Source organism: Lipophrys pholis (assembly GCF_963383615.2).
Source record: "Lipophrys pholis genome assembly, chromosome: 21".
NCBI lineage: Eukaryota > Metazoa > Chordata > Actinopteri > Blenniiformes > Blenniidae > Lipophrys > Lipophrys pholis.
In genome coordinates this window covers 23,637,222-23,704,074 of record NC_137649.1, presented here as the reverse complement: position 1 = coordinate 23,704,074, position 66,853 = coordinate 23,637,222, and the positions used below count along the sequence as shown (strand labels likewise).

General features: G+C 51.1%; 8 protein-coding genes across 22 annotated transcripts in view; 2 read left to right on the top strand and 6 right to left on the bottom strand.

Moving 5' to 3' along the window:
- The window catches only part of cdc42bpb (CDC42 binding protein kinase beta (DMPK-like)), a 14,362-nt gene extending 9,857 nt beyond the window's left edge, over window positions 1-4,505 (bottom strand). For 2 of the 4 annotated variants that reach the window (XM_080491457.1, XM_080491459.1), the window contains exons 1-13: window positions 4,198-4,505; window positions 4,006-4,097; window positions 3,834-3,917; window positions 3,638-3,733; window positions 3,303-3,451; window positions 3,104-3,197; window positions 1,936-2,136; window positions 1,575-1,826; window positions 1,264-1,498; window positions 989-1,063; window positions 439-572; window positions 104-346; window positions 1-27 (exon numbers count right to left, since the gene is read on the bottom strand). The exon at window positions 1-27 is cut by the window's left edge and continues 84 nt beyond it. In XM_080491457.1, the coding sequence (XP_080347583.1) occupies window positions 1-27; window positions 104-346; window positions 439-572; window positions 989-1,063; window positions 1,264-1,498; window positions 1,575-1,826; window positions 1,936-2,136; window positions 3,104-3,197; window positions 3,303-3,451; window positions 3,638-3,733; window positions 3,834-3,917; window positions 4,006-4,097; window positions 4,198-4,366 (1,851 nt within the window). In that variant the 5' untranslated portion in view covers window positions 4,367-4,505. The remainder of the gene's footprint in view (window positions 28-103; window positions 347-438; window positions 573-988; window positions 1,064-1,263; window positions 1,499-1,574; window positions 1,827-1,935; window positions 2,137-3,103; window positions 3,198-3,302; window positions 3,452-3,637; window positions 3,734-3,833; window positions 3,918-4,005; window positions 4,098-4,197) is intronic. The other 2 variants (XM_080491458.1, XM_080491460.1) reach the window with 2 other exon arrangements.
- A 10,093-nt stretch (window positions 4,506-14,598) lies between these two features.
- LOC308126062 (centrosomal protein of 170 kDa protein B-like) lies at window positions 14,599-24,026 on the bottom strand (the record flags this gene model as incomplete). Its single annotated transcript, XM_080490163.1, is given in 21 exon segments — window positions 14,599-14,736; window positions 14,888-14,940; window positions 15,025-15,076; window positions 15,303-15,396; window positions 15,881-15,969; window positions 16,155-16,274; window positions 16,410-16,548; window positions 16,633-16,873; window positions 16,954-18,669; window positions 19,430-19,541; window positions 19,635-19,805; window positions 20,059-20,766; window positions 20,769-20,846; window positions 21,121-21,224; window positions 21,302-21,793; window positions 22,081-22,176; window positions 22,366-22,459; window positions 22,648-22,706; window positions 22,833-22,923; window positions 23,229-23,318; window positions 23,922-24,026. Coding segments are annotated over 21 exon segments (4,842 nt in total).
- A 3,330-nt stretch (window positions 24,027-27,356) lies between these two features.
- On the bottom strand, window positions 27,357-32,285 carry vipas39 (VPS33B interacting protein, apical-basolateral polarity regulator, spe-39 homolog). Of its 3 annotated transcripts, none has more exons than XM_080490748.1 (19): window positions 32,204-32,285; window positions 31,616-31,705; window positions 31,394-31,499; window positions 31,182-31,319; window positions 31,025-31,063; window positions 30,642-30,706; window positions 30,289-30,345; window positions 30,055-30,147; window positions 29,950-29,983; window positions 29,761-29,863; window positions 29,638-29,665; window positions 29,450-29,523; window positions 29,080-29,155; window positions 28,838-28,933; window positions 28,260-28,301; window positions 28,010-28,186; window positions 27,833-27,922; window positions 27,645-27,749; window positions 27,357-27,556 (listed from the first exon to the last, which is right to left on the bottom strand). In XM_080490748.1, the coding sequence occupies exons 2-19, from the start codon at window positions 31,703-31,705 to the stop codon at window positions 27,536-27,538; spliced, it is 1,434 nt and encodes a 477-aa protein (XP_080346874.1). In that variant the 5' UTR covers window positions 32,204-32,285; the 3' UTR covers window positions 27,357-27,535. The 3 variants fall into 3 exon arrangements, with proteins under 3 accessions (XP_080346874.1, XP_080346875.1, XP_080346876.1); XM_080490749.1 differs by having other exon boundaries at window positions 32,143-32,219; XM_080490750.1 differs by having other exon boundaries at window positions 32,130-32,213.
- Window positions 32,286-33,387: 1,102 nt separating this feature from the next.
- LOC308126385 (transcription factor IIIB 90 kDa subunit-like) lies at window positions 33,388-46,488 on the bottom strand. Of its 2 annotated transcripts, none has more exons than XM_080490739.1 (18): window positions 46,349-46,488; window positions 46,032-46,235; window positions 38,880-38,960; window positions 38,637-38,810; window positions 38,375-38,406; window positions 37,444-37,516; window positions 37,161-37,310; window positions 36,917-37,010; window positions 36,661-36,787; window positions 36,307-36,346; window positions 36,144-36,239; window positions 35,708-36,075; window positions 35,547-35,628; window positions 34,815-34,867; window positions 34,425-34,690; window positions 34,155-34,206; window positions 33,889-34,078; window positions 33,388-33,812 (listed from the first exon to the last, which is right to left on the bottom strand). In XM_080490739.1, exons 2-18 carry the CDS (start codon window positions 46,213-46,215, stop codon window positions 33,781-33,783), a joined length of 2,094 nt encoding a protein of 697 aa, XP_080346865.1. In that variant the 5' UTR covers window positions 46,216-46,235; window positions 46,349-46,488; the 3' UTR covers window positions 33,388-33,780. The 2 variants fall into 2 exon arrangements, with proteins under 2 accessions (XP_080346865.1, XP_080346866.1); XM_080490740.1 differs by having other exon boundaries at window positions 34,425-34,687.
- LOC308126393 (DNA repair protein XRCC3-like) lies at window positions 46,470-49,364 on the top strand. 2 transcript variants are annotated; one of them, XM_080490760.1, is made up of 7 exons: window positions 46,470-46,947; window positions 47,031-47,168; window positions 47,383-47,595; window positions 47,675-47,829; window positions 47,899-48,111; window positions 48,186-48,223; window positions 48,439-49,364. In XM_080490760.1, exons 1-7 carry the CDS (start codon window positions 46,893-46,895, stop codon window positions 48,695-48,697), a joined length of 1,071 nt encoding a protein of 356 aa, XP_080346886.1. In that variant the 5' UTR covers window positions 46,470-46,892; the 3' UTR covers window positions 48,698-49,364. The 2 variants fall into 2 exon arrangements, with proteins under 2 accessions (XP_080346886.1, XP_080346887.1); XM_080490761.1 differs by having other exon boundaries at window positions 46,763-46,947; window positions 47,031-47,199; window positions 48,439-48,768.
- Window positions 49,365-49,422: 58 nt separating this feature from the next.
- Window positions 49,423-51,761, top strand: serpina10a (serpin peptidase inhibitor, clade A (alpha-1 antiproteinase, antitrypsin), member 10a). The gene is made up of 6 exons (XM_080490751.1): window positions 49,423-49,517; window positions 49,780-50,064; window positions 50,130-50,423; window positions 50,503-50,776; window positions 50,930-51,077; window positions 51,168-51,761. The coding sequence occupies exons 1-6, from the start codon at window positions 49,469-49,471 to the stop codon at window positions 51,354-51,356; spliced, it is 1,239 nt and encodes a 412-aa protein (XP_080346877.1). The 5' UTR covers window positions 49,423-49,468; the 3' UTR covers window positions 51,357-51,761.
- On the bottom strand, window positions 51,517-64,136 carry ppp4r4 (protein phosphatase 4, regulatory subunit 4). The gene is made up of 24 exons (XM_080490735.1): window positions 63,953-64,136; window positions 62,647-62,720; window positions 62,446-62,548; window positions 62,213-62,363; window positions 61,251-61,324; window positions 61,032-61,138; window positions 58,465-58,569; window positions 58,178-58,299; window positions 57,972-58,094; window positions 57,745-57,890; window positions 57,550-57,669; window positions 57,124-57,201; window positions 56,755-56,838; window positions 56,376-56,549; window positions 56,185-56,290; window positions 55,172-55,319; window positions 54,952-55,096; window positions 54,164-54,202; window positions 54,017-54,082; window positions 53,882-53,945; window positions 53,612-53,702; window positions 52,916-52,956; window positions 52,178-52,469; window positions 51,517-51,953 (listed from the first exon to the last, which is right to left on the bottom strand). The coding sequence occupies exons 1-24, from the start codon at window positions 64,058-64,060 to the stop codon at window positions 51,908-51,910; spliced, it is 2,607 nt and encodes an 868-aa protein (XP_080346861.1). The 5' UTR covers window positions 64,061-64,136; the 3' UTR covers window positions 51,517-51,907.
- A 1,922-nt stretch (window positions 64,137-66,058) lies between these two features.
- Window positions 66,059-66,853, bottom strand: part of asb2a.1 (ankyrin repeat and SOCS box containing 2a, tandem duplicate 1) — an 11,053-nt gene continuing 10,258 nt past the window's right edge. For 6 of the 8 annotated variants that reach the window (XR_013936438.1, XM_080490745.1, XM_080490741.1 and 3 more), the window contains one exon: window positions 66,059-66,347. Coding sequence is in view for 5 of the 8 variants with exons in the window: in XM_080490741.1 (XP_080346867.1) it covers window positions 66,208-66,347 (140 nt within the window). In the remaining 3 variants the exon portion in view is untranslated. The remainder of the gene's footprint in view (window positions 66,348-66,853) is intronic. The other 2 variants (XR_013936437.1, XR_013936439.1) reach the window with 1 other exon arrangement.

Sequence of the window (66,853 nt, the reverse complement as noted above, 5' to 3'; positions counted from 1 at the left end):
CTGGACCGTATCCAGCCGGGCCTCCATCTGCAACAGAGACAGGACCAGGATCAGGGTCAGGACCGGATTCAGACCCAGACTCTGTGGGTCTTGACAAACTCACCTCCCTGCAGTTCTCCTCGGTCCTGCGGGCCTCCTGCCGGCTGGCCTGGGCACTCTGGACCAGGACCTGGTTCTGGTCCTGCTGGTCCCTCAGCTGGCGGCTCAGCTTCTGTTTGTCGGACCTCAGCTGTTCCAGATTTTCCGACAGGTCCGAGAACTCCTGCAGGGCCCGTCTCTTCTGGGACTGGACCTCCTTCAGCTCCCGGGTCTGAGTCCGGAGGCGGTCCAGAGAGTCCTTCAGCTGCTGCTCCAGACAAGACAGTCAGTGAGTCCGGGTGGAACCGGGTCAGACAGAATGAGACCAGGTCAGACGGTTCCAGACCAGGACCGGCTCACCTGGTGGGCGTCGTCCTTCTCCTGCTGCAGCGTCGTCACTTGTTTCTCCAGTAACTTGGTTTTGGAGGCGGAGCTTTGATGGTCCTGCCTGAGAGAGACCGCCTCATCCAGCTGCTGCTCCAGCCTATCAGAGGCTGCCACATCACAGGGGGCGGAGTCAACAGAGTGTCATGTCACAGGGGGGCGGAGTCAACAGCTGTGATGTTACAATCTTAACGAGCATTACTAGCAGGTGAACCTGGGCTCAAACAGGACTGTATGTAGGATTACCACTCACTGACTAGTCCTCCAACTAACTAGCCATCTTACCAACTCGCCCTCTAACTAACTGGTCCTCTAACAAACTAGACTACTAGTTCTCTAACTAGTCATCCAACTAACTACTTATATAACTAGTCCTCCAACTAACTAACTAACTAGTCCTCCAACTCACTAGTCCTCTAATCCTCTAACAAACTAGAGACAATCTAGTCATCTAACTACTAACTAACAAGTCATCTAACTCGTCTTCTAGCTAACTAGTCTAACTTGTTGCACTGCTGCTCTTTACCTGCCAACTTCTTCTTGAGCCGTTCGATCTCCTCGTTCAGCTTCTTCACCTCCTGGGGGGCTGCTGCTGCTGCTGCTGCACACACAGTGACACACACAGTGACACACACAGTGACACACACACACACACACACACACACACAGTGACACACACAGTGACACACACAGTGACACACACACACACACACACACACACACAGTGACACACACAGTGTCACACACAGTGTCACACACACACAGTGACACACACACACAGTGACACACACACACACCCACCCTGTAGTTTCCGGTGCAGCTCCCGGTTCTCTTGCTCCAGCCGGTGGATCCTCTTTTCAAATACCTCCTGTCCTCCCCCGGCCCCTCCCCCTTCCTCCTCGGCTCCTCCCTCCTCCTTCCCGGCCCCTCCCTCCTCGCCAAGGTGGGAGGAGCAGCTGTTTTTGGTGAAGGTGAAGCCCACGAAGGGAAGGTGCTGCCCGGTGAAGCCGGAGTGAGACAGAGGTGCAGAGACTTCCTGCAGGACACCGGGGTCAGAGGTTACCGGGGTCAGAGGTTACCGGGGGTCAGAGGTCACCGGGGGTCAGACTCACCGGGTTCTTCAGGACGACGTCGTCATCCACGTCGAAGTTGGACGTGTCGGTGGGCGAGGACACGTCGGGGACGTATGGGGCCTCGGCAGACCGGATGTGGTCCCAGTCGATCCCGGAGAAGAAGGGGTGACTCTTGAAGTCCGAGATCCCGTTCAGGCCCAGGCGGCGGTCCGGGGAGCACAGCAGGTTCTGGATCAGATCTCTGGCCTCCGGGGACACGTCACTCACATGGGAGGGGAACTGGAATCGCTCCTGAGACCAGGACCAAGACCAGAGATCAGGATGAGATTAAGAGACCTCTAGTTTGAGACGGACAGACGGCTTGCAGAGTAATGAGATTACTGCGGCTCGGCCCTCTGACCTGGTGGTTCATGATCTTCCCGTAGGTCTCCACCAGGGACTCGGCATAGAAGGGGGTCTCGCCGAAGAGCATCTCGTAGATGCAGACCCCCAGAGACCACCAGTCGCACTCCGGCCCGTAGCGGCCCTGCCCGTCCTCCATGGCCTGCAGGATCTCCGGCGAGATGTAGTCCGGGGTCCCGACCGCCACCGAGGACTGGACCTGGACCCGGAACACAACCAGAGTTGGACTGAAGCCTTGGAAACATGCAGCCGCTTGTTTGTTTGTTTGCTTGTTTGTTTGTTTGTTTGTGACTCTGGACGTCCATTTTGTGTGAATAAAATCACATCAACCATTTGACACTGAAACCTTTGTGACTTTCTGAGAGACAAACTGAGACGTGGGAGGACAGACGCTTTTAAAAAAAATCTCAAAGAGACAAACCTCAACGCAAAGAGGAGGAAGAAGAAGAGGAGGAGGAGGAGGAGGGGGAGGAGGAGGGCTCAGTTATGACGTCACAGGAGGTTTAACTCCTTTAACTGACTCCTGTTACATTAACCAATTTAAGTAACCTACTTTACAACCAACCAGTCACATGATCTGAACTCACTGGTTCAGTAGGGAACTCATTCACTACTTAACCAGCTAACAAGTTAATTAGTTCACTAGTTAACTGGTTAGTTGACAAGTTGTGATCTGAACTCACTGGTTAAAACAGTTAATGAGTTAACTGGCGAATGGTAATGTAAACTTGATAACTGGTTAACGATTTCACTAGTTAACTTGTTAAATGGTTAACTAGCTTACAACCAACCAGTCACATGATCTGAACTCGCTAGTTAAGTACTGAACTAGTTCACTACTTAAACAGTTAACAAGTTAATTAGTTCCCTAGTTAACTAGCTTACAAACAACAAGCTAGTTTACTACCAACTCGTCACATGATCTGAACCCGCTGGTTAACTAGTGAATTAGTTCAATAGCTAACCAGTTAACAAGTTTACAACCAGCCAGTCACATGATCTGAACTTACTGGTTAACCAGTTCACTTGTCAACTGGTTTACTAGTTTACAACCAACAAGCTACTTTACAACGAACCAGTCACATGATCTGAACCCACTGGTTAACTAGTGAACCAGTCACCAATTGAACTAGTTCATTCAAGTTAACTAGTTAACTACTCGTTACCGTTCTGTCCTCCATCATGCGCAGACAGGAGCCGAAGTCCGCCAGGCGGATGTGTCCGTTCACGTCCAGCAGGACGTTGTCCGGTTTGATGTCCCTGTAGAACGGAGGAAAACCAGGTCAGAACCAGGACCTTACCCGGGTCAGAACCAGAACCAGGATCAGGACCACAATCTGATCAGAACCAGATCCAGGTCAGTACCTGTGCACGTAGTGCTGCTGGTGGACCGAGCTGATGGCCAGAACCATCTCAGCCACGTAGAACCGGGCCATGTCCTCCGGCAGACGGTCCTCAAACTTACTGAGCAGCGTCAGCAGGTCTCCGCCCACGTAGTAATCCATTACTAGGTACTGCAGGAGTAATCAGATTACTGTCAGCACTCCACTGCAGCTCCATCAACCAGGAAGTTCATCTCATGCTAACCAGGAAGTGATTGCTCACTAACCAGGCAGCTAACCACTCACTAACCAGGAAGTGATTGCTCACTAACCAGGCAGCTAACCACTCACTAACCAGGCAGCTAACCACTCACTAACCAGGAAGTTGTCGTCCTGGAATGCGTAGTGCAGCGTCGTGATCCACTGACCGTCTCCGTTCACCAACATGTCTCGCTCCTCACGGAAACACGCCGTCTGCAGACGACACGTTAACGTTAACAACACGTGTCGTCAACGACACATTAACGACATGTTAACGTGATGATGAAGATGAAGATGATGATGAAGATGTCACCTCGGCTCTCTTCAGCATCTCCCACTTGTTGAGGATCTTCATGGCGTAAACCTGCTCAGTGTTCTTCATCTTCACCACGGCAACCTGGAACACACCACGCCACACCAGGACCAGGTCAGACCAGAAAGAGGAGGAGGAGGAAGAGGAGGAAGAAGAGGAAGAGGAGTGTCACCTCTCCAAACGCTCCTCTTCCGATCACTTTCAGGATCTCGAAATCTTCTTTGTGCAGACGAAGAGTCTTCAGAGTGGAAGCGAACGGTTTGACTGTGGAGACAGAGGCAACCGTCAAACAGCAACAGCAACTGTCAACAGCAACAAACAACATCAAGCACCAACAAGTGACCCCGATCCTCCTCCTCCTCACCCCAGTTCAGGAAGTGGGCGACGTGTCTCTCCCTCCTCAGCGGGCTCTGAGAAACCTCCGTGTGGACGCAGACCAGCAGGTCGAGCAGAGCCTCCATGTTCAGGCCTCCCGCCGCCTTCCGCTGCTGCAGCAGCTGCTCGAGCCGCTGCAGGCGGGCCTGAGCCGCCATGCTGCTCCGCCGGGGTCGGTGCTGCTCCGCCGGGGTCGGTGCTCCTCCGCCGGGGTCGGTGCTGCTCCGCCGGGGTCGGTCCTCCTCCGCCGGGGTCGGTGCTCCTCCGCCGGCTTCCTGTCGCCGCTCCTCCCGCTGCTAGCTCGTTAGCTCCGGGAGCCCGTCCCCGGCATCTGGAGCCTTCTGACCGGGAGTCAGGCCCGGTATCTGGTGCCTGGCTGACCGGGAGTCAGGCCCGGAGGCCCGGCAGCTCGGAGCCTTTAATCCGATCAATCTGGACGCTGCTCTCGGTCTCTCTCGGGAGGAGCAGCCCGACCATCGACTCTCCGGTCGGCCGCTCGGTGTGTCGGCACACTGCCCGGACCGGAAGCTCTGGGACCGCCTCGCCTCGGCTCGGCTCGGGAGGTCAGTGAGCACCGGGAGGCCGAACACCGCGCAGTCACAGCCGGGTTTCTAGGCGTTAGAGTCCGCTCCCGGTGAATTCCCCTCCCGGTAAATTCAGTTCCGGTGAGTCCGGTTCCGGCGTATCCGCTCCCGGTTTGTCCGGTGCCGGTGGGAATACGTCTGGATCCAGGAAGATAGACCGGAAGGCACGCAGATCCTTCACAATAAAAGTCTTCTCCTTCATAATAAGTCTCTTTGGAAGTTAAAACACATTAAAAAACAATGTTTTTTTGCGTGTCAGGTCTGATACTGGTATTGCTGATAATAATAATAATAATGATATTAATGATAATAACCTTAACCCTAATTATTATTATTATTATTAGTAGTAGTAGTATTACAACAATAATACTATTAGTAGTAGTAGTATTATTACAACAATAATACTATTAGTAGTAGTACTTGTATTATTACAACAATAACAAGAGCGATCAAAGATTTCTGACATCCACCAAAGGTTGACTTGGACTTCCGGATCACCTCCAAAATAAAACTGAATCTTCCAGGGCCTCATATCTACCTGCGGTGAAGATTTCAACAAAATCTGTGCCGTAGTTCTGATGTAATCTCGCTAACAGACATACAGACAGACAAATATACACCAATGATTCCATTACATCCTTGGTGGATGTAATCATATATTTTATTTGTATTGCACTTTACATTTGTAAATATCAAAGTGCTAAAGCAAAAATAATAAACAAAAAACTGCAATAAAAGTCCCTTCGGGTTTTGAAACGGGAACGTTTTGAGTCTCTTTTGATAAGAATCAGCCGTCTGTGGCGCCCTCTGGTGGTCAGGAGCTGAATTCCACAGGTGGGGAGCCGCAGACACAGGAGACACAGGTTTGGTGGACATCTCAGCGGAGACCGAGAAAGTACAGTTTTGTCTCTTTATTAAATGTATAAGGTAAATATTTCCACAGGGACTGTGAAAACTCTGGAGTTGGAGGCGGTGGGTGACGAGATACTGATCAAGCCAGTTTCAAAAATGTCGCCTGCTGTCAAAAATCAAAGTATGCAGTGTACTATGTCCGCTAACTGATTTCAAAATAAAACCCCCAATCACGTCACCATGAATCCTTGAGAACTTTTTTAAAGAATGACTTATTCAAGCTAAAAACTACAACTACGAGTCAAATAATGTATGGGTGAAAATAAACTATCCCTTTTGAATATATTACGTCAAACTTATATTTTTACAAGATGATGTTGTATTTCAAAATAAACCCATTTGCAGAAAACTTATTGATTTAGTCACCCATCCCAGGATACCGCTCAGTTAATGTTAGGGAATTCTGATGTGTCAGATCGGAATTCAAAATAAAACACATCCCTCCCACACCTGTTCACAGGCATCAGCGCCTCATTGGACGGATTCTGTATCGGATCCCCTTGATATGGACTCTGGAGAAGAACGGAGGGCTGTGATTGGTGGAGGTGTCATGGAGGCGGAGTCCTGCCAGGCTGCGTCTGATGGAGCGAACGTCAGCTGCCGATAGGCCGCTTTTCAGAGACAACATGGCCGACAGGTGGGCGTCGCTGAGGGAGTGAGAGGAGAGAAAACACTTCCATCCTCAGGTCGGAGTAGTTGTGGGTTGCGTGGGGCAGTTAGCTGAGGTCAGGTGGGGCAGTTAGCTGAGGTCAGGGTAGTTGTGGTTCGGGTGGGGCAGTTAGCTGAGGTCGGCTGGGGCAGTTACCTGAGGTCAGGTGGGACAGTTACCTGAGGTCAGGGTAGTTGTGGGTTGGGTGGGGCAGTTAGCTGAGGTGGGGTTGGGCAGTTACCTGAGGTCAGGTGGGACAGTTACCTGAAGTCAGGGTAGTTGTGGGTCGGGTGGGGCAGTTAGCTGAGGTGGAGTTGGGCAGATACCTGAGGTCGTGGTAGTTGTGCATCAGGGTCATGACCTCCACCTTGATACTTTCTGGATCCTGAAGACGGAGAATTTCAGCGACGCGGCAGAGAATCAAACTCAACCAGGAACCTCCACCTTCCTGCAACACACGCCTCCGTCAGTACTGCGGTACAGTCACACACCCCCGTCAGTACTGCGGTACAGTCACACACCCCCGTCAGTACTGCGGTACAGTCACACACCTCCGTCAGTACTGCGGTACAGTCACACGCCTCCGTCAGTACTGCGGTACAGTCACACCCCCCCGTCAGTACTGTGGTACAGTCACACGCCCCCGTCAGTACTGCGGTACAGTCACACGCCTCCGTCAGTACTGCGGTACAGTCACACACCCCCGTCAGTACTGCGGTACAGTCACACGCCTCCGTCAGTACTGCGGTACAGACGCTCTCCATCCAATGTGTGTGTTTGTGTGAGCATGCACGCGGGCGTGCACGTGTCGTACCTCCCCGGTGAAGAAGCTGTCAATCATCCGGGCGTCGTGAATCATCCTGGAAGCTCCGCCCACCTGCTGCTCTCCATTGTTCACCTTCATCTTCAGAGTCTTCTTCACATAGTGAACAACTACGTCCCGATGGAGGAGGTCCAGCACTACCTGCAACCGCAGTTGCTTTCAGACTGACGTACAGGTGGAGGTTCTGACGCACAGACAGGTGGCGCTGTCTCACCTCCCTGCAGGCTGGTTTCAGGTCACTCAGGTCGGGAAGGTTTTCGTTGACGAACTCCAACAAACAGTTGACGACAGGAAGTGAACCGTCAACCCACCGCGGCGTCCAGAGCGGCTGCAAGCTCTCCTGAAAGCGCCACACAACCGACCGAGTCCAGTGACCTGACTGACGTAGTTCACTCAGTGGCCTGACGGAGGCGGTGTGGTACCTTGAGTTGGCGCTGGACAGGACAGGTGAGACTCCAGTACTCAGAATCCCTCAGGACAGACAGTTTGTTCATGCAGTGGACTTTCTGTTCCTCGGAGAGACTCGCTGATCCTGTGACGTAATCCCTGAGGACAGACGGTCAATCAGCAGCGGGCACTCTCCACACATCATACACACGTTATACACACATCATACACACGTTATACACACGTTATACACACATTATACACATCATACACACTTTATACACACATTATACACATCATACACACGTTATACACACGTTATACACACATCACACACGTTATACACACATTATACACGTCATACACACATTATACACACATCACACACGTTATACACACATATACACACATCATACACATGTTATACACACACGTTATACACATCATACACACATTATACACATCACATACACGTTATACACACATTATACACATCATACACACTTTATACACACATTATACACATCATACACACGTTATACACACGTTATACACACATCACACACATTATACACACATCACACACGTTATACACACATTATACACATCATACACACGTTATACACACACGTTATACACACATTATACACATCATACACACGTTATACACACACGTTATACACACGTTATACACACATTATACACATCATACACACGTTATACACACACGTTATACACACATTATACACATCATACACACGTTATACACACATTATACACATCATACACACGTTATACACACACGTTATACACACAACAAGACAATCAACAAACACACTCACCTCAGCTGCTGCTCACACACCAGCTGAGCTTTGATCACCGGATGAATATTACTGAGAGACGATTTAACCAAATCCTGCACACACACCGAGTACCTGAAACACACACACACACACCGAGTACCTGAAACACAAACACACCGAGTACCTGAAACACAAACACACCGAGTACCTGAAACACACACACACACACCGAGTACCTGAAACACAAACACACCGAGTACCTGAAACACACACACACTGAGTACCTGAAACACACACACACCGAGTACCTGAAACACACACACACCGAGTACCTGAAACACACACACACACACCGAGTACCTGAAACACAAACACACCGAGTACCTGAAACACAAACACACCGAGTACCTGAAACACACACACACTGAGTACCTGAAACACACACACACCGAGTACCTGAAACACACACACACACCAAGTACCTGAAACACACACACACACACCGAGTACCTGAAACACACACACACACACACACACACACACCGAGTACCTGAAACACATAATTACCTGTATCACATGTGGTGGGCGGGGCCTACCTGGAATTATGGGCGTGGTTTACCCTGAGTGACGGGCGTGGCATACCTGTATTGATGGGCGGGGCCTACCTGGAGTGGTGGGCGGGGCCTACCTGGACAGGAAGTCCTCCAGGTGGACTGTGAGCCTCCTGGTTTCACTCTTGTTTCTTATCAAACAGTTGAACTCTGACAGGGAGCCGTCCAGAACCTGGAGACAAAACCAGAACCAGGTCCGACCAGAACCAGAACCAGGACTAACCTGAATGGAGGCCTGGGACTAACCTGGATGACGTCGACGGCCAGTGGACTGAAGCGGAAACCGTCCAGGACCTCGGGCTCGATGCCGGACTGCCAGCTCTGCGTCTCCCTGCTCAGCAGGTTGTTGAGCCACAGCTTCACTTTGTCCTGCAACAGTTTGCAGCGTAACACCTCTGATCAGGAAACACAGGAGCGGTGCTGCGGGCCAGATGGTCACATTACCTCAGTGCTGCTCACGTACTGCTCCTCCAGGATCTTCAGCTGCTCGTCCCCCAGCAGAGGACCGAGACAGGAAGTCCCGAGACAGGAAGTCCCAAGAGAGGACGCCCCAAGACAAGAAGTCTCAAGACAGGAAGTCCCGAGGGAGGACACCCTGGGACAAGAAGCCCCGGGACAGGAAGTCCCGGGACAGGACAAACTCATCTGCAGCTCATCCTGCTGCAGGACTTCACTGACACACACACACACACACACACACACACACAAACACACACACACACACACACACACACACACACACACACACACACACACACACACACACACACACACTTAATGTAAGTGAGTACACAACAAACAACAGAGAATGTGTGGCTGACACACAATGTGGAACACAGTGTAGCGTGTGTGTGTGTGTGTGTGTGTGTGTGTGTGTGTGTGTGTGTGTGTGTGTGTGTGTGTGTGTGTGTGTGTGTGTGTGTGTGTGTGTGTGTGTGTGTGTGTGCGCCTCACGTTGTGTACAGCTGCTGGACCCACAGCAGCAGGTATCTGCAGTCGTCGGTCTGCAGTTTTTGCCGACTCAGCGTCTCCAGCTGGCGGCTGAAGGCTCGATGGTACAAACCGACGTGGACGTTCAGGACGTTCATGTGCGGCGGGTAACAAACCGCCGCCGTCCTCGCCGCCGCCAGCAGGTCGTCCTTCACCCGACGCCCCAACCGACACACCTGCAGACACGCCATCCAATCAGAGACCCCGTGTCCCAGTCCCTCGGTCCCTGGTTGTGGTTCTGGTTGTGGTTCTCACTTGGAATCTGGTCATGGTTCTGACTTGATATCTGTTCGTAATTCTGGTCATGGTTCTTACTTGGTTCCTGGTCGTGGTTCTGGTCATGGTTCTAACTCGGTACCTGGTCGTGGTTCTGGTAGTGGTTCTGACTTGATATCTGGTCATGGTTCTGACTCGGTTCCTGGTCGTAATTCTGGTCGTGGTTCTGGTCATGGTCACGACTCCCTCACAACCCAGGTCCTGGTCGCCTCACCGCTGTGGGGGCCTACAAGGTGGACTCTGATCACAGGGGACCTGCAGGGATCCTGGTGGTCGGGAGGAGGACTCACCTGTCTCTTGATGTCCGAGGACAGATCCGGTCCAGGTGTCTGGTCCTCGCAGGCCTCCATCAGTCGAGACTCCACCAGGTCCTCTAGGACCACGTTGTGAGTCCTGAGAAACTCCAGAGGACGCCATGTAGGGACCCGCCTCCGTGGACTCTCTGGAACCTCTGGACTCCGTGGACCTTGAGCACGCTGGGCCCAGCGCTGGTCCTGGTCCTCCTGCTGCTGGATGGCGGTCATGGCGGACCTCAGGACCTCCTGCTTATCTGCAGAGGAGCAGGAGAAGGTGGCCTGGATAGTGGTCCGGATCAGGTCTCTCAGGGCCTCAAGGTCTCTGTGGAGCTGGTCCTCTTCAGAGGAGGTCTCTGGACCAGAGACCTGGTCTTCTTCAGAGGAGGTCTGACCAAAGACCTGGTCCTCCCGGTGGAGGAGCCTCCTGCTCAGCTGCTCCAGGTCCATGCCCAGGTCCAGGCCCAGGTCCTCTGGAGGATCTACAAAACACCAAAATTGTTCAGAGTTCCTCATGAGTTCCACCTGGAACAGAACCTAAAGTACTACTGGGTCTAAAGTTCTACTGGGTCTGAGGTTCTACTGAATGTGATCTCCAGCGTGGTTCTGACCTTGAGCGTGGTTCTGACCCTGGTCCGGTTGCTCCTGGTGGTTCTGGTTCCTCCAGAACCTCAGTTTGGACCTCCTCCACACTCCGCCATGGTTCTGGTTCTTCTTGCTACTTCTCACCTGGTCCATGTTCCTCAGGAAGGTTCTGCAAAGAAACGGCCCACATGTTTGGACTCTGGAGGAGGTTCTGCACTGACGGAACCACCTGAACCACAGGGACCTTCTCCTGACCTCCACCTCCTCCTCACCTCTTCAGCCCCCACCTCCTCCTGACCTCCACCTCCTCCTCATCTCCTCCTCACCCCCCACCTCCTCCTAACCACCACCTTCTCCTGACCTCCACCTCACCTCCTCCTCACCTCCTCCTTACCCCCCAACTCCTCCTAACCGCCACCTCCTCCTGACCCCCCACCTCCTCCTCACCTCCTCCTGACCCCCCACCTCCTCCTAACCGCCACCTCCTCTACCTGGATGAAGACGGTTGATTTCCAGGTGAAGAAACCAGATTCAAACCTACGACTCCACCGACTCTCTAGACACTGAGCTGTCGTCTCTCTGGAGACTCTGACGAGTCTGTAATATGACCCCTCCACTCACTCACACACACACACACACACACACACACACACACACACACACACACACACACACACACACACACACACACACACACACACACACACACACACACACACACACACACACCAGCGTATCAGGATCCTATAACTGAGGATGTAAGACAGATAATGTGACATGGAGACTGTCTGTCTGTTTTCCATACTAGAAAGAAGTAATCGTGTGTGTGTGTGTGTGTGTGTGTGTGTGTGTGTGTGTGTGTGTGGTGTGTGTGTGTGTGTGTGTGTGGGTGTATTAACAACGGCATTGTGATCAAATCTCTTTATTACACGTTGATACAAAGAAACATGTCGATCATCTCAAAGCCAATGAGAGTAACACAAGAAGTCCAGAGGACCTATCACCTGCAGGCGTGGCCGTGATGTCATCACGGCAGCAGGCCAATCAGGTGAGCTGTCCTTACATTCTGGATGGCTGGAAAAAAATATATCTTAAATTAAAAAAGTGCACATTTGGTGAAGTAACATTGAACCGTCGGCTAGCTTCCAGCTAGCATCGAACCGTCGGCTAGCTTCCAGCTAGCGTCGAACCGTCGGCTAGCTTCCAGCTAGCGTCGAACCGTCGGCTAGCTTCCAGCTAGCGTTGAACCGTCGGCTAGCTTCCAGCTAGCGTCGAACAGTCGGCTAGCCTCCAGCTAGCATTGAACCGTCGGCTAGCCTCCAGCTACAGAAACATGCACGCTACTGAAAAGACATCACCAGGACACATAGGGACATTTGTTAGCTTAGCATGAAGACTGGGAGCACAGGGATGTGTTAGCCTGAGGCTGCTGTTAGCTTAACTTAGCATGAAGACAGGGGTTAGTTTAGCGGAGCATGAAAATGGTACACAGTCAATTTGTTAGCTTAGTGAAGCACAAAGACTAAAAGCAACATATCCTAGCATGATAAGCTATGCTAAAGGGTTTGTGCTAGCTAGGCTCCCGGCTGTGATGCTAGGCTACCTGCTAAGCTACATGAAAAGCCAGAAGTTTCCTTGTGCTTCTTGTCTATGAAATTGTGCTAGCGTTCATCCTGGACTCCGATGTCAACAGTATTTAGGCTCAGTATGCTAATAGCTTTCCAATGCGTCTCATCGTTACGTTAACGGTTTGTTAGCTTGTTAAGGCCTGAACATAGTTTCCTCATTACGTCTGGAGACGCTTCGACCTGCAGTCGGACTGCCAATGTTCCCGCGGTTCCATAACGCAACGTAACGATCTCGTAAATCTCTCCGCTTCTGGCGGCGGCATTCTCCAACACAGACTCGGCAGACAAGGAGTATGCTCCGGCCTTCAGCGTATGCTAACAGCTTTTCATGCGTCTAGTCTTTAAGTAAGGCAAAGCTAAGCTAGGCTAAAATAAGTCCCTGTGAAGACATGCTAACATGTTCTCACATATCCAGTTTGTAAGAGTTTCTGCTGCGCTATGCTAACAGTTCCCTGTGCTTCCGGTCTTCTTTGCACTAAGCTAAGCTAAGCTAATAGCTGCATTATGTTCATTTTGTCGTCTTTAACTTTATGATATCGTTTCTTTTTTCACCAATGAAGTAGTGCGGGACGTTTTACCCACTGACATGTACTCGTTTTACAGTGGACTGATGGATCTGTCAGGCTGGCCACGCCCGCCTCATGTGGTTCTGGTCCATGATGTGGTCCTGGTCCTGGTCCTTGTCTGATGTTCTTAGTTCTATTAACGAGCTGAATGTTTCTCAAATTTTTGTCGGCTTTAACGTGAACAAACATCAGAAGTGGCGTAAAATGGCTCCATTGCGCCGTCTACAGTTTCTTTTTTTAACATTTGTAACATCTACTATGAGTAACACATTTAGCACGTTTCACCTACGTCCAGGAAATTAGGTAGATATGATATGCAGCATGTGGAGACACAAAAAAACTGCCACTTACATCTTGACTCTATACCCGACAGGAAGTCGGCCATTTTTAGTTATGCATGAAACAGGAAGTGAAATGTAACTCTGCTCTACAAGCTGCAATCGGCCTGAAACTTCACGCGTGTCCTCACTGTGCTGCCCTGAACACGTCCATATGCTAATGTACATTCAAAGTCATAGCGCCACCTATTGGTAGGAGTAAGTTTAAGGAAATATATTTTTACATACGATGGCTCCAAACTTTGTGACGTCATCCATGAGACCGGTGGGGATATGAAGCACATCAGTAAACACAAAGATGTCATGACAGCCATACTCGAGACCCAACAGGAAGTCCGCCATTTGGCGTTAACTGTGAAATTCTTCTGTTGAACTCCTCCTACAGGGTGAATCCTAGAGACCGAGAATTTGTCTTGAATGTACAACAGTCCTTCCCGATGAAAAGGGAATCAAAAATTCCTTGGCAAAAGTCAAAGGGCGTGACCACGGCAGCTTGACGGAAATCTGATGGTTCGCCATGAAACAGGAAGTGACTCTGCTCTTCATGCTACTTTACTTGCCTCATCATAGACTTCCCCTGATCGAATCCATCTGCCAGGATCCATTCAGACACAGCGCCCCCTGCTTGCAACAGGCAACAGACGCAAGTCCTGCAGCGTGCCGTATGCAGCAGACAGGCCGACAGGCTCCCTGCTGAGAAACCTCACACCGCCTCATTTGTATACCAACAGTGACTTTAGCTGGGGGGGGAGGGGGGGGGGGGGGGAAGCAACATTCAGCTTTAGAGTTTAATGAAAGAAAAACCAGCATCTGTAGACCACCTGTAGACCACCAGATCGATGTTAGATCAAGAACTTGTTGAGGAAACGTTTGGACAGTATGTAGTAGAGACCAGAAGACCACAGGACCAGATGGGGTGGACCGCCTGGACCTAGCAGGGCCCGGTCAGCCCAGCAGGTCCCCCGTCGGGTCCACGAGCTGGACGTTTGGTGTTGGGGGGTCCGCGGGACCTGGGAGGTGGTTTCTTGTCCTTCTGCGGACCCCGAGTGTGGGGTCCAGGTCCAGGTCCAGGTCCCGCTCGAGCTACGGGTCCAGCTCCAGCTCCAGCTCCAGCTCCAGCTCCAGCTCCAGCTCTAGCTCTAGCTCCAACTCCAGGTCCAGGTCCAACTCCAGCTCCAGCTCCAGCTCCAGCTCCAGCTCCAGCTCCAGCTCCAGGTCCAGGTCCAGGTCCAGCCCCAGGTCCAGGTCCAGGTCCAGGTCCGCCGGGCTCCACAAAGGTGTTGATGACTATAACGAAACAGAGCCTGTCAGACCTCTGAGACCTGAGACCCCCCGACCAGATCCTGGACCCGTACTAGACCCTGGACTTACCTTCTAGCTGCCACTGAACACGACGAAGCTCCTGGAGGATGGACGCCACCTCCTGCAACACAGACCAGAGGTGAGACCCCGCCCACAAAGTGATGAGGTCATGCTCACACAGAGGTGGGTCCCCGCCACCGGCCCCGCCCCCGCCCCCTCACACACACACACACACACACACACACAACACACACACACACACACACACACACACACACACACACACACACACACACACACGCCGAGTGAAGCCACATCCACTGGCAGCCAGGACCACCCATGCTGACCTGATTTGAGGCCTTCATGGGCGGGGCTTCGTTTCCTGCTCTCATCTTAGCGTCGACCTCGTCCCAAAGGTCAGGACGGTTCTGGAAGAGAACCCTGTAAACAACAACAACCTGCTGTAAACAACCAACCCGGTGCCCGTACGACCACTCAGGGTTTTCTCTTATCAAGGTACCTTCAGGATCAACTCCAGCTTTTCTGTACTGCGACGCTCGTTCCCTTCTTACAGGGATACATCACCGTGGTAACTGGTTCTGAATGTCTAACCTGCTCCGGACCAGGTCACGTTCTCGATAAAATCACAGCGAGTATAAAAGCTCCGCCTCCTGACCAATCAGATATCTTGGACAATGAACTGCTCATTCTCGGATAATCCTGATTGGTGTGCTGTTTCAGAGCGGAGAGGAGGAAGAGTTTATAAGAGAGATCTTTTTGACATAAGAAAATTAATTCTCGCCGCTGAGGCTTTGAAGGATGTTTTTGTTCTTGTCTTGTTCCCAAGTCTGTTCAGCTCCATAATGAGGTTACTAGTCACTCCTGACTGAACTGCAGAAACATGAACTGATGGTACTTGACTCACTTGATGTTCTGGGCCAGCTGCTCAGTGTTCTGTCTGATGGCCTGAGACAGTTGTGACACCGGATTCAACATCTGGTTATCCAGGAAGACCTGAGGAAGAGGAGAGGGGGGGCTCTATCAGTGTCACTCTTGCTCTCAGAGCCTCTGTGTGTGTGTGTGTGTGTGTGTGTGTGTGTGTGTGTGTGTGTGTGTGTGTGTGTGTGTGTGTGTGTGTGTGTGTGTGTGTGTGTGTGTGTGTGTGTGTGTGAGCTGGAGCTGGAGGTGGAGAGTGAGACCTGGGGGTCATCTCGGAGTCGTTGGTCGTTTGGCTTGTTCATGTTCTGGTCCAGATGTGAGACGGCAGCAGGTGGAACCTTCTGGAAGGTTAAGCTGGCTTCAGGGACCCGCTGGACCAGCTGCAAGACAGCACGAAGCATGACTCAGCATCTCAAAAAAAACCATGACTCAGCAGTTCTACAGAGCATATCAAGGAGGTCAGTAGGGATAATGAGGGTCAGGGGGGGTCAGGGGGGTCAAGGGTAACAGCTCACCTCCTCCCTGGCAGACATGGTGGAGGCGGGGGGGGAGGTGGGGGTGTTGGGCAGCGAGCTGGGCGAGTCGCCGTCACCGGCCACATCGTGGATCTCCTTGGCAAGGATTGCGAGGTCTTTGGCGAGGTCCTGGCTGAGTCTGAAGAGGAGATACAGGGTGACCACCGAGCCGGGAGCAGGGGGTATGGGGACAGGGGGTGGGGGTTGGGGGGGCACAGCTTACTTGGCAATCTCGGCGCTGTGAGTGGACCAGTTCTGGTATGGGTCAGCGTCGGTCTGGTCCTCGTCCTCTTCCGTTTCCACAGAAACGGACTTGGTTCTGGCAGCGCTGCGGTGGGAACGGGTCATCTGGCCGGGAGCAGGGGGATTAGGGGGGCGCTTGGTTTTGGATGTGCTGGAAGCGGTGTGGTAGTCTTCCTCTGATGACGAAGACAAGTCGGATCCTTTCTGTCTGTGACGAGAACCTGAAGACACAGAGTTTCAAACTGAAGTACCAGGACTGGTTTGGTCATGGTTTGCTGACCAGAACAGGACCAGAACTCACCACTGAGGTATTTGGCTCCGCTGGACCGGGTGCGGGTCAGTTGTTGTTTCCCCGGAACTCGGGCTGCTGCCTGCCGGGCGTCGCCGGCTGAGGTCTTCCTGGTGGCGCCGCCGGACTCGGCGCCGCGGGGGGAGCGGCTGGACGCCTCAGTATCACCAGGGGCCGTGAAGGAGCCGGTTCTCTTCCTAGGCATGGCCAAGATGTCTAGGCGGGACAGCTTCCTGCCGTCGGCTGACAATTTGAGAGGCGCAGCCGTGTGGTCGGAGTTCTGGGAGCCGCGGTCGGTCTCGGTACCCTCGTTGTCCGACGCCTCACCCAGGCGAGCCCGGCGCAGCATGGAGGCCCGGGTTGGCCGCGGCGCCGACAGGCTGTTGGAACGCATCAAGACCTGCTGCGGCGCCGTCTTGGCCGTCTTTCCACTGTCTTCTCTCTGGGGGGGGACCAGGGGTTTCTTGCTGCGGTTGGATGGACGGGACAGTTCTTGATCGGAGGATGTTGTTTCGGTCCAGGGTGACCCCGAGCCCTGCGGGCCTTCGCTGAGGTCCAGAGAGCCACGGTTACCAGTACTCCGGCGCATCTGGAGCCGTTTAACCGTCTCCGCCCTGCTGGATGCATCAGAGGTGGTCTGGTTTCGCCGTTTCTCTGAGAGACGCTCGCGGGCGCTGATCTGCCGGCCCTTGTCCAGGGTGGGGCCGGAGGACGAGCGGCCCTTCTGTAGGTTGCTGGGGGGGCGGTTCTTGGCGGCAGAGCTGACCGGGGTGTTCTTGCTGCTCACCTGGCTCACAGTACTTGCCGTGTCCACATCCGACTCTCCGGACAAGGAATCGTCCACGTGGCTTGACGAGCCGGACTTCCTAGCTCCGCAGGTGGCAGCAGACTGCGGGGGGTCAAGAGGAAGGGTGGTCCCTTGTCCACCACCAGCCTTTCTGGCACCGCGAGCCACGGCGGACTGGAGGGGGTCCAGAAGAAGCCTCCCCTCAGCCTCCAGGAGGAAGGTTGGTGGATCCAGCATGCGGTCCCGCCTCTGCTCCAAGTCTCGTAAAGACGGGTGGCTGGAGATGTGGGGCAGTTTCTTCATCTGGACGGAGTCACAGCGCCGGTCTTTAGTGAAGCTCTCCTGCCGGACCAACGAGGACGCACAGCTGTCTTTGGTGGGGACGGAGTCCTGGTCCTGGGTTTGGAGGTTGGGAGCGGAACTGTTGGGTTTGACTCCGGTCCTCCGCAGTTCGGGACCGTTCAGGTGTCGGATCAGAACGGTGGTGGGAGGAGTCTTCACCGGAGGGTCTCGGATCCTCTCTGCCCGTCCTGGACTCTGAGCGGGCTCAGGTTTACCTGGATGATCTTCAGACCCGATGTAGAAGGAAGTGGACTTGGTGGCAGGGGAAAGTTTGAAGTAGGGGCTCGCGGCACCCGGGGTCTTCTCCAGGACTGGAGTCTCGTCGGACCGGCTGGCGTCGCTCAGGCTGTCCGGATCCACGTCCTCCTGAACCGACAGGCATTGGACAGAGTCCTGGGAAGGCGCCGGGCCAAGGGCTCTGCCCAGTGTGTCCTGGACTTGGTACGTCTCGTGGCGGATTTGGATGCTTGGGACAACAGAGTCCAGCTTCTCTGGAGGAACCTGAGGAAGAAGTCTCCTGGTCCTGGACCCGGGGATCCAGTCCAGCTCCGAGGTCTCATGGCTAAAGTTGCAGACTGAACGGCTCTGGAGATGAAGATCTGCCAGAACAAAGAGTTCAATCAGAAAGATGGTAGGAAAGAGGAAGAGAAGGAGGAAGAGGAGGAGGAGCAGGAGGAGGAGGAAGAGAAGGAGGAGGAAGAGGAGAGACATGTAACTCAAGTTAGATTTTGAAGTTACTTTGTGCCTCGTCTTGTTGGTCGAATGTTCTAGATTCTTCTATATAAGCTTCACATTCATGGATAAATGTTTATTCAGAATTTGCTTGACCTCTGCTCTCTGGTTTTTTAATGCTGCTTGTCTTCTTCTCTGTTTTTGCTGTACTTCTGTGGCGGAGTTGCAGCCCCACCTATAGGCCAGGTAGATCTACTACATTGTGTTTAGCTGTGTTCATAGTGGCGTGTGGATGGGGAGAAACAGACGGCGTTGGCTTGTGTCGACAGAGACTCAGACCCTGACCCTGACCCTGAGCCGCCTCCATAGTTTCCTCAACATTGACTCAGCTCTGATTGACAGCCATCTCGACCAATCACAGCTCTTCTTTTTTTAAAATTATATTTAAATGGACAGGGTACTGGATCCCGTGTTGGTCTTACTGAATGTTGAGAGGACTCTGGAAGCTAGGTTTTGGACTGCAGGATGGGTTCTGTACCCTGTGAGGACTCAGGGACCTGGGCTTTGGACTATGGGATGGTTTCTGGACTATGAGAGGACTCTGGAGGCCAGATTCCGGACTACGCAACGGGTTCTGGACCCTGTGAAGACGTGGGCTCTGGCCTACGGGTGGAGTAAGTGACGGACCTTCCAGACGCTCCCCCCGAGGCGGACTGGATTCCGGACCGCCGTAGTGGTCTACCAGACTTGTCCATCTTGAAACCCATTTGGGTCCGTCGGGGCCGGCTCCAGTCAGGACCTGGAACAGAGGCAGTGAAGGAGCAGGAGGCGGGGCAACAGGGGGGTGGAGGTGGAGGGAAGAGTAGGGGAGGGGGGCGGGCGGAACGTTTACCTGGATGGAGCCTGGGGGGCATGGGGAGCAGCAGAGGACCCCCGCCCTGAAATCCTGCAGAGGGTCCACATCAGCAGTTGGGTGCAGAGCCTCATCCTCACCTTCACCAATCACAGGTCTGCACACAGGACCACTACCTCCATACTCTGGAGAGTCCAGGACCCCAAAGACCTGCCAGAGGGGCAACAAAGAGCCATGAAAAGAGGGGTGACTCTCCTTTTTATACCCCTCCCCCCGCCACATGGTCAATCATGTTGTGAGACCCCGCCCATATGGTCAATAATGTTGTGAGACCCCCCCCCATATGGTCGATCATCTTGAAAAGAAACACCCCCCCCCCCCCCCCGAACCCCACCTGGTCAATCATGTTGTGAGACCCCCCATATAGTCGATCATCTTGAAGATCCCCCCCACCGACCCCCACCTGGTCTATCATGTTGCGGGCCTCCTCCACCTCCCGGTCCGGCCCCTCAGTATCGATGGTGTATGTCCCTGCGTCGCTCAAACTGTCATCCTCTTCAGTCCTTGCCGTCCTCTGCAAGTCTTTAGGGGGGCCTGGAGGCATAATGGGGAAATGGGGTGGGGGCGGTGGCTGTAATGGGGGGCCAGGGTAGCAGACTGCAGAAACAGCAACGGGTTCCTGTTTGGGTGGAGTCCGGGCATAAGGTGGCGACTCCATTACGGGCGGCGCCGACATGGGCGGGGGAGACATCCTGTCCCTAGTGGCGGGGGGGTCCTGATGACACGAGTCCTTCAGGAACTCAGAGGCGAACTCTTGAGCTAGCTTGGACTTCTTCCCCACACTGCCAAAGGGTCTGACGACCACGGCGGGTGAGGAGCGCGAGGCGGCCTCGGCCTCGGCCTCTGCCTCCGTCTTCTCTCGCTTCAGAGAGCTCGACCTCTGGGGGGCGCCGTGACTCTTCAGAGGCACTGTCACCTGCTGGGTGGGCGGTACATGTCCGTGCACTGATGCTGGCCGCTCGCCACCTTTACGCCGTTCCAGCTTGGCCTTGAGGGCGGAGTACGAGTCGATGTGGGTGGGGTTGTGCGTGAACGACTGTGACCGCTTCTTGCGTGGGTTGTCGTCGAAGAACTCAATGATGAAGGCCTGCTGGGCGAGGTGTTGGTGGGGTACTTGCGAGGCCTGGTGGGCCTCTGGCGAGGCCTGGTGGGTGAGGTGTTGGTGGGGTACTGGCGAGGCCTGGTGGGCCTCTGGCGAGGCCTGGTGGGTGAGGTGTTGGTGGGGTACTGGCGAGGCCTGGTGGGCCTCTGGCGAGGCCTGGTGGGTGAGGTGTTGGTGTGGTCCTGGCGAGGCTTGCTGGGCCTCTGGCGAGGCCTGGTGGGTGAGGTGTTGGTGGGGTCCTGGCAAGGCCTGCTGGCCCCCTGGCGAAGCCTGGTGGCTCCCTGGTGAGGCTTGTCGGGCGAGGTGTTCCGGTCCCTCCGGGGAAGTTTGGTGCGGGAGGTGCTCGGTGCCCCCCGGCGAGGCCTGGTGGATGTCCTGCTCTGATTGGACGGAGTGGTGGGACTTCCTCTGGCCTTTGATCAGTGGGTCCTCGGAGTCACTCTGAGTTCCGTCGTCGTGCCGGTGACCTGGAGAGAAGAGGAGGAACATGAAGAACCCGGTGAGGACGACCACCGGACCGACAGTATGTTACCTGCACTCTGACCTTTCAGGGTCTTGATGTTCACGGCGAGGTCGCTCTTCGTGCTGTAAACGTCGTCACACTGCGGACGCCGCTTCATCATGGTGACATCACTGTGCACCAGCCAATCGGCCACTTTGCTCTCGGCGGACATCAGCTCGGTGGGCGCAGCCGTGGTGGGTGGAGCCTTCCTCTGGCGGGTGGAGAACTTGGTGACGTGGTCCTTGATCTTAATCTTGCCGGGCGTGCAGTCGTCGAACTCGATGGTGAAGGAGGCGTGGCTCTGGACGACGGGCGGGGTGGGGGTGGGGGGGGAGGGTGGGGCCGGCGGGGCGTCCGTGTCTTTGGTGGGGATCTCATGAAGCTGCGGTTCCACGGCGCTCGTTTGCTGGTGCAGGTCCTTGGTGGGGATCTCGAAGTAGCTCGGCTCACGCTGGTACGACGGGAACACAGCCTGTGGTTGGGAGTCGGACCGAGGCCGGGACCCGTCCAGATCCAGAGGGTCTTTCTGAACGTCTGACAGAACCACGGAAACATCATGACAACAAACGCAGCTACAATGCTAACAAAGCTAGTTACACTGCGAGCTAAACCGTTCAAAAAACCACCAACACCGCTAACTACACCGCTAGTTACACAGCTAACAATGGCGCTAACTACAGCGCTAATGACACAGCTAACTAAAGCACTAACTACTGTATATTTTAAATCATTCCACATAATGAACTACTAATTGTACTGCTAACTAACTAACAGCTAACTAAACAGACCATCTGAACTCCGACGGTCTGACGGTGTTTTACCGGGGTCGTCACCGTCATGGACTTTACTCCCATAATCCTCCTCTCCCCACCATGACGGCTGGCCATAGAGCGGCGTGGGTCGGCTGAGCGGAGCCTCTGTGGGACAAACAACAACGTTATTCACCAGGGAGTCCAACTGTAGTTCCATCAGGGAGTTGACGGTGTTGTTGACAGTAGTGTTGATGACAGTTGTGGTGACGGTGCTGATGACAATGTTGTTAACTATGTTGTTGACGTTGTTGTTGACGTTGTTGTTGACGTTGTTGATGACAGTGGTGTTTGTACCTTGACTACTCTTCGTACTTTGCGGTCGTTCCTCCAACTCGTTCTTCTCTGAGGCTTTCAGGTTCATCTGCAGCTGACTGCTGTACTTCTCATGCTGCAACATCACAGAGCACCACTGCTACTACAAGTACAAGTAGGACTGCTACGACAAGTACAAGTAGTACTGAAGCTATAAGTACAAGTAGGACTGATACTACAAGTACAAGTAGGACTGCGAAAACAAGTACAAGTAGGACTGTTACAGAGTAGCAGGGTACTACGAAGCTTCATGGGCTCACTGACCTTTAAAGCTTCTTCTGGAACTTTGTGTTGACTTTTCTCCAGAATGTAAACGTGAGAATGTGAAGGTAACACTCAGGAAAATAACACACACACACACACACACACACACACACACACACACACACACACACACACACACACACACACACACACACACACACACACACACACACACACACACACACAGTGAAGGATATCGTATCCAAAGCGAATGATGTCAGACAGTTTCAGTGTGATGTAGGTTTGATCAGGAATCCTCAGGTCGTTTACAAACGTCTGTAGAGAGAGAGAGAGAGAGAGAGAGAGAGAGAGAGAGAGAGAGAGAGAGAGAGAGCGTGTGTGTTTTGGCCATATTTGCAAAACAAATAAATACACTGTTAGTTTTGTGTGAATAGTGTGTATAATGTGTAGTATAGTGTATCGTGTGTAGTCGTGTGTTGTTGTGTAGTTGTGTGTAGTGTACTAGTGTGTATAGTGTGTTGTAGTGTAGTTGTGTGTAGTTGTTGTAGTGTACTAGTGTGTATAGTGTGTAGTTGTGTGTAGTGTACTAGTGTGTATAGTGTGTAGTTGTGTGTCCTCACCCCGTTCAGGCTGCCCAGGTCTTTCACCAGATGTTCGTCAGTTGTTGTGTTGTAATTGATGACAGCATGTTGTTTGTCTACACTGCGAGACTGTAGCGCAAACACACACACACACACACACACACACACACACACACACACACACACACACACGCACACACACACACACACACACACACACACACACACACACACACACGCACAAACACACACAATTTCCATGTCAGCATTGTGTATTAACTTGCTCTGTGAAACCACATCAAAGACCCCCCCTCACCTGCAGCATGAACTCACAGACCTCCCCCCCCCCCCACGCCTCCCCCCCAGACCCCCCCCCCCCCCCCCCCCCACCTGCAGCAGGACCTCACAGACACCCCCCCCCCACCCCCCCACCCCCCCCCAGACCCCCCACCACCTGCAGCATGACCTCACAGACACCCATCCCCCCCACCTGCAGCATGACCTCACAGACCCCCCCCCCCCCTCCCCAGACCCCCCACCACCTGCAGCATGACCTCACAGACACCCCTCCCCCCCCACCTGCAGCATGACCTCACAGACCCCCCCCCCCTCCCCAGACCCCCCCACCACCTGCAGCATGACCTCACAGACACCCATCCCTCCCACCTGCAGCATGACCTCACAGACACCTCTCCCCCCCACGCCTCCCCCCTCCCCAGACCCCCCCCTCACCTGCAGCATGAGCTCACAGTCCTCTCGGCCCACAAAGATCATTTCTCTGGGGAGTCGATGTCGAGTCCCCGAGCTGCTCACCAGGAACCACGACGTCACACTCATCGTCACACCTGCAGGGACAGAGCCCAGAGCATGCTGGGAAACACAGTCCACATGAGACAGACCCCAGAGCATGCTGGGAAACAGTCCACATGAGACAGACCCCAGAGCATGCTGGGAAACAGTCCACATGAGACAGACCCCAGAGCATGCTGGGAAACACAGTCCACATGAGACAGACCCCAGAGCATGCTGGGAAACACAGTCCACATGAGAGACACTGAGGCCGTTTCTCAATTCCAAGTGTGCAAGTACGTACTTGCATTCTTGTTGAGTGCGTACTTGCAAGTACGTTCTCGGAAGTATGGAATTGCAAGTAAGCGAGAATGCATTTCCGCAATAGTTTGTACCAAATGCATCATGGGTAATTTGGCTTCCCAAGTCTTATCCTGGATGAAGTGGGCGGAGCCAGAACACATTACTGTAGTGGTATATAGTATTTCACGACTACTCTGCAAGATCCGTTTGAATTGGATCAATACTTGGTCTCCGACTGATACACCAGTACACCAGAACGCAAGTACTGACAAGTACGCATAATGAGAAATGACCTGAGAGTTGATCCACACGTCAGTGACTGAGCGACTTTTCATCTCCTGCACATTTACTGTTAGTACTGCTAATGCTCCATCTGCTAATGCTCCATCTGCTAATGCTACATCTACTAATGCTCCATCTGCTCATGCTATAATTGCTAATGCTCCATCTGCTAATGCTCCATCTGCTAATGCTACATCTACTAATGCTCCATCTGCTAATGCTCCATCTGCTAATGCTACATCTACTAATGTTAAAGCTAAATTTTCTAAGGACACATTTACCAATGTTAATGCGCCATCTGCTCATGCTATAATTGCTAATGCTACATCTGCTAATGGTATATCTACAAATGCTACTTCTGTTAATGTTAACACTACATCTGCTAATGTTAATGCTACATCTGCTCATGCTACAATTGTTAACACTACATCTGCTAATGTTAATGGTACATCTGCTCATGCTATAATTGCTAATGCTACATCTGCTAATGGTATATCTACAAATGCTACTTCTGTTAATGTTAACACTACATCTGCTAATGTTAATGCTACATCTGCTCATGCTATAATTGCTAATGCTACATCTGCTAATGGTATATCTACAAATGCTACTTCTGTTAATGTTAACACTACATCTGCTAATGTTAATGCTACATCTGCTCATGCTACAATTGTTAACACTACATCTGCTAATGTTAATGGTACATCTGCTCATGCTATAATTGCTAATGCTACATCTGCTAATGGTATATCTACAAATGCTACTTCTGTTAATGTTAACACTACATCTGCTAATGTTAATGCTACATCTGCTCATGCTATAATTGCTAATGCTACATCTGCTAATGGTATATCTACAAATGCTACTTCTGTTAATGTTAACACTACATCTGCTAATGTTAATGCTACATCTGCTCATGCTATAATTGCTAATGCTACATCTGCTAATGGTAACACTGCATCTGCTATATCTACTAATGCTACTTCTGTTCATGTCAATGCTACATTTGTTAATGCTACATCTACTAATGTTAATGGTACATCTGCAAATGCTAAAATTGCTAATGGCTATTAGCAGATGTAGCATTAGAATTAGCAGGGACCTGCTAGTGATAATGCTAAATTTGCTAATTCTACACCTGCTAATGCTACACCTGCATTAATATTGCAGATTTAGCAACGTTAATGCTAAATCTGCTAATGCTACACCTGCTGATGCTATGGTGGCTGCCATGTCATGTGATCTGTTTCAACCTGCAGGAGACGACCTCCATGACATCATCATCCTCACCTGAAAAGAACACACACACACACACACACACACACACACACACACACACACACACACACACACACACACACACACACACACACGCGCACGCACGCACACACGCACACACGCACACACACACACACACACACACACACACACACACACACACACAGCGGATCTTTCCTCGGGTCTCAGGAGCTGCCGACACGGCCCGGTCCCCCCCCCCTTCCACCGATCACCCCCCGGTGCTCCCACCTCCTCCACGCCCTGCCTGCTCCGGTTACCTCCACTGCTGCTGCCGCCGCTCCTCCTCAGCCGCTCCCGGCTCCTCGGTACCGGGACAGACGCGCTGCAGGGCGGACCGAGCCCTCGAGGCGGACCGGCTCTCTGCGGGGCCTGATGCGGGTCCTGGTCCTGATGCGGGACCTGGTCCTGATGCTGGTCCTGATGCTGCTGCTGCGCGTCCTCCTGACGCACCAGCCGCTACGTCATCACGCACGAGGCGAGAGGGCGGCGCGAAGAGCGAGGCTCACAATTTAAAAAAAACAAAAAAAAAAACAACGTTTCTTTCAGAATAAAGTGAACTGGAGATCGATTTGTTCAGGTGTGTGTGTGTGTGTGTGTGTGTGTGTGTGTGTGTGTGTGTGTGTGTGTGTGTGTGTGTGTGTGTGTGTGTGTGTGTGTGTGTGTGTGTGTGTGTGTGTGTGTGTGTGTGTGTGTGTGTGTGTGTGTGGTGGGGTGGGGGGGTAGATCCTCATCTACCTACTCATCAGGTATTCAGTCCTTTAGAGATAATAGACGTGTATACTGTGGAATCTATGTTTTATATAGATATTTGCTTTAGTTTATATATTCCTCTTTATCCTCGGCTGCTTTTTGGAGGGATTCTTCTTAGAGTCCAGTTGAAGTGAGTCCTGGAGCTCCGTCATCAAGTCCTCCTGAAGGATTTAGTACCATTCCGCAGGACAGTTTAGTTTAGTTAGGATTCTTTTTTTATTTTTTTAACTGATTTATTGTTTCCTTTATCTCTTCAATGGAAATGTCAGCTGGTAAAACGTCGATTTGAGAAGCGGCGGTTGAAGGTAAATCGAGCGGATTTAAAAGGGGTTACACTTCATCAGCTGGCGGGTGTTTTTCAGACTGATTTCGTCTGCCTGTATTCAATTATTAGTTTATATGTATTTTACCAACTTTTTGCAAAAACTACTCACCTGAATTGCATGAAATTTTCATTAATCAATACTGATCAATACTGGTCTGGTCCTTGTTCAGCATCGGGCATAGCATAGCATGTGGTGTTAGCATAGCATGTGGTGCTAGCATAGCATATGGTCCGAGCATAGCATGTGGTGTTAGCATAGCATGTGGTGCTACCATAGCATGTGGTGCTAGCGTAGCATGTGGTGCTACCATAGCATATGGTCCGAGCATAGCATGTGGTGTTAGCATAGCATGTGGTGCTAGCATAGCATGTGGTGCTAGCGTAGCATGTTGAGATAAACCTTTGGCGACGTGTTTGTTCAGTTTTTAATATATTTTTATTCAAATGTCCACAAACGACTTCAACACCAAAACAAAGCAGCTCCGCGTCCAGACGACCGCACGACTCCGTCGTCATGGTGACGGACAGGCTGTCACCTGTCCGTAGAATCCATAGAAAAGGGTTGTTTGTCGTCAGTCAGTCGGTCGTCAGTCAGTCATCAGTTCTTCCAGCGGATTTGCTGCAGGTGAAGAAGAAAACGGCAGTGAGGTCACAGGACGCACGCAGCCCACTAACAAGCCCCGCCCCTTCCCCCTCCGCCTGCTCACCGGTTGGTTGAGGAGCTCATCAATCTTCCTCTCGGCCGCCGACCCTCGCTCCACCTTAGCACGGTATCCAAGCAACAGCTGCCGGTCCTTCATGTCCCGATACGTCTGATTGGTCGTCAAAGAAGGGTGGGGGTTAGGGATCAGGAGCCAATCAGAACGCTCCGAGAGCGAGGACAGACGTGACTCACGTTGATGACGATGTCGTGACATCGGTGTTTGGAAGCCAGAGAGATCCTCAGCTGGGGGTCGTCCACCAGGCCGATGTAGTCCTGGAGGACCTGGACAGCATGGGTCAGCACGTGTCAGCACGTGTCAGCACGAGTCAGCACGGGTCACTGAGTCACCGCGAGTCACCACGGCGGTACCTGAGAGGGGGCGGAGTTCCTCTGCAGGATGTCCACCACACGCTGGAAGCCGATTGGAGCCTTCTTCCGGGTGAATCCGAGCCAGTTCCTGCTGCTGAACAGAGCGTGCACATCGGGCCACGCCTTCAGCTTCGCCCTTGCCGCCAGCGCCGTCACAAAGTACTGCTTCTCCGAGAGCTGCGGAGGTCAGAGGTCAAAGGTCAGGGGGGCGGGGCCACAGACGGGTCTGACACTGGACAAAGGGACGCACCTTGAAGGTCTGACGGATGCTGGACGGACTGCTGATGGGTCCCTGTAGAGGAAACACAGTGGGTTAGTGAACTAGTTACCTGGTTACTGTAGTGGCAGGTGGGTTAGTTAACTAGTTACCTGGTTATTGAAGTGGTATAGGGTTGGCTAGTTAATTAGTTACCTGGTTATTATAGTGGTACAGAGAAAGTTAGTTAACTAGTTACCTGGTTATTGTAGTGGCAGGTGGGTTAGTTAACTGGTTACCTGGTTATTGTAGATGCAAAGGATGGGTTAGTTAAGTAGTTACCTGGTTATTGTAGTGGCAGGTTGGTTAGTTAACCAGTTACCTTGTTATTGTAGTGGTACAGAGGGAGTTAGTTAACCAGTTACCTGGTTATTGTAGTGGCAACAGGTTGGGTTAGTTAAGTAGTTACCTGGTTATTGTTGCAGCATGGTGGGTTAGTTAAATAGTTAACAAGCTATTTTAGTGGTACAGAGAGAGTTAGTTAATTAGTTACCTGGTTATTGTAGTGGTATAGAGTGGGCTGGTTAAGTAGCTACCTGGTTCTTGTAGTGGCAGGTGGGTTAACTAGTTACCTGGTTATTGTAGTGGTACAGGCAGCAGTAGTACAGCGTGGTGATAGCAGGACTGTTCAGTAGTTTTCCACGGCGCTCTGCGACTCCGTCCGTGTCCTGAAACCAGAACCAGAACCAGAAGACTAGTTAACTTGGATCAACCAAGCTGGTTAGTTAGGTTAACCCACAAACTGATGATTGTATATTGTCTGTTTGGTTCTGATGCTTTGAACCAAGTGTGGAGGTTCTGACCGGTTCCTCACCTCGATGATGATCTGCCTGTCCAGCAGGTTGTGTTGATCCTGAACGTGAGCCAAGTCCTCCAGAGAGAATGGAAGACTACAACCCAGAGGTCAAAGGTCAGAGGTCAGAGGTTGAACTTGTCCTCTGCCACCAGCGACAGAACCTCCTCAGGAGCTCAACTCCTTTGAAGAAAACCAGAACCTCCTCCAGATTCTTTATTGATCCTTATCACTGATATTTATTTATTTAACCTAGTGATGTAGTTGCAGTTGCAATATTTATGAATTTATTTATATATTTATTCCAACTGCCTCCTCTATGTGCCATTTTAATTGCTCCCCGGGGACAAATTAAGTATTTGACTGATTGATTACTTGAGCTGTCACTCACCTGAGGCAGCTCTTCAGGAAGTCCCGCCTTTTGTTTGCGTCGCTGATGTTCAGGTGTTCTTTATACTGCAGCAGCTGTTGCCATGGAAACATTACAATGAAATCAAGGTTATAGAGTAAAAATACTGTAATAACAACAACAACGATAATAACAGAAATAACAACAACAATAATGAAATAAGTGCGTACCGCCACGTCGTCCGTCCTGCCCAGAGATCTGAGAACAGGAGAAGAGTTGTCAGGTGTGTGTGTGTGTGTGTGTGTGTGTGTGTGTGTGTGTGTGTGTGTGTGTGTGTGTGTGTTTGTTCAGACCTGAGCAGCTCCAGCAGCAGGTCCTGGTCTCGGGTCTCTGTCAGGTACTGGATGAAATGTCTCAGCGCCGTCTGTCTGCACTGCAGCTCCGAGAACAAGACCTCTGAGAGACAGACTGGTCAGAACCAGGACCAGGACCTGGATCTGGACCAGGACCAGGTCCTGGTCCAGGACCAACGACCACCTCACCTTTACTGAGAGTCCTCTTCAGGTGGATGAGAACCTGAAAGAAACAGTCTGGGTCAGTTGGCGGTTCAGGTTCTTTCAGGTTCTGACGGACGAGTCACGTCTTACAGCTGTGATGACGTTTCCATGGTGACAGGCGACGGCCGAGTCCAGCAGGAACAGTTTGTCCTGAAGAGAACGAAACTTCTCCAGAGACACAACCTGCAGTACACAGAGTACACAAGCAGGACACATAGTACACACTCAGCACACGCTCAGTACACACTCAGTACCGTTTACACACTCTACAGAGTACTGAGTACTCACTGGGAGTACTGAGAGTAGTGTGAGTACTGTGAATACCTTTCCATGCATCATCCTCTGGATGGCCTCTTCAGGGAAATATTCTACGACAAAATCCTGCAAACAGACAAAAGACTACTCAGTACTACTCATCGGTATCGGTCTCTTCACTACTATCAGTATTATATCAGTCTCTGTCTTCTTCACTACTAATCATCGGTATCAGTACCGGTACTGGTCTCCTTCACTACTATCAGTATTATATCAGTCTCTGTCTCCTTCACTACTATTCATCGGTATCGTTCATGAAAGAACCATACCGTCTCCCGACTAGAATCACAGATATTACGAGCACCATATAAACAAAATATCAGCGGGGGTGTAGCAGAGTAATCTGATTACTAATCTCATACCTTGGTGTCAAACTTGGGTTTTCGGAGTCCAGGAGCAAATATCCGGGAGGAACGGTCTGGTGGCGCTGGAGAGCAGAACATCGGTGAGTCCACACCCTTCATCCATCCTTCATCCACTCATCATCATCCATCCTTCATCCACTCATCATCATCCATCCTTCATCCACTCATCATCATCCATCCTTCATCCACTCATCATCATCCATCCTTCATCCACTCATCATCATCCATCCTTCATCCACTCATCATCATCCATCCTTCATCCACTCATCATCATCCATCCATCATCCACTCATCATCATCATCCATCCATCATCCACTCATCATCATCATCCATCCATCATCCACTCATCATCATCCATCCTTCATCCTGTCATTCTTACTCTCAGAGATGAGCTGGAAGTTTCCTCCTTTGTTTTTTCCTGTGAAGAACAGAAAAACTTCAGTCATGTGACCTGAACAACCACCCGCCTGTCTCTCCACCCGCCTGTCTCTCCACCCATCTCTCTCTCCACCCGTCTGTCTCTCCACCCATCTCACCTTTGAACAGAGAGCTGAGCGAGTATCCTGATTGGCTCTTGCTCAGAGTGGGTGTGTCCGCTTGGGTTTTGAAGAAGCCGGGCTCTCTGTCTGTCCTTTGATTGGACGCTGCCGTCTCCGTCACGGACCAGGAGATACCTGAGGACACAGACCCGGTGGTTCACTTGTCGGCCAATCACAGCTCGGCTTCCGAGCTCGTCCAGGTGTCTTACTGCCGATTGGCTCGCCGCTCCAGCTGACTTTCTCCACCTCGTCTTCATCGTCGTCTTCCTCCACCAGCTGACGGATGCTGTTCACGGCCTGCCGCGACTCCTTGAGCTGCACACAAATACACACACACACACACACACACACACACACACACACACACACACACGTTCCTGTTCAGTCTGGTTCGGTCCGGTTGGTTCTGGTACGGTCCAGTTGGGTCTTACTCTGCTGATCTTGTCATCCTCTTCATCGAAGGTGAAAGCTTTGCACTTGGAGCTGTTCCAGTAGTCTTCCTCATCACCCTTCTTCATCATCTGAGGAAACATGAAGATGAGTGAAGAGCACACGCTCTCTCTCTCTCTCCCTCTCTCTCTCTCTCTCTCTCTCTCTGTCCCTCTCTCTCTCTGTCCCTCTCCCTCTCTCTCTGTCTGTCCCTCTCCCTCTGTCCCTCTCTCTCTCTGTCCCTCTCCCCCTCTCTCTCCCTCTCTCTCTCTCTCTCTCTCTGTCCCTCTCTCTCTCTGTCCCTCTCCCTCTCTCTCTGTCTGTCCCTCTCCCTCTGTCCCTCTCTCTCTCCCTCTCCCTCTCTGTCCCTCTCCCTCTCTGTCCCTCTCTCTCTCTCTCCGTCCCTCTCTCTCTCTCTCTCTCTCTCTCTCTCTCTCAGACAGACAGACAGAGCTACTGATTAGCATGCTAGCTGCCGGTCAGACAGTGACGTCATGACGTAAAACAACAACATACAAATATGACAGACCCTCGTGAACCGGGTTGTCGATCACTGTCGGTGACAGTCTGTCACTGTCGGCTGTGTTTACCTTCAGTCTTGGCCGCAGAGCTCCTTCCTCCTCCTCCTCCTCCTCCTCCTCCTCCTCCTCCTCCTCCTCCTCCTCCACCTCTTCCTCCTCAGACGGACAACTTCCGGGTTCGTGATGGCTGCTGGGAGTGGTTGTTCTTCCTTAACCTGCGTCGCCGCCATATTGGATGGGGCATCATCTCACTGTCGGGTAGCAGCAGTCAACCGGAGTTAAAGCAGTACGGGCAACTTTGTCCGTGTTTTGTTGACAAAAAGTTGAAGGAAAGCTGAACACAGACGACCAGCGGACATTTCTCAGCCTTCCCAGTACAACAATGTGAATATTTGTATTTAATATGTCCCATATCGCTGTGGGCTTCACAAGTCTGCTAAAACCTCCCTTGTTTCTGCAACTCCTTTCACACTTACTCATATATGCACTTCTTACATCAAATAAATAAATGTGTTAACTTCCCTTACACTGACACACACACAAATAAGCAGAAGTGGACTATGGACCAATACAAACTGTGTAATGGCCAAAAAAACAACACTTTGTTTTGGTGGTTTTATTCCAACACAACGGAGTAAAAAAAAAAACTTAGTCAAAGTTTAAGGCAAATCTTCACTGGCTCCCACTCAAATTTCAAATCGACTTCAAAATTTGGATTTTCACGTTCCGGTCACTGCGAGGTCAGGCCCCTGTGACTGACATGCTGTGTCCCTACACCTCAGGGTCACCCACCGATCTTCAGGCCAGAGTCTCCTGAAGGTCCCAAAGACCCGCTTTAAAACCCGGGGGGACCGGACCTTTCAGGCTGTAGCCCCCGGGCTATGGAACGACTTGCCCCTGTCCCTCCGCACGCTTGATTAGACAAACTCTTAAGCATTTGAAAACATTTTTATTTAAACAAGCTTTCAGCTAAATATTTCCTCACTTTTACTGTATTTTTAAGTAATTTGTTTGTTCGGTCTTATTGTCTCATTCCATTTGTGAGTTTTATCTATGAAAAGCACTTTCTAAATAAATTTAACTTACTTACTTTAAGACACTTGTTGGCAGTTTATATGGGACGTCTAAATATAGTCGCAGCACACATAAACAACAATATGAAGACATTCTTGTGTTATTGGTGTGTACATAAGACTCTCGCTGGGTGTTAGAGAGAGCAAGGGAAATAAATCCAAATAAACAATCTGTTTCTTAATTTATACATTTATTAATACGCCATACCATAAGTCAAGTCTTTGTAAAAAAAAATATATCAGCAGTAAAGTTCCTTCCAACATGAACACTTCGGGGAGTGATGATTACAGGTGGACTCCGCCTTCCTCAGTAGAAATAAAAGCACTGGAGGTGCAGGGTGCCCCATCCAAGATGGCGTCGCACTGCGACGTCGGCTCCAATAGGCAGCGCCAGTCAATGAGGCACCTCTGTCTTTCATGTCTATGGAACCAGGCCGGGACGGGAAGTACCAGGAAGTACCTGGAGGTCCAGGGTCTTGATTTTGAAGGAATGTTTTGTGATAGAAAAATATACATCTGGACGGGAAATCAAACAAACGTCAGCTGATGGGCGGGTCAGGCCAGTGGGCGGGGCTAAAACGCCTCCTCCTCCTCACAACCGTAATCTGAAAAACACCATCGGCCAATCAGAGTGCAGCTCTGCTATGTCATCACGGAGGACGTTCAGGAATGAAGACTGACCTCCAACCAGCTGCAGAGCACTGACACACTCCTCCTCCACCTCCACCTCCTCTTCCTCCTCCTCCACCTCCTCCTCCACAGTGGGTGGGGCCACGGAGGGGGCGGAGCTACACTCTGCTTCTGGTTCACACGTTTGTCCCGCAGGAGACTCTGTCCTCACGTCTGTTTCCACGGTGACCGTCTTCTCCACCTGCAACACAATCGACATCAGCCGAGACGGGAGGAGGAGGAAGGAGGAGGAAGGAGGAGGGAGGAGGTGTTCTTACCTGAGGATCAGGGTTCTTCTTCTTTGATTTTGAAGAAATGAGATGACGGAACCTGAACAGAATCCAGTTAAATTGTGATTAGAGATCACAAGGACATTTGTTTTGGTGAATTTTGATTACAGATTACAGATTACTATAGTTTCCACAGTAAATCACACAAATCAAATGTTGTGGTCACAAACAAACTCCCTACTGGGTACAGATTACAGAGTAGAGGCTGCAGTCGGCAGATTACCCAGGATGGACTCCAGTAATCAGTAATCAGATTACCTCTTTCCCATCATGCTGGTGTTTGCGGCGAGCTCACGCTCTGCCTCGCTGCTCCTCTGACGGCGGCGGCGGCTGAGTCGTTTCCGTGAAGTGGGGGCGGGCTCCGGTGTCTCGGGGGCGGAGCCGGCGGCGGCGCCGTCGTTCAGGTCTCTCAGGACGTCGTAGTTGATCTTGCTGGAGATTTTCTTCTTCTCCAACATCTTCTCGATGGCCTCGCCGGCCGACGCCGCCAGGATCTGCTCCCGCTTCCTGTACTGCTTCTTCTTCTGGAGACACACACACACACACACACACACACACACACACACACACACACACACACACACACACACACACACACGTCAGATGAAGGCGTTGCCACGGTAACGGAGGAACCTTCACTTCACTTACCTTCTCCTTGTAGGTTCCCTCCTGCTTTTCTTTGTTGATCCTCTCTTCTTTCTCTGAAACGCAGAGTCGCCTGTAACAAACTACGACAGCCAAAAAACAAACTACCACCGCCTATAATAAACTACCACCGCCTATAATAAACGACCACCGCCTATAATAAACGACCACAGGCTGTGACAAACTACCAGTGCCTGTAAAGGCTGTTTCATGCTTGACACGTCCACGAGCGCCGCACGGCCCCGTGCGGCTGAATTACGTCATTCCAGTAGCCACGCCCCTCCAGTTCACGTGGACGTCACCGCTCCGTGTGCCTCCAGATTTCTCTGACTAAACAGACGGAGATGTGCGGAGAAAAAGGCGGAGCTGACGAGGAGGAGGACTGAAGACTTTAGAGGCTTTAAAGACACAAAAAGCATAAAGCTGCACGTCCACACTGAAAACACGAGATGTGACTCATAGATGCTGCTTTGCTTCAGTGTCACCAGAGGGTCCGCTCTCCACTGCAGGACCACCTGCTGGTGTCTCAGAGAAGAAGTCTACTTCTTCTGCTCTAATTTAATACTGCGGTGGAAGTGTGTTTGCGACTAACGCTGCCCCCTGCAGTTTGGGAGCGGGAGCTGCGTGGAGTATAAATGGCAAACATGTTCTCTCATGCCGATTCCGCACGTCTCAGTTCTGCACGTCACGTCACGCCCGTCCGTCAAGCATAAAACAGCCTTAAGAGTACGGTACCTTTCTGCTCCGTCAGGTATTCGTGGTTCTGCTTCATCCAGAGCTCTGTCTTCACCTCCACCTCCTCGTCGTTCAGGATATACTGCACACAGCCAGACGCACCGGGGTTTCATCTCGGGTCGACAGTCGGATTGGCGAGTCGGATCGAGAGTCAAACCAACCTTGTCGATCTCCTGGTCGTCGATACCGTTCAGGTCCAGCTCACCGCCGTCCGACACTTCGTCCGTCAATGACAAGCCGGCGGCGGCGTCGCCCCTCTGGTCCTTTCGGTCGAAGGTCTGAAATGTCTGCTGCAGGCTGGCGGCGGTCGGCATTTTACCCAGAATGACGGCCAGAGGGGCCAGCTGACTCTTAGGCCCCGCCCCGGCCCTCTCTGCCCCCGCCCCATCCCTTTCTGGCCCCTCCCCCTGCTCCTGGACCACCTGACACAGGAAGTCTTGAGTGAGGTGTTCGCTGGCCGCCCGCAGCTCTGCGTCCTCGCCGTCCGGCTCCTCGGCCTCCGAGGACGGGCCCTCGGGGACGTCGGCGTCTTTAAACAAACGTGGTCACGTTGAGTCAGCGGGACGTCGGGGGTCGTACTCACGGCGCCACACTCACCGATCTCTTTAGCGTAGGCGGCGTAGACGCCTCTCAGCTTGGGCCGACTCTTCTCCAGCTCGCTCTCGATCTCGTCCGTGTAGCAGCTGATCTCTCCTGAGGAACAAAACGCTTCAGTCGATTCACGTTTTAATAAAACCTGAAAACCTGAGCCGCCGCTCACCTTCCACCTCGTCCAGCTTCCTGGCCAGCTCCTGCTCCAGCTGCAGGACCAAACACACCGTCACACGTTACACACCGTCACACACCGTCACACACCGTCACACACCAACATCACAGAAGCGCCAACTCTACCAACCAATCAGAGACTGAGGAGTCTACCGGCCAATCAGAGACCGAGGAGGCTACCGGCCAATCAGAGACTGCCTGCCATATATTTTCAACATGGAAGACCTGGCGAGTGGCCAGACGTAAACTGTACTCAACCTAACATCAGGTGCATGTCATGCTCTCATTCACTACACCAGCCAATCACAGACAGAAGAGTCTATCGGCCAATCAGAGAGTGAGGCTCTACCAGCTGCATCTTGGCTTTCTGCTGCGCCGCAGTGAACGACGGTGGATCACACTCCTGTTCCAGATCGACTTTCATAAACTCATCGATGGTCAGCTGACTGGTGGGCGTGTCCTCAAACTCTGTGAGCCTATAAGAGAGGAGAACATGGTCAGCTGACTGGTGGGCGTGTCCTCAAACTCAGTCTGCATGGTCTCATAGTCTCAGGTCTTCAGGGGTCTGGTGGATCTGGTCCAGAGGGTCTACAGGGTCTACTGACCTCTTCCTCAGGGTGGTCTGACAGACCTTCACCACACTGATCACGTCCTTCACTGAACGACGAAACTTGTGCATCCGAGCTGCAACCAGCAGAGCTGAGGAACATGAGAAGATGAGAGAAGATGATGATGAGAACATAACAACATGAGAAGATGAAGACCAGATGAACGTGAGCAAGACATGAGGATGAGGATGTATAGTAGGTGAGGATGAAGATACAGATCAGCGGAGCACTTCCTGTTCACCTGCTCCACAGAGTCCAGACGGTCTGCGGCCGGTGTGCATCCAGTCCCTCTTCATCCTCTGAACCAGACGAAGAGCCGTCATGGAGACCTGGTGAGTCTTCCTCCCGAAGTCCAGCATGTGGGCGAAGCGCGGGATGTACAGGCACGGATCTGAAGTAACAGAGACAACAACGATTCTGTCTGTCAAGACCTTCACCTGCTCCTGCTGGACGCTGATTGGACCGTCTAAATATGATGGTACATAAATATGGACCGGCGCTGGAGAACAAAGCGCTGCTCTCACCGATTGCAGGAGCGTTGATGCAAAGTTCTCGAGCCAAAAGCAGGAAGGTTTTTCCCAGGATGTAGACGTTCACCTGAACACAGAGAGAACAGCCTGAACACAGAGCGAACAACCTGAACACAGAGAGAACAGCCTGAACACAGAGAGAACAGCCTGAACACAGAGCGAACAGCCTGAACACAGAGAGAACAGCTTGAACACACAGAGAACATCCTGAACACACAGAGAGAACAACCTGAACACAGAGAGAACAGCCTGAACAGAGAGAGAACAGCCTGAACACAGAGAGAACAACCTGAACACACAGAGAACATCCTGAACACACAGAGAGAACAACCTGAACACACAGAGAACATCCTGAACACACAGAGAGAACAACCTGAACACAGAGAGAACAGCCTGAACACAGAGAGAACAGCCTGAACAGAGAGAGAACAGCCTGAACACAGAGAGAACAGCCTGAACACAGAGAGAACAGCCTGAACACAGAGAGAACAGCCTGAACACAGAGAGAACAGCTTGAACACAGAGAGAACAACCTGAACACAGAGAGAACAGCTTGAACACAGAGAGAACAGCCTGAACACAGAGAGAACAACCTGAACACAGAGAGAACAGCCTGAACACAGAGAGAACAGCTTGAACACAGAGAGAACAGCCTGAACACAGAGAGAACAGCTTGAACACAGAGAGAACAGCTTGAACACAGAGAGAACAGCCTGAACACAGAGAGAACAGCTTGAACACAGAGAGAACAGCTTGAACACAGAGAGAACAGCCTGAACACAGAGAGAACAGCCTGAACACAGAGAGAACAGCTTGAACACAGAGAGAACAGCCTGAACACAGAGAGAACAACCTGAACACAGAGAGAACAGCTTGAACACAGAGAGAACAGCCTGAACACAGAGAGAACAGCCTGAAGTCCTACCTGCAACAAGTCACTGAGGTCCAGCAGCATGTCTGAAACAGGGCTCAGGAAACCAGCAGAAATAGGCTCAGACTGAGGATGTGACAGTGGTTGCTAGGATACGGGGCTCAGACTGAGGATGTGACAGTGGTTGCTAGTATACCGGGCTCAGACTGAGGATGTGACAGTGGTTGCTAGGATACGGGGCTCAGACTGAGGATGTGACAGTGGTTGCTAGTATACCGGGCTCAGACTGAGGATGTGACAGTGGTTGCTAGGATACGGGGCGTTCCCTCCGTGCGACACACCAGGTAGAGGCAGGCGGCGATGACATGCTCCGTCTTCCGGCCCCGGGTCAGGTGTTTACTGACCACCAGTTTGAAGAAGTTGAAGGCCGTGTCCAGACAGTGCTGGTTGAGCTGAAGCTGACTGCCCAGCTGCTGGATCTGACGCTTACCTGCACACAAAACACTTGTGGCTCACCTGTGGCTCACCTGAGCAGCTCTCATGTCACAGCAGGACTCACCACTCTGCAGCGTCTGAGCTCTGGACTCTTTACCAACACTGGTGTGGAAACCAGAACCCAGGAGAGGAGCTTTCACAGGACCTGCACACACAGACAGGTGTTTTGTTCACACTGCTGAGTTCACCTGGATGAACATATTTGTCGTCAACAGTTTGATTGACAGGTAACGTCCTCACATGAACCTGCAGTGCTAATCAACCAGACTCACCTGGGACCTGTTACCATGACAACCCAATGATTAACACACCTGGCTACAGGAGAAAACCTGCTCGTCCACAGACTGAGGAGCTGCAACACTTCACAATGACGACTGTGGCGTTCATGGTGGGGTGAGTTCAGCAGCACTCACCTGCACAGGTAACACGAGAGCTCACCTGCACAGGTAACACGAGAGGTGCACAGGTAACACAAGAGCTCACCTGCACAGGTAACACGAGAGCTCACCTGCACAGGTAACACGAGAGGTGCACAGGTAACACGAGAGGTGCACAATTAACACGAGAGCTCACCTGCACAGGTAACACGAGAGCTCACCTGCACAGGTGAATCTAAATGTCAGCGCTTGTTTTTACAGACTTGTTATCTGGTATGAATTTTGGGAAATATCGGCTGAATTTCAACAGGGAGGTAAGTGGTTTACCAGCAGGATGTTTGGTTTACTGACGTAGGATGTTTGGTTTACTGACGAGATGTTTGGTTTATGGACGTAGGATGTTTTGTTTACGGACGTAGGATGTTTTGTTTACTGACATAGGATGTTTGGTTTACTGATGGGGGGGGTGTTAGAAACACTGGACTGACTTGTCGGCAGAATTGTCTTTGAGGAGTTGGTTTTTCTCTATAAAGATGATGTGAGATGACGGTTGTATTTGATGCTGTAGAACTGAAACTGGACAGCAGCTGTGACGCGTGTCTTGAAAGATGTTTTGACACGTGGGTCCACAGCTGTGACGTGGGAGTGTCGGGACCGGTTCCTCTGGATTCAGGCGTCCTCGGTGCAGACTCCTCGCCTCGAGGCCGTCGGTGGGTGTTTGACCAACAGGTGGAGCTTCAGCACTGTTCACGGTCTCACGTCTCTTCCATCCTGAGGCAGATGGAAATGGAGTCCATCCAATCAGCAACCAGCTGGCCTCGCGCTGTGGCTACACCATCAGCAGCTCCAGGATGGACGGCTACACCACCTTCAAAGCTTCATATTACTCCTGCTTCACCCACAACCAGGTACGACCACCCAGCCAGAACCACCAGCATGCTACAACACCGAGCCAGAACCTTCGTCTGGGAACACCACCCAGTCAGAACCACAACTAGCTAATACTCCTTGAAGGTGGAAGGTGATGGTGCTCTGCTGCTCTGTTACATTTCTCCAGGATGATGAGGTGTTCACGTTCAGGCTGAATGTGTTGGTGAGCGATGGTGGTGGAAGGTGGAGCAGCCAGCCTGTTTCTGCAGTGTGTCCTGGTCTGACGTGGACCCACAGAGAGATTGTTTGTGAGGAGGACTACATGGAGGTCAGGATACCGCCCACCAGGTGCTCTTCAGACTGTGTGTCCTGGTTTGACCATGGTGGTTCCGGCAGGTGAACGTGAACCGAGAGGCTTCGTGTGGAGCACAACCCGGGAGGAGCAGCCAGGTGTGGCCGGAGGCGTCATCTCAGGTAAGCTGTCCACTGCTTCTCAATCCAGGTCCAGAATTAAAGAATGTTGTTTCAAAATCTTTGATAGATGATCAGGAATCTTAACGAGCTGTTCACCGGCTCTGATCACTCTTCACTCTCCACTTGAAATGTAAAATTCTGAACTGGAACGGTTTGATGGGTTTACTGGGCGTGATGCCGCCGAACATTTTCAGGGTGGGAGCACCTCGACGCCCACCTGGCAGCTGATGTTCCTGCAGAGTGACGGACGGGTTTCCTCCTTGACCCTGATGGAGGCCCAGCAGGGAAACTACACCCTTACCAGCTCCATCCACAGGCTTGTGCTACGAACTCCATACAAACAAGCACAAGCTGAAGTCACTATGGTGAGTACCAGGGACCTGCGATGAGGTTCATGCCTCCGCTGAGCCCACATCACTGCTGAGAACCTTCAACAGGTGAGTTAGAAATGAAGGGTGGAGGTGTTGGTCTGTGGAGATCTTTGACTGTACCAAGCTAAATGAATGAATGGAGGAGGTGTTGGTCTGTGGACCGGGACAGTGGGAGCTTCAGGAGTCTGATGTGTCCTCAGGTGGGTGGTGTAGCAGTGGAGGTACTCCCGGTCTTCCTGTTCTTCAGGGAGAAGCTGGTGGTGGTGATGGTGGACATGACGGTGGCCTGTGCAGTCAGTAAGTGTTCTCCAGACTGAGGAACATCGGCGTGTCTCACTGAGCTCAGAACCGTCGTTCTGTTAACATTCTGTCCATGTCCTGCAGGTTTGGGCTCGTTTGACGGGAGCCGGCTGCTGTGGGAGGTTCCGAAGGTCCTCCACCCTCTAGTGACGGAGGGAGCCGGGTTCGAGAGTGGAGGCTTCAGTCTGGGACTGGACAACGTGCTATTGGACACTGTCACCACGACCTCCAGAGGACTTAGTCTGGTCCAGCAGGATGGACTGATCCAGATCTGGGTTCCTTTTGGGGCAGAAGGTGGATACAGAAAGGTAGGCCTGGTCCCTTCCGAACTGGATCGGGGGACTGATGTTACACCACTATCGTCCAGATCGGCATCGGTGGACTTTAAAAGCGGTTCATGTCTGCAGAGTTTGGTGGAGAACAACGTGTACAAGGAGGCGTACTTAGTTTCCCTGCTGTACCAACATGTTTTCACACTGTACTACGACGACGGCAGCAGCATCGACACTCGGCACCGAGCGATCCGACATCTGGAAACACCGCTGATCTGCCGCACGGCAGTCAGCCTCAACAGTAAGTCTCCAGACCCGAGCCAGGTCGGATCCAGTCCAGGTGATTAGACAGACTCTGTCCTGTGTGCACAGAGACCGTCGAAGAGGAGCGGGTGTTCCGTGTCCACCTGGAAAATGTTCCGGCTGACGTGGTCTTGGAAGAAGTCAGGATCAACGGGAAGCTGATGTCTGAGACTCCAGATAGAGGTTTTCATGTCCGAGCACGTGGCAGCGGAGCTTATGAGCTGGTGCTTCCGTTCGAGGAGCCAGCAGTGCGCTGGAAGGTGAGCTCATCCTCATCGGGACGTTGGTACCGATTCCGTCTGTCCAGGAGCAACAAGTTCTACTGTTTCATCAACATGCTGACAGTCACCACCCGTTTCTCCCAATAGTATATGGGTGGAGGTGTCATTCATCATTCCATCAATGTGAACTTCACCTTGACCCTCATGCCCCAGAGAGAGTCGTACTACCATCACACACTCATCACAGCACGTACACTGAATGCCTGTAAGTACCAAACAAGACTGGTTCAGGAAGCCCAGCCAGGAGTCTGACTTCCTGGTCCTCTGAAGTCCCTCCACAGATCACAGCCCAGTGTTTAGAGGGAGGGATCTCCTTCAGTGTGGTTGGACCACATCGGACTCCGAGTCTCTGGGAGGTGGGCATCGGTCACGAGGCCCTGACCTCAGAGCTGGTGGACCAAAGAGGATATCGGCTCTTCAACCACAGTCAGGGCACCACCCTGGAGGTCCCCATCTTCTCCATCGGGTACACTTACGAAGTAAGAAATATCAACGTTCCTCACTGATGGATTTGATTCTAAATAAAGTTAAAAAAGATCTTAACTTTTTTTTTTTTACTTTCCAGAGAATCAACCTGTCAAACTTTTATGCAACATTTAAGCTTCTTCTAAGAGACTCCAAAACTCTGGAGGTCCAGACGTCCACTTCCAAACGATGCCTATTCAGAACGCAGGACATGATAGGTAAACTTCCCATGGCTGTGGACGAGACGGACAGACTTCCTGTGGACGAGACGGACAGACTTCCTGTGGACGAGACGGACAGACTTCCTGTGGACGAGACGGACAGACTTCCTGTGGACGAGACTGGTAGACATCCTGTGGACGAGACGGACAGACTAATGTGGACTCTTGCTGTAGACGTGATGTACCATGACTTTAATAGAGATATTTTCTCATCAATCCTCCGTGCCGTCAGTCTGTTCTGCAGATGGAACCATGACGGTGGTGGTGACGCCAACAGTCGCGTGGCCTGCCGTGCACCCCGAGAGAACCCGTCTTCTGGATCACACCTGTACCCCCAAACACACAGACGGTGTTCGAGTCCTGTTTGAGTTCAAACTGGACTCGTGTGGGACCAGAGCAAAGGTACGATGTTTATAACGGTGGGATAGAGTTGCTAACTAATATTTTCTAAGCTCTGTCACTGACTGCTCAACAGGTTGGCGAGTGGTACGTGCTTTACGAAAATGAGATCCTCTATAAGAGACGGCTGATTGCGGACGGAACAAACTTAATCTCCAGGGAATCCCAGTTCCGGTAGGGAAGCCTAACCCGACCTCTGGATGAAGGTTAAGTGATGACTTGTTGATGTACATCTGCTGGTCCAACAGGGTGACGGCAAGGTGCTTCTATCCACTGAATGTGGTCAACAGACTGTCTGTGGACGGAGTCTTCAGATCAGAGACTCCTGGACTTGGTTCAGTCTCTGACAGCCATACAGGTCAGTTATTAATGGTGGGAGTGAAATCTATCCTCAGTCACCAAACTTCTCAAAACCCTCTCTTCTGGTTGATACAGGACACCAAGTACCAGGTCATGTATGTCCACCGAAAGGGCCAGAGTTCCACACCCAGACTAACCAGATCCACCTCAGTCCAGCTGCGGATGACTTCCCTTCTCATCTCAATGTCGGACTAAACAAGTTGCTCCCTGAAACTCAAGCCTCTAAGCCAGGTTCATCTCCTCTAAGTCCTCACATGTCCCTGGAGGTTGGTGCTCCCTTCCCAAACTCTCCTCAAAGATTTGATTCACAGATGGACAACAGAGTCCAGCTGTTGCTTCCCACCAACCCACCAGGCTCGCAGTTTGTAGAGTTCAGAGAGGCAGGTTCAGGACCAGATGAAGAACACTTGGCCTTGCTCCCAGATTCTTCTGGTGGCCTGCCTGATGCTCCCATGTTGGAACTGTTGGGAAGCTCCAGTCCCACTCCAGTCAGTCCAGGTCTGCAGAGTTTAGCTCATAGTACCTGGCACGCTAAACCTACATGGGACCAGTTGGCTTCAGACCAACCGCCGCACACTGGTACAGACCTGAGCCAGGAGCATGATGCAGATTTAACACTTTTTGGGTATTCCATTGGGGAAGTGACCCACAAGAAGACCAGGCCCATCAGCCAACTTCAAAGTCAGCATGGGCTCCGTCAAACCTGCCGGTTTCACCACATCCAGACCAGAGGTTCCCTGCGTGGCTCAGACGCCGCATGTGCCCCTGATACCGAACGCACCACATCCACAGACGCTGCTGCTCACTCACCAGGAAGACCACGGGAGTCTGCCGGCCACAGGGTCCAGCTGAACCAAAACCGAACTGGCTTTACTGAAAGGCGACATCTGAAAAACGGAGTTAATCCTCAGAGGACGAGCAAACCTGCTGGACTTCATCTCATCCAGAAACCGTCCGCTCAACAGACGCAGATCTCTAAGCCATCAATCTATACCAGTGGGACGACAGCCGTCAACAATCAGGGTCAAAGTGTTCAGGTCAAACAGGATCACTCTAAAGTCCGAGAGCTAAACCACGAACACTACCAGCAGAATCTTGTCCATCCAGGCCGAACCTGGCAGGGACACGGTAAGAAAGTAATGAAGTCTGTAGGCGTGACGGACGACAGTGGAGCAAAGGAATCCATCCTTCAACAAACAGGTAGGAACTACTTTCTCTATATACTGATAGTACTGCATGTCAGGGGTGTCTCAGTCTAGATTTGCTGCGGGTCTCCAGACCTGTTCAGACTCTCCCAGAGCCGGGACTGTGGCAGGTCCATCAAAATGATCAAATATTACTTAAGAATTATTTCAATGGGGAAAAATAAAAACATCAACTGGTGTAAAGTAAGGCAATTTTGATAAATATTATTTAACAGGATTTTAAGTACCAAAACAATAAATGGCTTATAGAAAAGAGTAAAATAAAGATGCACAGTAACTGAGGTCATTTCATTTTGAACATTCTCAAATTGAAATATCAAAATCAACAGTGCACATTAATAAGCCGGATATTAAACCAGTCAAACAGTGACTATAGTTAGTAGTAATAAGAAATATAACTTATTAAATCCTTCTTCTTAAATAAATAATACATGTTGGCGCTATTATATTAAAGCTAAATATCTATTGAAAAGGTATAATAATTTTTTTTTAAATATAATGTACAATCATGATTACAGAATATTTGAAATGTAACAAATACAGACGGGTGTATTCTATTACAATAGACTAAATCATTATACACATACTCTTCATCGTAGGTTATCTATTAAAGTGCAGCGATTAAAACAATTAAACTCCAATGTCTAGAACGATTAAAAATCCAACAGCTTTAGAACATTTTACTGCGCAGACGTCCGATAAAGTTTCTCTCCTTCTGAAAAGGAGGCGCGTTATGACGGATTACATCTGAACCGGGGTTGTTTGGGAGTTTCTTTTAGGGACCGACTCCCCCGTTCCTCCTTCAGCCACGCCTCCTCGCGACACAACCAAACATGCACGCTCGTAATTCACTATGATTTGGTTGGTTGGGCCTACGTGAAACTTCTGATGCGTCGGCGTAGAACATCAACGTATAGAATGTGTTCTGAAGATGATGGTTCGATCTTTGTCAAATCGTCAACACATTCTAGTCTTTCACGATCTAAAATCGCCCACCCTGATGGGGTGTGGTGACCCGGTTGGTGGGTGTGGTGATCCGGTTGGTGGGTGTGGTGACCGGGTTGGTGGGTGTGGTGACCGGGTTGGTGGGTGTGGTGACCCGGCGGGTGACATCAGAACATCTGTCTGCAGTGTTTGTGTGTTCACGCAACGTTTCTCTTCCTCAGGTCGCCCAAGCAGCCGATGAGGAACTTCGTCCACAGATTCATGTGTAATAAAGTTTGGACATTCAGTCATGACACCGGTCTGGTCAGGTTTCTTTACCGGGTTAGAATCCAGTCATTGAAACACACACACACACACTCACACACACACTCACCGTCGGCGGACACAAACTGCCCCACTGCTGAGGACACTCCTCCACTTCCCTCCACAAACTGGACTTCGGACACGATGATGTTGTCCTCCAGAACCGAGCCACATCCTGTGCACACGGCGCTCCCCCGGGCCTGGTCCACGTCGATGTCCGACCCGCCGCAGGTCTTGCACTGCCGGCCGGTCATGGTGGAGGTCAGAGGTCAGCCTGGAGGTGGGGGTCAGGTCAGGTCAGCAGGAGTTTTAGTGAGAGAGAGACACTGAGAAAGGGTGAGAGAGAAAAAGACGGAGGAAGAGAGAGACAGAGATGGAGACCCCAACCGTCCACAGACGTCAGTCAGTCCTCCGTCGGTCCTGCGCCTCCGTTAATCCGCAGTAGCCTCCGTCCAGATTAAAACACAGAAGATTACAGACGAGTTCACATTCTGTTTATGTTGCTTTGTTTTCCCTCACTCGACGCCCGGAAGTGACGTTATTGTACGTCAGACTCGCTCCTTCAGAAGGACGTAAAGGTCTTAATTTCAGTAAAAACAAATAAAACGACTCAGGCTTCAATGTTGTCACATCGCAGTTTATTAATAATAAACCAGTGATTGAAACACGATCTGATCAGGTGCCACCAAACAGCCCATGTTTTACATTTGTACAAGATAAACCCCCCCCCGCCTCCACCCCCGTACTGGCTACAGTGGTAGAGCCCGCCCTCCCCGCGGAGAGGCTGCAGTGGTACGGCCCAGTGTTTGCGGGAATATACGGTCTGGTGTGTGGTTGTAGTTAAAGGCTTTCAATTAGAGAGCTTCGTGAGTTGGTTCGGGTTATAAAGTTAATTATAGTTGGTTCTGTTAGCTGATGACTCCTCACAGGTATGAGCTGCGATGAGCTGGAGCTCCGCCCGCCGCTCAGAGCCGCCCTCAGGCGAGGTAAGAACAACCGGACAGGAAAGCGTGCCGTGGCGGTACTGGCAGGGTTACCATGGTAACCGTATGGCTGTGTGTGTTTGCAGCCGGGTTGAAACACATCAGAGATGTGTTGCGTGTCCCTGCTGTGGACCTGCAGAGACTCACGGGCCTGTTTCCTCAGGACATCCAGGCACTGTTGTCCACTGCTGCTGCAGCCTGCAGGACCAGTCCTCCAATCACAGGTCAGACAGGCTCTGGTTGGTCCAATCACAGGTCAGACAGGCTCTGGTTGGTCCAATCACAGGTCAGACAGGCTCTGGTTGGTCCAATCACAGGTCAGACAGGCTCTGGTTGGTCCAATCACAAGTCAGACAGGCTCTGGTTGGTCCAATCACAGGTCAGACAGGCTCTGGTTGGTCCAATCACAGGCTTGGACTCCCATGTGTTTGTTTTCAGCTCTCCAGCTTCAGCTCGGGCAGGGTTGCAGGTTTGAGTCCGGCCTCAGACTCAGTCTGGGCTGTCCCCTGTTGGATGACCTGCTGAGGGGAGGCCTGCCTGTGGGGGGCATCACTGAGCTGTCCGGAGAGAGTGGAGCGGGGAAGACGCAGCTGGCGTTGCAGCTCTGCATGGCTGTGCAGTATCCAGAGCTCCATGGAGGCCTGCGGTCAGGTCAGTGAACGCACCACCAGGCGCACTCTGGCTGAGTTATGAACGGATATAAAGAGTGATGTCGTGTCTGTCTCTCCAGGTGCGCTGTATATCTGCACGGAGGACTTGTTTCCCATCAAGCGTCTGCAGCAGCTGATCTCAGAACAGTCGACTCTCCGTCCAGATGTTGATCCAGACGTGATCAACTGCCTGAACTTCACCAACAACATTTACATTGAGCATGCAGCAGATCTGGTGAGTTCAGGTGACCTCGGGTGACCTGCTGTGACCTCGGGTGACCCGCTGTCCGTCCTGTGTCTCCAGGACTCCCTCCAGCTGGTCCTGTCCCGCCGGGCCCGGGTCCTGCTGGCTCGGGGCCTGGTGCGCCTCCTGGTGGTGGACTCGGCGGCAGCTCTGTTCAGGTGTGAGTTCCAGGCAGACGATTGGCTGACGAGAAACAAACAGCTGCTTGCCTTCTCCTCCAGCCTGCAGCAGCTGAGCCGAGAGTTCAACGTGCCGGTCCTGTGTATCAACCAGGTACACACACACACACACACACACACACACACACACACACACTGCTGTTGCTGATTCGTCTTTGTTGCTTTTAGGTGACGGATGTTTTCAGCCAATCCGACGACACTTTGGGGTAAGAGTTTCTCCTCCTTATTGCTCCTCTGTGTCTCAGAGACGGTGAATGTTAGACGTCCAGTCGTAGTGGCGAAGGTCAGGAAGCCTCGCGGACAAAGCTGCTTTTTATACTCTGTCAAAACACCTTTTCAACATCTAATAATATAATATAGAATTCAGAACCATCTTCATAGAGCTGTTTTCAGTCCAGCTCTGCCTCTTTCTGTCCCTCAGCCCCTCTTCTTCCTCCTACTCCTCCTCATCATCATCAAGCCCCGCCCTGGGTTTGGCCTGGGCCAATCAGGTGATGGTACGGCTGATGATGCGTCGTCTGCCGGGGACGGTGTGTAAAGGGGAGCAGAGCAGCGCCCTCCGCAGGCTGGAGGTGCTGTTTGCTCCTCACTTAGCCCGAGATGGACGGGACGCTGCTGTGTGGAGGGAAGGAGTCCGAGGAGTAACGGAGGAGGAGGAGCAGCCCAGAGGAGGAGCCTGAGGAGGAAGAGGAACAGTTTATTGTTTGTGTTTATAATGGTTTGTATTTACAAATAAAGCTTTGTGATGTTTTGTTTTTTCATTTATTGCACTTACACAGTTACAATAGACATTCTTATTGTACTTAAAAGTATAACAGTGCAATATGAGAAAGGGGACAAGATGGGGGGGGGGGGGGCGGTAAATTATTTATGTCAACTTCCTGAACATAATGCACTCAGGCACGGTTTTAATTGCTTTTTGCTTTTCGGAATGATTGATGTACTGCCCGAACTCGCCTAAAAATGCAATGAAGCAGGGTTTTCTACCTGTAAATTTGTAAGTATGGATGCAAAATTTAGCCATACTAAGAAGGAGCCTTTGAGTTTTTTTAATAAACAAATTATACAAACAATACTGAACATGCCAGGAGTATACAAATATAACATTTTCAAAGCAAAACCGCATACTTGCCAACAGTTTAAATTTGACCAAAACACAGTTCGTTTTTATTGCCATCTTACTTTGAAGTCCATCAGTTGAGGCACCATATTGTGTCAGTGCAGCTTTATGATATATTCTGTTTTCATTCCGTAAACAATGAAGTCAGCGTCTGTAAATGCGCATGCGCAGTCTCAGTAGGAAGTCCTGCCATTCTATTTCATAATAAAAGTATTTTGTTGTTGCTCACTTTGGTGGTGATGTCGTTCGCGGTTGTCCGGCTCTTATTTTGAAAAGTACAGGGCGGTTAGTCGCCTGGTGTTTCCGGTCCTGGGCTGTCAGTCGCTCAGTGATGCTCGGTGCTTCTGGTGTTGCGCAGCGGCTGAAATCAGAAGATTCAGGTGAGTCTTTTTTTTCGATGCTGACAGCTGATTGGTCCGTTCGCTGCCTCGTCCACCAATCAGCTGCCCGCCCGGGAAAGCGGCACACCTGCGACGTCACCATGCCCTATTGTGATTCTGGGGTGTGGGTGTGGGGGGGTGTGTGTGTGGTGGGGGGTGGGGGGGGGGGGGTCACACGAACAAAGGTACATCAGCTACCAGGTTGTGGTTAGTTTACCTGGTCACAGCGTGTCTCCTGGTCTGTCCTGACTCGTCTCCACAGACGTCACCATGACGACTCGTGTCCTTGTCTCCGTGGTTGGCCTCTTGCTCCTGCTAAGCCCCGCCTCCTCTGACCCATCCATGGTGGACATGACCATGCGGAACGCAGACTTCGCCACCAGGCTGTACCGAGCGGTCGCCAGCCGCACGGACGACAACGTGGCGCTGTGCCCGTTGGCGCTGTCCACCGGCCTGATGGCGTTGCTGAGCGCCACCGAGGGCCCGACCCAGGACCAGCTCCTGGAGGGACTGACCCTGAACGGACTCAGCGCCCAGACCCTGCCCGGTACGTCGGTGGTCAGGTGAGTCGGAGGCGGGGCTTTGAATCTGATGCTGCTTTTCTGTCCTCAGATCAGTTTCAGAGTCTGAGAAACGCCGTCCTGAGCGGGGATGTCCCCCTGAACCTGCAGCAAGGCGCCGCCATCTTCCCTCAGCAGAGTGTCCAGGTGTCTCCGTCCTACCTGGACCTGGTTCAGACCAAGTTCGGGGGAAGGGCACAGACTCTGGCCTACACGACACCACACGAAGCTATAGACACCATCAACCGCTGGGCCCAAGAGCAGACTGGAGACCGGGTCCAAGACCTGGTGTCTCAACTGGACCCACAGACCCAGCTGCTGGTCGCCACCGCTGCTTCTTACCAAGGTCTGTACCATGTGACCTCACTGTACCATGTGATACATGAGGGGCGGAGTCTGTATCTCTCTCTCTCTCTCTATCACAGCTCGCTTCAGTCCCCCCTTTAACGCGTCGCTGTCTCTGGACGAGCGCTTCATGGTGGACAGTTACCACGTTGCCATGGTCCCCATGATGTCCCGGTCCGATAAGTACTTCCTTGCGTACGACGCCTCGGTGCGGGCCGGCGTGCTGAAGCTGCCCATGGCGGACGGGACGGCCATGTTGGCGGTGCTGCCAGACGAGGACGTGGACGTTGGCGCGGTGGAGGAGGAGCTGACGGGCGAGAAGGTCCAGACCTGGATCAGACAGCTGAAGAAGACGTGAGAGAACCTGATAAACGGCAGTATTAACCTGAAGAACTGCAGTATTAACCTGATGAACTGCAGTATTAACCTGAAGAACTGCAGTATTAACCTGATGAACTGCAGTATTAACCTGATGAACTGCAGTATTAACCAGATGTTTGCTTCCAGGCGGTTGGAGGTTCTCTTCCCTCGCTTCCTGCTCGAGCGTTCGCTCCAGCTGAAGGACGTCCTGCAGACACTCGACATCACGCAGGTCTTCCAGGACGACGCTGACTTCAGCAACATGGGCGGAGCCAAAGGTCTCAGGTTATCTCAGGTGAGACACCAAGTCCCAGGTGACCAGGATCTGGTTCAGAAGAACCATCACCTGGTTTGTGTTTTAAGTGGAATTGTTTTTTTTTTTCAGGTTTATCAAAAATCTGTCGTCTCCATTGACGAGACCAGCGATGACGTCACAGCAGGAGGCGGAGTCACAGCATTCCCCACGCCTCCTCCTCGACTGACCTTCAACCGACCTTTCATCTTCATCGTCTACCACCAGACCACCAACACCCTGCTGCTCCTGGGGAGGGTCACTGACCCCTCCCTCAAATAACCACCTGACCCCGCCCACCTGTAACCCACCTGCACGATACCCCACTCCCTCAACTAACCACCTGACCCCCCCCCCCCCCCCCCCCCCCTCATATAAACGTAATAAGCTCCGCCCCCTCGGCTACTGTTGTCTAAATAATTTCTGAAAGAAACATACTCGTACGTTTCAACATTTTATTTGGAAACGTGTCCAGGCGCCGTCTGCAGCGCCCCCTCCAGGTGAGTTCAGTCTGACGACAACGGGAGGTAGACAGTTTATTGATCGGACTCCACTTCTCTTGTAGGTTGTAGTTCTTACAGAAACTCCACTTCCTGTGAGCCTCAGTTTGATTTGTTTGTGTTTTTTTTTTTTTTTTTGAATCAAGGTATTTAATGAAACTTGTCTCATTAAACTGTTCAAACCCTGAAACGTTTCACTGCAGTCTGTTCAGCCAATCACACACCAGCAGCCCAACGCAGGGAGCCAATCAGGTCACAGGGTGGAAAGCAGAGATGGCTTCCGGGTTGCTGATTGGCCGATGGTTTAATGGGGGTTGGATGACATCACCATTTTCAGTCTCGTCCTGATTGGATGTTTAAAGAATTGGACTTCCTGTTTCTGTGAACAAAAAACAGATTCACAGTAAATAAAAAAAGATCAGGAAATACCTGGGTTACCTGGGCTAATCCAGGCCTAAGTGAGTTAGACTTCACCAGGGCTAGGGACAGGTTTCACTTCCTAATCAATCAGATTGATCAGACAGGTTATGAACACCATGTGTTGGAGGTAAACCTGAATGTTTGTGTTTGAGCTTTAATGACCCAGAAAGTATCTGGACTCACATTGACAGCTTCCTGTGCTCCGTGACCCGATTCAATGTACTGGTCCTATGGTCCAAGGAACCAGACCTATGGTCCAGAGTGCCGGTCCTATGGTCCAGAATGCTGGCTCTGTTGTCTTTTTGATCGTTGGTCCCAGTTCTGGGGTCCATCGTATTATTTCTGAGATCCATGGAGCAGATTTTGTGGTCCAGTGTACTGGCCCTGTCCAGAAGGCTCGTGGTGTTGCTACGGATCAGGACCGGCATGACGGAGCTGGGCTGACCTGGATAGTGTGTTGTCCTTGACGAGTCGTCTGTGAGACAGAAACGTTAAGCGTGTCAAAGACCTGAAGATCTAAAGGCCAGAACAGACTTCCTGCATTGCGCATCCGCCTGCTGCGTAACCTGTGACTGCGGATGTGCGGATTCTATTCATACTACACTTCTGGGTTCACGCCGGTACGCGTTCAATAACGTAACATAACGATCCTGAAAATATCTGCACTTCTGGTGGCAACGTTCTCCTTTCCTGACGTGGTTTATATTACACAGAGCGTCTCCTCGCACATGCTCAGTAGGCTCCATTGTTGTTTGTTGCTATGACGGAGTGCTCAGTCTGCGCGGTCACTAAAACGAGGCTTCGTGTGGACGACAGATGACAATATCTACATCAAATGGACCAACAGGCTGGAGGACAAGACTAACATGGACTCTGCGGTCACACGGACAGTATATTCTGGCCTTGAGATCGAGGTGTTACCTTTACTGGACGTCCCAGATCCACCGAGGTCTTTGACTGTCCTGAAAGAACACAGCAGGATACATTACAACAGGAACTGGTGCTACAGTCCACCTGGTGCTACAGTCCACCTGGTACTACAGTCCACCTGGTACTACAGTCCACCTGGTGCTACAGTCCACCTGGTGCTACAGTCCATCTGGTACTACAGTCCACCTGGTACTACAGTCCACCTGGTGCTACAGTCCATCTGGTACTACAGTCCACCTGGTGCTACAGTCCATCTGGTGCTACAGTCCACCTGGTGCTACAGTCCATCTGGTGCGACAGTCCACCTGGTGCTACAGTTCAACTATTATTACAGTTCACCTGGTACCACAGTCCACCTGGTACTGCAGTCCAACTCTTTCCATGGTTCACCTGGTACTACAGTCCACCTGGTACCACCAGGTCACTGCAACCATGTAAGTAAAACCAGGTTGTAACTACCAGCTCAGTGAAGACTGGTCATCTTCCTGGTAACACGGCCTGGTGGCCAGTGTGAAGGTTACACCGAGTCTGTCTGACCAGGTTAGTGGTCGCCTCGTCGGGAACTCCTAACCCTGACCCGGCTGTTCCTGTCTGTTACATTGTCTTTGTTATTGCTGTTATTGTTGTTGTCTTAGTTTGAGTCCAGGCCTGTGGAGAAGGTTCCTGATGAGACGGTCTGGTTCTTACAGCTGTCGGTCCCACGCCACCGGCCTGGAGGAGCTGGGCTGACTGCTGAGGGACCGACTCCGGCAGAGTTTAGCCTTCCTTATTTCTTTACCTGCAGAGAGACACATCACTATCATCATCATCATCACCATCATCATCATCATCACCACCGCCACCATCCTGGACATGGAGGCAGACATTCTGGTCTTCCCGTCTCGGCCTGCAGAGGAGTAGAAGTCTCCGATGCCGTTGAGAAGTTTTGATTCGGAGGGTTTGTGGAGTTTGACTCACGCTTTCTGTCCTGGTGTTTGTCGCAGATCAACTTGCCGTTGCTCTGCTGGCGCTCCAGATGTTCCTGGCCACACGACAGATGTTGTTAAGACACGGCAGGCGGGGGTCATCTAGAGTGACGGACGTTGGACCTACCATCTCCAGCAGCACGCTCTCCTCCGCCTCCTTCTTCTGGTCCAGCAGGTCCCTGTCCTGCCTCTTCTGAAAGTGGACACAGCGTGAGGTTACAGGCCAGATGCACATGAACTCACAGGTCAGGTGTTGATGGCAGCTGCTGCTTACAGGCTCTGAAAGGTCCAGCTTCTCCAGGTCCAGCATGGTCTGGAAAACACCACAGACCCAGTTAGTCTCCTCCAACCAGGTTCACAACCCAGCCTGCTTGGTCTTACAAGACTCTGGTAAAAGTCACTGGTATGCGGCAGGAGTTGCTGGTCTCTACCAGGAGTAAAGGCTCTCTGGTAAATGTTGTGGGTCACTGGTCTCAAGGAGGCGGTGCTAATCTGTAGTAAGAGTGAGTCCTCTATTGTTTTTACTACTCTATAGTAGGCCTTACTGGTCTGGGGTAAGTTTCAGTGGCTTCTGGGATGCTCTGGTGGCATCAGGTTGGTGGCGCTAGTCTCAAGGAGATGCTTCCTGTATGTGGCGAGGCTGGTCTCAACTAGGAATCACTGGTCTCTGGTACTTGTCATATATGCCCAACAGAAGTAACTGAACAGCTACCAGTGAACTGAACCAGTGAACTGGTAGCTTCTACGTCCTCAGTTGGGGGTTTGATTGGTCTTTGGCAAGTGTTACAGGACTCTGGTACAAGTTGCTGCTCACGAGCAGGTGTCACTTGTTTCTTGTAGGTCTCGCTGGTGTCTGTGCTGCCTCTCCCTAGCCAGAGCTACTAGTACAGGTAGGAGGAACCTCAGTACAAGTTGAGTCAAGTCAACTGGACCTGGTTATGTCTTCAACAGCATAAACTGATGACTCCACCTAGATTAGGAGGAAGACCAAGTCCAGTTGACTTTGCTCAAAGAGTCTGTGGTCTGTGTTGCTGGTCCTTGGTTGGCGTCGCTGGTCGTCACCTTGTGGATCGTATCCAGCACGTCTTTGTCTTTCTCCCTGCAGAGCAGCTTTTGGACGCAAAAGTCAATTTTTTGGAGGAGCTGTTTGTCGGCAGGCAGGCGGAGTGACGAGCGCAGTCTGGGCAGCATTCGGCTCAGCTTATACCTGAGAAACACACCAAACGCAGCGGCCGTCACGCACATTTTAGCTCCATCACTTCACAGATTGACGAGGATTTACCTGACATTGGCCACAGGGTCGTGAACCAGCTCCAGTGCCGGGATCAGGAAATGTTTCTTGAAGTATTTTCTGGAGAAGATCTCAGTGGCGGTTTCACAAACGTCAAGGAACCTCAGGCGGTTCCAGTAGCTGCGACCCTGAGCCAGAACTGACACCAACAAGTATCAAGAGAACGTCTGGCTATTAGACACAAGAGGATCAGGTGATGGAACGAGCTCCTCGCATCAAAACCATCAACAACCCAAACCAACCAACAACCAGTGACGCGTCACAGAATCAAGCAGACCAACAAACCAAACATGAGTGAAAGAGCAAGTCCGACCCAAACAACGAGCAAACCACACGACAACCAACTACATAGAAATACAAACACAATCCAATAAACAAAACAGTCTAAACAAAATACAATCTACATAACACCAAGAAATAAACAGCTAAAAATAACTAAAAACCACAGTGGAAGGAGTTTATCACCTTGTACCTGTACTACTGGATATTCTCTTATCGAGGTAACTCTGTACTGTGATGTTCGCTCACTTCTTACTGGGATAAATCACCGTGGTAACTGACTCCGAATGTCTAACCTGTTCCTGACCAGGTTAGATTGTCAATAAGAGTATATAAGCTCCGCCTCCGGACCAATCAGATCTCTTGGAAAATGACCTGCCCATTCTTAAATGATCCTGATTGGTGCGTGGATTCAGCGGAGCAAGAGCAGAGCATAAATAAATACATCCTGGTGACTGAGCTTTGAAGGATGTTCTTGTTCTTGTTCTTGTTCCAAGTCTGTTTGGCTCCAGGAGGGTTGATCTGGAACGATGAGCTTAATCATGATGCTCACGCTGACAGAACTGCACAACCAGGAATTTACGGAACCAACAACTCCTCGCGACGTCACGGTGATGAATTATGATTCCAACACAACACGCACTCACACGGAGGAACCTTAAAGTAAAAGAAGAGCAGTGAGGAAGCTCTGCCTGAAGTGACAGCTTGTCAGCGAGGAAACAGACCGTGGATCAGCTGCTCCGTCGTCTCCTGCCGCTGCTCCTGCCGCCGGTTGTAGCGCAGGAACGTGCACAGCGTGCGAGCTGCCTCCTTCTGCACCGGCAGCACTTTCTGCAACAGCAGAGCAGCAGAGCAGGTGAGCAGGTGAGCAGAGGCGCGGCGGCGGCATCTGGCGCCGACTCGGCATGTTGCTCACGTTGGTGGTAAGGATGATGAAGATCCGAGGAGAGAAGTTCTGGTGAAGCAGGTCTCCGGGAAGCAGCCGGGCCAGGCAGCTGCAGCGCTGCAGAAACTTCTCGTGCAGCCGCCATCGCAGGGAACCGCCCACCTTCTGCTCCGCCCACAGCAGCGCCGCCAGCAGCTCCGGGACCTGAGCAGAACCACAGAAGAACCAGGCTGAATCCAGAACCAGACCAGATCAAATCCAGAACCAGTCCAACCTAGAACCAGCCCAGAACCAACCCAGAACCATCCCCCCAAACAAACCCCAAAAGAAGCAGCTGAGAACCGGTGGAGAACCAGAAAGGTGAATCAGGTTCCATCCCTTGAAAACAAAAGCTGCTGGATCGTTTCACCTGTTTGTCTCTCGACAGCTTCTCCTCTCGGGTCAGAACCGCCTCCAACGTTTCATCCAGGTTGTTGATCAGCGCGTCCAACACCTGGACAGCATAATGCACACTGATGTACACAATAATACACACTGATGTACACAATAATACACACTGATGTACACAATAATACACACTGATGTACACGCCTAGACCACATATTATTTTACTAATCGCAGGTTAGGAGCAGAGTCTTTAGGTCCTGAACCACCTGGACCACCCTGAAGCCCCATAACCATAGTTTTTGTCACACAAGACACACATTGGCTGAAGACGATGATGTCATCGCTGCACCTCTCTACCCATGACCCCGTGACGTGTTGGTTGGTGCCTCACCTCCAGAGCATCGTCCTGCAGCAGAACCAGGAGGTCTTTGTGGACCAGATGCACATCTGGACCAAGGAGCTGGACCACCTGAGGAGACGTGAAGCCGCCATGTCACAAGAAAAGACACAGCCAATCAGAGGGATTTACAGAGAACCACTGCCGGGACGACGCGGCTACGCTTTCTGGGCGACGTTGCCAGGGGCGACGCCGCCTCTGGGCAACGCCGCCTCTGGGCAACGCCGCCTCTGGGCAACGCCGCCTCTGGGCAACGCCGCCTCTGGGCAACGCCGCCTGGGGTGGCGACATTGTCGGCTTCGCTTTCAGAGCGATGCCGACGATGCAACACTGCCAGGACGACCCTGTCAAAGTGACGGTGCTATGCTTTGAGAGCGACGCTCCCGGGGCGCCGACGCCCTCGGAGCTGAGAGATCTGACCTGGTGGAAGGTGGCGGCCGCACTGCGCCGGACACTGGCCTCCGGGTCACGGCACAGCCTGGAGAAGGACGCGTGGAGCTCTGACTGGAAGCACGAGGGGTCTATGAACACCACCATGGCCTGACGGAGAGACAGCGGTGACCAATCAGCAGCTGGAACCTGAGCTGTGGGCGGAGTCTGCCTGCGTCTGCATACCGGCAGGTTGTAGCAACAGTTGCAGCGAATCAACATGGATTCGTTGTCGTCGTCGTCAGTCTGGCTTCCTTCAAGCAGCAGTCCAGCTGCACACAGACCCTGAAACCTCTGCAGGAGGCCACACCTCTGCTCCTCGGACAGGGAACCTTCAACACATCCGCCTCCATCATCATCATTATCATCATCATCATCATCATCCCACCGTCTCCACCCACTCCGAGCCCCACCTGCTAACCCACTGCAGAGCTTTCCAAACCGAAGCGACAGAGACGGAGCGAAGGCGTCGTCCAGCGGAGCCGAGGAGTCGCACATCGACATCAGAGGAGGAACCAGCACCTGGAGCCGGTCATCTGAGGAGCACAAGGAGGAGGGGGAGCATGAGGAAGAGGGTGGGGAGCAGGAGGAAGAGGAAGAAGAGGAGGAGGAGACTCACCTCCATCCGTCAGCTCCACCAGGTCCACCATCGAGTCGAAGGCAGCCACCCGGACGCTCGGCTCTTGGTCTCTGCCGAGCTGCAGCAGCTCCTGAAGGAGCTCCACCCGAGTGTCCTCCACCCTGGAAGACACAGAGTGAGTGTGTGTGTGTGTGTGTGTGTGTGTGTGTGTGTGTGTGTGTGTGTGTGTGTGTGTGTGTGTGTGTGTGTGTGTGTGTGTGTGTGTGTGTGTGTGTGTGTGTGTGTGTGTGTTCAGCTGTGTGTTGTTGTGTAGTTGTGCGTCTCACCCCGACACTCGGACCATACACTCCAGCTGATGACACATCGAAGCTCGAACCTCGAACTTCACGTCGCGACACAAAGAACGAGCCAATGGGAGGAGATCCTTTAACCTGAGAGACAGAGAGACGAGGACAGAGAGAGAGAGAGAGAGAACGAGAGACAGTGAGACGAGGACAGAGAGAGAGAGAGAACGAGAGACAGTGAGACGAGGACAGAGAGAGAGAGAGAGAACGAGAGACGAGGACAGAGAGAGAGAGAGAACGAGAGACAGTGAGATGAGGACAGAGAGAGAGAGAACGAGAGACAGTGAGACGAGGACAGAGAGAGAGAGAGAACGAGAGACAGTGAGACGAGGACAGAGAGAGAGAGAGAGAGAGAACGAGAGACGAGGACAGAGAGAGAGAGAGAACGAGAGACAGTGAGATGAGGACAGAGAGAGAGAGAACGAGAGACAGTGAGACGAGGACAGAGAGAGAGAGAGAACGAGAGACAGTGAGACGAGGACAGAGAGAGAACGAGAGACAGTGAGATGAGGACAGAGAGAGAGAGAGAACGAGAGATGAGGACAGAGAGAGAGAGAACGAGAGACAGTGAGACGAGGACAGAGAGAGAGAGAACGAGACAGTGAGACGAGGACAGAGAGAGAGAGGGAAATGGAGAGAGAGACGGGGAGAGAGAGGAAGAGAGGTAGAGAGAGATGGAGAGACTATAGAGATGTCATCTACTTCCTGTTAAATGAAGTGCTAGAAGAGAGAGAGAGAGAGAGAGAGAGAGAGAGAGAGAGAGAGAGAGAGAGAGAGAGAGACCTCCATCCAAAGACAACAAATGGTGACGCCTCATTGAGGTTTGATGTCACTGAGTGACGTCATGAATGTTTTTGCCGCCGTTTTGGGCGTCGGCGGTAAACGCCATCATGAAACAGCAGTTAGCAGGAGCGCTAGATGAATTTCTAAGTGTGTTAGACATGTCAGCAACCACACGGCGACGCCGTCCTCAGCTGGGACTCGTCTGGACGGAGACAGGAGGCAGAGATTTGAGGATAAACTGACACATTTGGTGAGAGCCGAGCCAGATCTGTTCCCTCCTGGTTTGTTTACTGATGTTGTGAAGTGAGATCTGGCTGCTGTCCCCGAGTCTGAGTATCAACATCTCTACAACCATGCTGCTCAGTCGGAAACAATACAATTAGAAGTCTGGACAGCTTTCCTGCCTGTTACTGCAGGTTCCCTGCCTGTTACTGCTGGTTTCCTGGTTTCCTGCCTGTTACTGCAGGTTTCCAGACTGTTACTGCAGGTTTCCAGCCTGTTACTGCAGGTTCCGAGCCTGTTACTGCAGGTTTCCTGGTTTCCAGCCTGTTACTGCAGGTGTCCAGCTTGTTACTGCAGGTTTCCTGCCTGTTACTGCAGGTTTCCTGCCTGTTACTGCTGGTTTCCTGGTTCCCTGCCTGTTACTACTGGTTCCCTGCCTGTTGCTGCTGATTCCCTGCCTGTTGCTGCTGGTTCCCTGCCTGTTACTGCTGGTTTCCTGCCTGTTGCTGCAGGTTTCCAGGTTTCCTGCCTGTTACTGCAGGTCCCCTGCCTGTTACTGCAGGTTTCCAGGTTTCTTGCCTGTTACTGCAGGTTCCCTGCCTGTTACTGCAGGTTTCCTGGCTGTTACTGTAGGTTCCCTCCCTGTTACTGCATGTTCCCTGCCTGTTACTGCAGGTTTCCTGCCTGTTATTGCAGGTTTCCTGTCTGTTACTGCAGGTTTCCTGGTTTCCTGCCTGTTACTGCAGGTTCCCTGCCTGTTACTGCAGGTTTCCTGGTTTCCTGCCTGTTACTGCAGGTCCCCGGCCTGTTGCTGCTGGTTTCCTGCCTGTTACTGCAGGTTTCCTGCCTGTTACTGCAGGTTTCCTGGTTCCCTGCCTGTTACTACTGGTTCCCTGCCTGTTGCTGCTGATTCCCTGCCTGTTACTGCTGGTTTCCTGCCTGTTGCTGCAGGTTTCCTGCCTGTTACTGCAGGTTTCCTGCCTGTTGCTGCAGCCTACAGCCACACAGAAGACGCCATCTTCTCTGGTATCTCATCAATTTATGCCTAAAGTGACTGTTTAGCACGTTGTTTACAGTCAGAGGGACGTCCAAAATGGCGAACGCAGTGGTTCTGCTAGACCTGTGACGTTGCGTAAAAAAAACCTCAATTGGACCTGACATGCCATGCGGCTGCCATCTTGGATGGGTCGCCCTTGCTGAAATACTTTGCATTATGTTCTTTATGGTGTATTTAAAAATGTAGAAATTAAGAAACAGATTGTTCATTTGGATAGCAGTGTGTAGTACAGTGTGTAGCACAGTGTGTAGTACATTGTGTAGCACAGTGTGTAGTACAGTGTGTAGCACAGTGTGTAGTACATTGTGTAGTACAGTGTGTAGTACAGTGTTTAGCACAGTGTGTAGCACAGTGTGTAGTACATTGTGTAGCACAGTGTGTAGTACATTGTGTAGTACAGTGTGTAGCACAGTGTGTAGCACAGTGTGTAGTACATTGTGTAGTACAGTGTGTAGTACAGTGTGTAGTACATTGTGTAGCATCTCACATGTGCGAATCAAACTTCGAGGTGACTTTTCCTAAAATCCGACAACTTGCCAGACGAGACTGAAGAGAGTGAGACATCTGAGAGTGATGAAGAAGAGTGCTCAGCACCTGTAAACACAGGTATGTGGAGGGTGAGACAAAACGCCAGCAGGTAGAGGGAGACACACAGGGCGGGACAAAGAGAGACTCGGTCAAAGCTGAGACAGGTTGACGAACGCACCTCTTGTTTGATGGTCTCTTTGGGTAAAGCATTGACAGCTAACAGCAGAGTCTCCAACCAGGCGTTATAAACCACTGCAAACAAACACAGCAACGTTCACCTCTGGGGCCTGGGTTCAGGTGTGTTGAGGTGGGTTCCGATATATTCAAGTGTGTGTTCAGATATATTCAGGTGTGTGTTCAGGTGTGTTCAGATATATTCATGTGTGTGTTCAGGTGTGTTGAGGTGGGTTCAGGTGTGTGTTGAGGTGGGTTCCGATATATTCAGGTGTGTTGAGGTGGGTTCAGATATATTCAGGTGTGTGTTCAGGTGTGTTCAGATATATTCAGGTGTGTGTTCAGGTGTGTTCAGATATATTCATGTGTGTGTTCAGGTGTGTTGAGGTGTGTTCAGGTGTGTGTTGAGGTGGGTTCCGATATATTCAGGTGTGTGTTCAGATATATTCAGGTGTGTGTTCAGGTGTGTTCGAATATATTCAGGTGTGTGTTCAGGTGTGTTCAGATATATTCATGTGTGTGTTCAGGTGTGTTGAGGTGGGTTCAGGTGTGTTCAGGTGTGTGTTGAGGTGGGTTCCGATATATTCAGGTGTGTGTTCAGGTGTGTTCAGATATATTCAGGTGTGTGTTCAGGTGTGTTCGAATATATTCAGGTGTGTGTTCAGGTGTGTTCAGATATATTCATGTGTGTGTTCAGGTGTGTTGAGGTGGGTTCAGGTGTGTTCAGATATATTCATGTGTGTTCAGGTGTGTTCAGATATATTCATGTGTGTGTTCAGGTGTGTTGAGGTGGGTTCCGATATATTCAGGTGTGTGTTCAGGTCTGTTCAGGTGTGTTGAGGTGGGTTCCGATATATTCAGGTGTGTGTTCAGGTGTGTTCAGGTGTGTTCAGATATATTCAGGTGTGTGTTCAGGTGTGTTGAGGTGTGTTCAGATATATTCAGGTGTGTGTTGAGGTGTGTTACCGGTGTCTCTGTGGTGGTGCAGCTGCAGCAGGACGATCTTCAGGATAGAGTAGGTGTGTGTGTGGATCAGGATGATGTCGTCTTGCAGGACGGTGGAAAACGAGGCTGCGGCGGTGAGCTGGATCTCGGCTCCTCCCCCGTTCAGGACCTCCTGGGTCACACAGGACAGGAACCACAACTGTTGAGGCGTTGCCGAGCAACACGATCTGTTGGCGAGGCGACTGGATACGTACCCGGACTTTTGGTACGACTCGGCGAAAAGTCTCCGCCGGATTCTGGCGGACCAGAACGGGCAAGTTCCCCAGAACGCTGAGCCTCTGCACTTCCTGTCCAACACTGAGGACACAACGCAGGTGTGGTTGGTGTGTGTGTGTGTGTGTGTGTGTGTGTGTGTGTGTGTGTGTGTGTGTGTGTGTGTGTGTGGTCAGACTCACCTGAGCAGGTAAACAGCTCTCTCGATGTCGTTCAGATCTTCATCCACAGTCAGCTGATCGATCTCCTCAGCAGTCTGAAACAACCAACCATCAAAGTCTCTCTCTCTCTCTCTCTCTCTCTCTCTCTCTCTCTCTCTCTCTCTCTCTCTCTCTCTCTCTCTCTCTCTCTCTCTCTCTCTCTCTCTCTCTCTCTCTCTCTCTCTCTCTCTCTCTCTCTCTCTCTCTCTCTCTCTCTCTCTCTCTCTCTCTCTCTCTCTCTCTCTCTCTCTCTCTCTAACTGCGTCACACTGCGCAGAGCGGGTTTCCCTTCAGCTTCCTGCTCCTCTTCCTCCCATGGACTCATTTTCATCACATCATCACCATCTTCATCGCATGCGTGTAAAGCTGTTCTTCATGTGCGTGAATCCACCCTTCATGTGTGAAAAATCCACCCTTCATGTGTGTGAAGCTGTTCCTGTATGTGAATCCCTTCAGGTGTGTGAATCCTTTCAGGTGTGTAAATCCCTTCTTTGTATGTGTGAATCCCTTCAGGTGTGTGAATCCTTTCAGGTGTGTAAATCCCTTCTTCGTATGTGTGATTCCCTTCAGCTGTGTGAATCCTTTCAGGTGTGTGAATCCTTTCAGGTGTGTAAATCCCTTCTTCGTATGTGTGAATCCCTTCAGGTGTGTGAATCGGCTCTTCAGGTGTGTGAACCCACCCTTCAAGTGTGTGAAGCCTTTCATGTGTGTGAAGCTGTTCTTCATCTGTGTGACTTTACCTTTCAGGTGTGTGAATCTACCCTTCAGGTGTGTGATGCTCTTCATCTGTGTGGATCTGTTCTTCATGTGTGTTGATCTGTTCTTCATGTGTGTGAATCCACCCTTCATGTATGTGAAGCTCTTCATCTGTGTGGATGTGTTCTTCGTGTGTTGATCTGTTCTTCATGTGTGTGAGTCCACCCTTCATGTGTGAATCTACCTTTCAGGTGTGTGAAGCTCTTCATCTGTGTGGATGTGTTCTTTATGTGTTGATCTGTTCTTCGTGTGTGAATCACCCTTCAGGTGTGTGAATCTGTTCTTCATGTGTGTGAATCCATCCTTCAAGTGTGTGACTGTTCTTCATGTGTGTGAATCCATCCTTCATGTGTGTGAATCTGTTCTTCATGTGTGTGAATCTGTTCTTCATGTGTGTGAATCCATCCTTCATGTGTGTGAATCTGTTCTTCATGTGTGTGAATCTGTTCTTCATGTGTGTGAATCCATCCTTCATGTGTGTGAATCCATCCTTCATGTGTGTGAATCCACCCTTCAGGTGTGTGGATCCTACCTTGAGGCTCCTGCGGATCGGCCTTTCGATGAAGGCGAGCTCCGGCAGCTCCTCCGGCGGGCCGCACCACAGGCTGCCAGGGTTCAGAGCCATCCTGGCCGGTAACATGTGCTCAGGGGAGCCGGTCCGCGCCGTGCTGCTGCTGGAGGGAGAGCAGGCTGCGGATCTCGGTACTAACCATCCCAGAAGAGAGGAGGGGGCGGCGGGCGGCGGGCGGGGGTGGGGGTGCGCGGTGTCACTAACCGTTTCCAAGGAGATCCCGGTCCGATCAGTCCGCGGCGTCACGCCAGACTCCGTTAAAAAATACTATATATAAAAGTCCACACACTCATTTCCATACGGCGAGGGACACTCGGACTCCAAACTACAGTGGTTCCGAACCGATACGGTCCGGTCTACAGTGCGGCACTCAGTAGGTCCTTACAGCGGCACTTATTCCGTCCTAATTTCTCATTTTCAAGGGGTTGTGCGACATCTCAGACGTTTATTTCTCTCCCAGTGTCCAGACCAATCCGCGCGCTGCTGATACCGACCACGCACCGGACTGCGTTCAAAAAATGACGCTTTGAGCTGGAGATCTCGCACTGGTTTATCCTGAGAGGCGTCGAAGCGGGGAACTGAATAAATTCCACACATGTCAAATCCCTCCTGGATTCCGGCAGCCCTCGTTTCAACATCCACCTGCCGGATCCTTCACCTCATGCTCTGCAAAGCTCACAATCACCTGTTCCAGGGCCGAACACGTGACTGCCTGTTGCTCCCCAGGTAGAACATGTGTGCATTAAGCTGAAGCTCTGCCTGGCGTAAATACACAAACCCTGTTTGAAAGCTGACAGTAAAAAAAAAAAAAAACCTCAGTGTGCGGTGCGGATTTTACGCGTTGCGCGTTCGAGGCTGTTGCTTGACGCGTCCACGTAGTCGAATGACGTTATTGATCCCCCCACCACCCCCAGCCGTTTCATGCACCCCCAAATTTTTCTGACTGCACGGATGAGCGGTAATGTTCTGGTTCTGGTGTGTTGGTTTATTATCTGTGCAGAACTGAGAACTTTTATGTGAAGTATAATTTAAATATTGTTAACTTAAAAATTAAAAAGATTCAAAATGCTGCGGCTGGAGTCCTGACAGGAACCAGCAGGAGAGATCCACATCGCTCCAAGCTTCTCTTCATTGGCTTCATGTTAAATCTACAATAGAATTTAACATCCCTCTTTTAAACTATTAAGCTCCTCACAACCAGATCTTAAAGAACCGTTGGTCCCACGAGCAGCAGCTCACCCACACATTTCCAATCCAACACCAACAAGCAGGCTTTTAAAAAACAAGTCAAAAGGTTTTTATTGGAATCCATACAAACTACTCAATTATTGCCAAATACTGAACTAATTGTGATACATAGTTGTTTGTGCTAAATAATCTTGTGCAATAGATATGTATAGGAAGAAGTATTAATCTATTTATTAAAACTTTATACCATACGTTTGTATAATTTTGTGTTTTTTATGGTTCACTATAATGTCCCGATTTCATGTCTTATTATTATCATTACTATTATTATTATTATTATTATTATTAATAATAATAAAAAATATTAATATTAATTATTATAATTAATATTAATAATAATTATTAATTATATAACAGCAATTATTATTAATAATGATAATAATAATAATTGCTGTTATTATAATACATTAATTTTATTTGTATTGCACGTTACATTTGTAAATCTCACAGTACTAAAGCAGTAATATAAAAACTGCCAATAAAACGCCAATAAGAGCTGTGAAACGTGAACGATTTTATTCTCTTTTTAAAAGAATCAGCAGTCCGGAGCCCTCTGGTGGTCAGGAGGTGAATTACACTAGTGTGGCACAGTGGACATGCTGAGTCCCTGCAGCCATCAGGATCTTCTCAGAATGAGAAAGTCATTTTCCATAGATGTGATTGGTGAGGAGGCAGAGCTTTCATACTGGCTGACCTCTGGTCCAGATCATAACCTGGTCCGGAGCAGGTCAGGGTAACCCTAACCCTAACCCATCATCATCATCATTATATAAGAACATCTTTAATGTTGAGCATCAGAGCAACACGCCACACAAGAGTAAGTGCAATAAAAACTATTTAATGACACAAGGAAAACATGTGGCTGAATAGAATCTGACAAGCACACAGTGTGGACGTGGCCGAGAATAAATACATCACTTGAAGCGGTTCTGTTGTTGTTTCCAGCTCCTGCAGGGGGTGGTGTGACTTCAGAAGTCGTCCAGCAGCATGTCGTCGTGCTGCAGGAAGCGGATCAGGCCTCCGGGCAGCGGCAGCCTGTTCAGCCGGCGCCGTCCGACCAGCTGCAGCACCTGAAGCCTGCAGAGCTGCAGCAGCGGCCGGGGAGGCGCTGCAGTGGAAACACAACAGAAACACAGCGTTAATCAGCATCGGAGCGTCACTGGAGTTTACTGTTTACTCTACTGTTTACTCTACTGTTTACTCTACTGTTTACTCTACTGATCGTCTTATTGGCTCCCATGTATGTTTATTTATAGATTTGATCTTATTCTTGTACTTTGGACCACAAGTTGTCTTTCAATTTCATAGTACACGTAAATGACAATAAAAGCATTCTATTCTATTCTATCAATACACTAATACTTCTGATCAATACACTAATACTACTGATCAATACATTGATACTACTGATCAATAGACTGATACTTCTGATCAATACACTGACACTACTGATCAATACATTGATACTACTGATCAATAGACTGATACTACTGATCAATACACTAATACTACTGATCAATACATTGATACTACTGATCAATAGACTGATACTACTGATCAATACACTAATACTACTGATCAATACATTGATACTACTGATCAATACATTGATAC

What these genes read in the sequence shown, in the direction of transcription:
- LOC308126385 (XM_080490739.1), bottom strand. Translation starts at nt 46,215, where the DNA reads ATGACCGGCCGGCAGTGCAAGACCTGCGGCGGGTCGGACATCGACGTG. An exon ending in GTCTGGACTCTGTGGAGCAG is followed by an intron (nt 37,011 to 37,160) that starts GTGAACAGGAAG and finishes CATGTTCCTCAG; the next exon opens with CTCTGCTGGTTGCAGCTCGG. An exon ending in TGCTCTGCAGCTGGTTGGAG is followed by an intron (nt 33,813 to 33,888) that starts GTCAGTCTTCAT and finishes GGTGTTTTTCAG; the next exon opens with ATTACGGTTGTGAGGAGGAG.
- vipas39 (XM_080490748.1), bottom strand. Translation starts at nt 31,705, where the DNA reads ATGATGAAGAAGGGTGATGAGGAAGACTACTGGAACAGCTCCAAGTGC. An exon ending in ATGGAAACGTCATCACAGCT is followed by an intron (nt 29,984 to 30,054) that starts GTAAGACGTGAC and finishes TGTTTCTTTCAG; the next exon opens with GTTCTCATCCACCTGAAGAG. An exon ending in GCATCCGTCAGACCTTCAAG is followed by an intron (nt 28,187 to 28,259) that starts GTGCGTCCCTTT and finishes TGACCTCCGCAG; the next exon opens with CTCTCGGAGAAGCAGTACTT.
- ppp4r4 (XM_080490735.1), bottom strand. Translation starts at nt 64,060, where the DNA reads ATGTTACCGGCCAGGATGGCTCTGAACCCTGGCAGCCTGTGGTGCGGC. An exon ending in GCTCTGCAGTGGGTTAGCAG is followed by an intron (nt 57,891 to 57,971) that starts GTGGGGCTCGGA and finishes GATGTGTTGAAG; the next exon opens with GTTCCCTGTCCGAGGAGCAG. An exon ending in ACTGTTGCTACAACCTGCCG is followed by an intron (nt 57,670 to 57,744) that starts GTATGCAGACGC and finishes TCTCTCCGTCAG; the next exon opens with GCCATGGTGGTGTTCATAGA.
- serpina10a (XM_080490751.1), top strand. Translation starts at nt 49,469, where the DNA reads ATGCTCGGTGCTTCTGGTGTTGCGCAGCGGCTGAAATCAGAAGATTCA. An exon ending in GCTGAAATCAGAAGATTCAG is followed by an intron (nt 49,518 to 49,779) that starts GTGAGTCTTTTT and finishes TCGTCTCCACAG; the next exon opens with ACGTCACCATGACGACTCGT. An exon ending in CAGCGCCCAGACCCTGCCCG is followed by an intron (nt 50,065 to 50,129) that starts GTACGTCGGTGG and finishes TTCTGTCCTCAG; the next exon opens with ATCAGTTTCAGAGTCTGAGA.
- LOC308126393 (XM_080490760.1), top strand. Translation starts at nt 46,893, where the DNA reads ATGAGCTGCGATGAGCTGGAGCTCCGCCCGCCGCTCAGAGCCGCCCTC. An exon ending in CAGAGCCGCCCTCAGGCGAG is followed by an intron (nt 46,948 to 47,030) that starts GTAAGAACAACC and finishes GTGTGTTTGCAG; the next exon opens with CCGGGTTGAAACACATCAGA. An exon ending in CAATCCGACGACACTTTGGG is followed by an intron (nt 48,224 to 48,438) that starts GTAAGAGTTTCT and finishes TCTGTCCCTCAG; the next exon opens with CCCCTCTTCTTCCTCCTACT.